The 72,089-nt window shown below is 42.0% G+C and overlaps 1 protein-coding gene across 1 annotated transcript; it reads left to right on the top strand.

Moving 5' to 3' along the window:
• The first annotated feature begins 19,552 nt into the window (after positions 1–19,552).
• TEKT3 (tektin 3) lies at positions 19,553–47,138 on the top strand. Its single transcript, XM_006097369.1, has 7 exons — positions 19,553–20,131; positions 22,787–22,870; positions 29,152–29,222; positions 32,601–32,744; positions 35,262–35,484; positions 38,207–38,361; positions 46,922–47,138. The coding sequence occupies exons 1-7, from the start codon at positions 19,553–19,555 to the stop codon at positions 47,136–47,138; spliced, it is 1,473 nt and encodes a 490-aa protein (XP_006097431.1).
• Positions 47,139–72,089: the final 24,951 nt, after the last annotated feature.

Genomic DNA, 72,089 nt, shown 5'->3' on the forward strand with positions numbered 1-72,089 from the left:
CAATGATGGGTGGGTGCTGCATAGCTAGGGTCTAATCAAGCAGAGAGGTGATGTAACTGCCTAGGTGGGGTGAGTTCACTGACAGCATGACCCCCACATGTGTTCTGAAGTGCAGTTTGCAGAATAAGATTAGACACTAAGCTTGAATGAGAACACTCACATCTGGCCTCACAGGTCTAGGGGAGACATCACAGGATGTTGGGGTCAGGTCTCCCTGGTCACTTGGGTGGCATTGGGCAAATTAATCAAACTTTTTGGCTTCAATATTCTCATCTAATAAATGGGGGTGGGTTGGGGAAGTTATTAAGATCTTTCTGGATTTCACTTTCTGCAATTTAACTAACTTCAGTTCTGTTACCTAAAACCTCTTTCAAAAGAAATGTGTGCTTCATGGGACAGCTGAGGGAGGGACAGGAAAAATGTAAATAAATTTAAATTCTTCCTGGACACTTCAAAAATTAAACTTAATTTAAGCCAGAATATAAGTATCTATTGAAAAAAATCTCACTCACAAGCAAAAATTTGGTAACTCATTTACAATATAGATATTAGATTTAGAAATATTCTCCTTAAACAAAGGAAATCAGTGTATAGAGTGCCTTTTTTGCCTTAACCCCACCCCCACCCCAAGATTAGAGTAAGGGGAAACTAAACAAAATGTAAGATCTGATTTTATTGCTCAAATCCAAGCAAATTCCTTCTTGGTATGGATTCCAAGGCCCCAGCCTAGACTTACTGAATCAGATCCTCTTGGGATGAGCCCCTGAAATCTGCATTTCAGAGTTCTCGGGACAGTTCTGCTGTGTCATGCTCTGCACTTGCAACACCCCACAGAGCAAAGATGTCTATGGGCTGTGCCTCTGATGAGCTAATTACTGGCCTGGGAGCAGCACTTAGTGTTTTTATGAGCATCCTAGAGACGTGCAGGTTGCCAGCGGGGAAGATGGTGTTGATTCCAGGCACACATGAATTCTATTTGCTTGCATTTGCTTATGTCTGTAAAATTCTGGCTTACATTTTCAATACAGAGAGTTGTGGTGTTGATACCTCTCATGTCCACACCCCACCTGGCCTGACACCACAGAGATCCTTTAGTTTGCATTTCTGAACAAAACGTCTGCCCTGAGCTCCATCGCTCTGGGCCTGGTGAGCTGAGTGAGGTCAGGATGATCGTTCCAGGCAACAGGCCTCGGTTTCCATTCTAGTCTGGGCCTTTCATCTCTAGACTGAAGTGCTTTCTTGAGAAAAAAGAATCCAAAGACTCAGAAGATTCAACATTAATGGTTCATACATCCCTGGTTTATAGCATTTTCACTCTTTCTACTATCAATCTCCTCCCCCATAGGAAAGCCTTGTTTTTGGCTGCTGCACTTGACAGAAGGGGATATAAAAGATAGAAGGGGATTCAGCTGCTTTTTCTATGTCAAGCAAGAACACTACCCTGACTCCATTCAGCTGTTTAGCATCTCAAACAAATTTATTTCCATCTTCATTATTCAACTTACTTAAATACTAATTTGGCTTCATGTTGCTGCTACTCAAATCATTATGGCCTCCTTGGTAATTTTCAGGAATCCTGCCCTGAAGCATTTGGCGAAGAGTGACCAGAAAATTGGGTCCATTAATGAGGTGGTTCCTAGCTTATGTTTCAGGCTCTTTGAGAAACAGAGATAGCCAGTTACCTTGTAGTGAGGATTATAGGAAGGAGACATGTAGGCATAAGAAATGTCATGGGCATAGGAGAATGTTTAGGAACTAGAAAGTCATTGAGGATGCAATAGGCTTCAATGACAGGATTGTTTTGTAGCTCCCTGGCATTCCAAGTCTATGAGTCTCACCTAGAGTTTTATAATATCAAATATGATGACTCAGTTATCCTATGTATGATTCAAGATTAAACTTCCCCAGAGAGGACCCGCCTAGGTTGGCTTTTGTGCTAGGTCACCTCAGTCTATCTACAGTTGGGCTTCCTCTGAGTTAAATGCCCACCTGTGGTCCACTCAGCTGTGGCCAGGGAGCGCTGGATGGACGTGAGAGTGAAGAGTACATCATATGAAAAACGGCCACTGTCTTAGTTTGGGTTTCCTAGAAGCAAAGCTTGAGAATTAATGTGAAAGTGATTTATCAGAAAAATTTTCCCTGGAAAACTAGTAGAGAAATGAAGAAGTGGGATCTAGAAGGGAAATCAAGAGAAGCAGGAATATTCTATCAAGCAAACTCCCCAGGAAGGTAACAGGCTCAGTGCCATAGGAGGACTTCTGCAGAAGGGTATGTCACACCTCAGAGTTGTCCCCATCAGGGCCAGGGAACTGGGGTATACATGCCCCTGAACTCATTGGTATTTGCTTAAACATTGGCCTGAAACACAAACTCCCAGACACTTCCAGCTTTTCTTACGCAGCGGAAGTATCCTGTGGCATGTGAAGGCGATGCTTCCTGGAGGGTGCAGTCCACTATTGGGAGGGAAAGCACGCTGGGAGCCTGCGCTGAAGAAATGGTCCAAGGACCTGAGGGGTGTCAGTTGGGCACTAACAGCACCTGCTACAGCCACCTAAAGGATTAGCTAGCAAGGCTGCCTTCACCAGGCGCTGAGGTCGGGCTGACACCACAAGCTGAATAGCCTTCTCTACACTGCCTGCCAGTGACAACAACACATCGACTTGGAAACGTAAGCTCTGGTTGTAAACAGTGCAGTCAGTTACCTAGTACCTTTGTCTACAGTGTGGTATCTTGGAAATGGCCAACTGAAGCTAGCATAAATCAAAGGCCAACACAAAGCAGACTAAGTTAAAACCAGCCAGTCTCAGCTATTTCCATGTTATAAAGAAGAGGTAAACTATTTTCAACAATGTCAACAAAAGTAAATTAACATTCTTATTAAATCACTGAGAAATGTCATTTTAAATATATTATAAAGATATAGCACATCTACCTATATTCAAGTCCGTTTTTACTTCCACAGACTCTCAGCCCTTCAAAGAGCTACGTGATTTCCCTTGTAACCTGTAAACCAAGCTTTCCCTGTCCTGGCTGGCTGTGCTGTTCCTTTCTGGAACTCCCAGGAGACTGGCTCCCTTTCTGTGGGCTCTTGCTGTGCTGGGACCAGCACCACAGGTGCGTTGCCTGTCCCACCAGGTGATAATTTCTTTAAGGATGTGAGCAGGGGACACTCACAGTGTTGTAAACATTCAGCAGCTGGCTCAGGGAAAATATATATGTCTATGTTTACCAATATGATGTCACTGAACTTAAAGTTGGAAAGACATGCCATCATTATGTAGTATTCCCACCTTAAATATGCAACAGATGAAAATAAACTCAAGAGGATAAAAAAAAACCAGTAGAATGTTGTAAAAATTAGAGTGATGATTTTTGAGTACTTATTACCATTGTATACAATTTATTTAATTATACATCTATATAATTTATTTTTAATAGTGACTGGGTTTAACAACCAGCTGCAGAATTCCTGCAAATGTAACAATGGGCTCTTGCAAACCACTAATATCAGTTCTAGCACACCACTGCCAGTCACGTGTCAGTACTCATTGCCTTGGAAGCTGAGGTGTAAAAAATGTTCAGTGATTACAAGAGTGATCTGAATCCAGCACATGGAGATGTTGATGCCCTGACTCTGACATGTTCTATATTATTGATAAAATCCTAATATCCTCCAGTGGTAGCTGAGCCTAGAAGCATTTTTTCTTAACAAATAAAGGTCCCATTGGCTTATTTGGATGAAATATGGTGTAACTCTGATAAAAACCAGCCTACTCAGATCCGTTCGTCTTTCTCTGCTTGTACCAGTTACATTTCGTTAATAATGCATGGTCTGCAGAATCTTAGCAAGAATATCACAAAATGGTCTCAGATCCTAAAATGTCAGATCTTTTAAGTAGTCTTGATATATTCCCCTGTTTTTTATGCATAGCATGAAGTATAATCCATTACTTGATACTATCCACGACCCAACATTTACCTTTGTATGACTATTAACAACATTAAACCACCCCCCCCACCCCCGCCATGAGTATCCTATTTGTGTCTTTGTTTGACTCTTCCTTTAGTGTTAGGATCTTTCTACAGCATTTAATATGAATCATTTTTGGTTTTGGTGATGATTCATTGATAACATTGGACTGTCAATAAATACCAGGAACTTCTATAGGAACTTTATGATTAAATTCCAGAGGAGCCTCAAGTCATATAAGAAAAGCAATTAATTGTCTAGCCATCTCAGCAGCTAGGATGGTTGCTGATTACTTACACCAAGCATGTCAAACTCAAAGGTTAACACAGGCCAAATAAACAAGGTTTAAGTGTATGTGGCCACAAAAAAACAAAAGCTTCAATTTTCATAGAAACATAGGTTTATTTCGCTAGAGACATTCTGAATACAAAGGGCTGAAATAAACGTGTCATCAGAACATTTTAATAAAAATTAATATTTTTCTTGAACATTAACTTACCAGACACTGAATAACTGCACAAATTAATAAGTGTCACACAAATAAACCTATTTTTCTTGTTACCCGAAAGTGAAATATTTCCTGTTGCGCACACCAAACAAGTCAGTCCAAGACTAATGATATGGCAATTGGCTGCTAAAATATTCGCTGCTAGTATTAGTAGAGAGAAATGGTGTCCCTACACATAAGGGAAATGAATGCATCATGATGATAGTAATCAGTCATTAGCGAACATTGTAGTTCGTTATTAATAATTATGTATAACAGGATATTGTAAAAATTAAGTTACAAAATTTTTATTAAAACGTTTCTTAGATACCATTATATTGGCTGGGCCACAAAAATATTCATTATGGGCCACGAGTTTGACATGCTTGACTTACACCATAATGCTCTTCACCTGATAACCCTAGTCTTGGTATTTTTCTCCTTGAGTTTTATTTCTTTTGAGGAGAAAGAGAAAGAATCCCCCTGCTAACCCCTGTATAAGTAGGGGCCATCCTACTTATATGGGCTAAGTACTCTTAGTATTTCCAAAACTACTCACAATTGAGCACCCACATTTTAATCTACTTTCGGAGAAGAACTTCATTGAAAAATCTGATTTAATTTCTACCCTACAGTCCAGTGAAGCACCATTATCCCTATTTTAAGCAGAGACCCAATTGACCTGGGATGATTTGGGGATTTAACCAATATCACATCACCAGTAAGTGCCAGGAAGGGAAGCTGGTCCCTCTTTCTCCAAGAGCTCATTTGTACTTAACAAACATGTGCTAGGGGTACACCATAGACCAAGCTTGATGTTAGGTGGTAAGATGAAAAGGAGACTATACAAGTAGGATGTAGAACTGTTGATGTGGGGGAAAGACCATGGGCTTTGGGGTCAGACAGACCTAGGTTGTACTCCAGCTCTCTAACCTCCTGGCTAATGTTATCTTGGTCAAGTGACTCAACCTATAATTACCTGTAAAGAGGAATCATTTTATCAGCCTTGTGGGGTTATTGTGAGAGTCATAGATGAGGTGTATGAAGCTGGGACAGAGCAAGTATTTAAAAATGGTTCCTTCTACTAAGGCTGGAAGAACCTTGTCCCTGCCCTTGTAGAGCTCACAATCTGGGGGGGGGGGAGGGGGGGGGGACAACATGTGAAAACTTATGGCAATGAGGTAATGGCTCTGATGGAAAGAAAACAAGAGAGCACTGTGGAAGCCCATCCTTTCCCACTCAATCAGGAGGCCACAAGCAAAAATGCAAACATGAGCGTGTCTTTAGGCCTCTAGAATCACAGCCCCTTACCTGTTAAACAAGGGAACTCTAAGACAATAACTCGCCTTGATGGAGTCTGTGCACTTTGGCTCTCTGGAGATACTCCCACAAGGTGTGCCTGCAATTTCAGGCTATAAAGGTCTATTCAATTAAAAGACCTGAAAGTGATACACACCCCAATAAATAGCTTAGTAACACAACAAAACAACAGTGACAGCTATCACCTTCCGGTTGTAAATGATAAAATTCTCAGTGAATGCATCACATACTCAATGAAGTTTCTGTACATCCGGTCTATTTGGATCCAATGCCAAGTTATATATATTGATCTTACTGTTGCCCAAAATACTGATTTCTAACACAGCCCTCAAGGAAAATGGTATCATTGATATGGATGGTGCAAATTGAAATAAAATCTGTTTCTAAGTGATTTCCAATAATAATGATAAAGAATACATTTCAAGAACTCACATTATTTCAAAATTTAGAATGCAAACATTTCTATTGCCTCTCTCACCTTTGACAATGCAAATGCTTCCAATTTCCTTGTATAAACAGCCATAAAAATGAAATGATGGAATTAAGAGAATTTAGAAGAAACAGGCAGATGAGAGACCATAGGTTATAAAAGCAACATTTTATATTTTCATTCCTAATCATTCCCACTCACACTCCTGTATACCTCTTTCACCTTTATGTCTCCTTTTCCCTTCTTCATTTAGTTTTCCATGAGTCACCCTTTAACACACAGTCCTCCCCCACCCCCCACATTCCTAGACAGGTTACTTACTAGTAGAAGGGGAACCATTATCAAATCACAACTGAATTAGATTTTTTAATTGAATACACAAATAAATCATTTATTTTGATATGGGTTTGGAGAATGTCTGTGATTAGCTAGACATGGATATTAATTTTTCTATCTTTCTCTGACACATACTTTTAGGACACATTTTATTCTAAACCAGGGCTTTCCGAATTTGTTCAGTGTGAATGTTAACAAGTGTCCCGTTTTAAAAACTGGGGTTGAATCCTGTGGGAAAATGCAATTGGTACATTAAAGACTCAGGATTCTTGTGTTAAAGAAACCCATTGAACTTTGCCCCAGAATCCACAAATGTATTTGATATAGAACTATTATTGTTTGGTTTATTAGATAGCCTCTTTAATAGTCCTGGGAATGCACTTGGAGGAACACCACCTACAGCAGGCAGAGGGTTTTTTTTCCTGTGCTAAAGGGCCAAGGAAAGGGTTCTCTGACTCCCTCTCAGCCTCCAAGGGCTGCTGCTCTGTGTGGAAACAGGCTGAAGCTAGCTACTTGCTGACTTCCTCAGCCACACTCATGGTGACAAGCTTCCCACGTGTTTCTCTTGCTCAGCCTGTTAAATCTTGTAGACCTTTAGAGGGTTTCACAGAGTAGCCGAAAGCCACTGTCAGCCTTCTGAGCCCCTGCTCTGTGGTCCCATTGGACTTTGTGCTAAAAACAAACATCTTCTTCAAGGATGCCAGTCCCAGAACTGTGAGGAGGTTGTGCCTAAATTCTCTTGGACCAGTCATTTTACCTGCTCTGTGGGCCCTTCATCCTCCCTTCTCGAGGATGTCTAGACTATTTAGGCTGCCTTATGGAGGTGTTGTCCCTGTGAAAGTTGACTTGAAGGGCTCCCAGCAGGGGACCTCTGCCCCAGAGCCAGCTTGTTCTGCTGCCACCAAGCTGAGATGAAGTAACTGAACAGGCCGTCAGCGTGGACTGCCATGGAGTGGGCAGAAGGGCCTTTCTCACGGGAGCGTTGAGGAGGCGAAGGCGTCACGGGTGTAAGGGTAGTGCCTGGCTCGCGTTATCACTCTAAGCTCCTTCTTCGTGGTTGGTAGCATGTTTCTGAGTTATGACTTGTTTCCCTTTTATTTGCATAGCAGAGAGGTGAAAACCATAGCAGGTAAAGTTGGGCAGAGCTGGTTCCAACCTGGCTTTTCCTCTTGCTGTCTGTGCGGCCTTGGGCATACTCCTCAACCTCTCTCCAAACCTCTTTTACCTCATCTAGAAACAAAACTAGTCTGTCCCATACTGTGACTAGGAACGATCAACTGGGTGATGTAAGTAAAGCCCTAGCATGATATATGGTGTATGGCACAGAGTTAATGAAATACTAGCTATGATTTGTATTATTGCAGTGCAATAGTGGTGTGTGTGTGTGTGTGTGTGTGTGTGTGTGTGTGTGTGCAGATACAAGGAGTTTACAGTCTATGAATTAATGCTAAAACATTAGTAAATAAATATAGCATCAAATAGATTATATGATACATGTGATACAAACTAACACAGGGAAGGAGAGATTCGTGGTTTTTTTTTTTTTGCTTTGTTTTTAAAAAAATATATTTTATTGGTTTTTTACAGAGAGGAATGGAGAGGGATAGAGAGTAAGAAACATCCATGAGAGAGAAACATCAATCAGCTTCCTCCTGCACACCTCCTACTGGGGATGTGCCCGCAACCAAGGTACATGCCCTTGACCGAAATCGAACCTGGGACCTTTCAGTCCGCAGGCCGACGCTCTATCCACTGAGCCAAACGGGTTAGGGCAAAAGATTTGTTTTGACAAGCAAAATCAGTAATGCTTTGGAGTAGCATTTGCCCTTGACATGAAAGAATAAGAAGCAATTATGCAGGCAAAGATGGGAGGGAGAGAACTATAGACTGAGAGATGAGTCTGAGCAAACTATAGATACAGAGAAATGACAGCACGTTCTTGGGGTCACTGGGAGCTGGGTGGCTGGAGCTGAGCTCTATGCCCCCATGTTTGATATCATGGAGTGAGCAGGAGGGCCAAAAAGCCAGACTGGGACACAGAGGGCCTTGGATGCCAACCTAAAGGGTTTAGACTTTGTTTTACAAGCTCTGAGGAATCAGCAAAAGTTTGTGAGCAGGATAATCGTGTGTTAAGCATATCTCTGGACTGTTTGCTTCTGAGTGAATATAGATAATTTGTCTGGTTGGCATCAATTTGGTGGATTTTCCTGCTCTGCCCAGGGGGCCATGGCTCCCACTTCTGCTTTTGTTATAGCACATGGTGGAGGGCCACACATAATAAGTACATAAGCAAACACATGGAGCTACTGTCAGAACCTCTGTGTTTTATGAACATTGGAGCAGCCATGTAAGTGCTGAGGGGGGGGGGGGGAGTTCTCTCACCATTCACACCACAGTTTGGAATCAGAACCAGTCTGACTTTCAATCCTTCAGTAAAACTGTGAGCTCAATTATGGGCGAGGTCTTTTGCCCCATAGAAGTTGTTAGAGGTGTGGATACACCCTTTCCAGTGCCAGGTAACTGCTGAGGACTCAATGGTGGGCAAGAGAGTCCTGGTTCCTCCCCTCCTGACAGTTATGTTCTGGAAGGGAACTCAGATGTTAGTTAAATAATTGTACAAATTAGCAGTCCATCGCCTTAACCACTCGGCCACCTCGTCCCACGCAATTGTACAAATTAACTAACTGAAAAGTGTGCTAAATGCCATGAAGGAAAGGACCTGGGGAGTATAGCAGGGTGACATAATTGAGCAGGGGGACTGCTTCTAGGACAGGGACATTTGAGGGGGAAAGTGGTCCAGGAAGAGGAAAAAGCATATGCCAAGGTCCTGAGGTAGGAAACAGCATGGCACACGGGAAAATACTGAGCAAAGGCCAGTGTGGCCAGCACACAGTGAGGGAGGGAGAGAGGTGTGGTCTGAGGTCAGGGCCAGTAGGAAGGATGCAATCTTCCATGGTACTGGCCATAGTCCAGTGTGTAGGTTTTATGATAAATGCAATGGAAGCTGTGACATCATATTACATTTTTAAAAAGTTCACTTTGGCTGGTATAGTAGAGCAAGATTAAAAACTAGAATCCCAGTTCTATAATTTCACCTGTTTATTTTTAATTCACAAATTGAATAAATTTGATATTCAATTAGAAGTGATACTGTGCATTTTGATGTGTGCAAAAGCACAAATATTGTGTGTCATTTTCAAGGAGTTTGCAGGAAATGAAATCTATTTTAGACCAGATGCAGGCCTTTGGCTGGTAGTATTTACTATGTCTGTAGCTACAGGCATCAGCAAGGCCCATCTAGAATTCTAAAAATTAATACAAAAGTCAACACTCTATGCATGAGGAAAAAGTAAAAATAAAAAATAACTCAGGGTAAAATGATTTTTTGACCAGAAATAGAAAGAGTTGCTGGTAAGAAACAGAAAAACAAAAGGGCAAGGTTGGCAGTGCCCTGGGCAGGGCCTGGGGGCAGGGTCTGGGACTTGTCTTGCCCAATGCTGTGGCCAGGCTACTGAGTGGCTTCTGGTCAGCGGATGGTGTCTCCATTGCTGGAGGTGCCATATTGCTTATGCAGGATCATTTCAGCTTCTCTACTTCGGGTTTCTCTGAGTTCAGTTAGCTTGAATTAGCCTCTAATAAACCTGGAAAACACACAGAACTGAGTTTCTGATTGGTAAAGCCGAGGCCCTCAACCCGTAGTTACTTCCCTTGTGTCTGTTAGCGGGTGGCCAGACTGCCCCATCCTGACAGCAAACCCCCAGAATCAGCCTTCCGTGGGCCTTCACAGGACCTGCCAGGCACACCAAGAGGAACTAACTGAGGGCCTCGTTCTCTTTAGCAGCAGAGGAACCCAGGACTCTGCTTGTCCCTCCTTCCGACTGCTGCCTGGAAAGCTGCCTTGGATTGGACAGATCTGAGTTTTAGTGCTTGGGTGATCTTGTCTAAGTCCGTGGGCTTCTCCAAGCTTGAGTGCCCTCGATCAAATGTAAACTCCTAAGGCGCTGTAAGGGGGTTGAAAGGATGAACAGTGATGGAAGACATGGCCTCGTTGGAATAGAATGGACTAGGTTTACAGAAATATTAGCTCAAGAGAGAGGGAAAGCCTCTAATCTTTTTCTTAGAGTGAGGAAGGAGGGGACGATCACTAGATAACGGCATCCTGGGAGATCTGCCAGGCAGAAGACAGGAGTAAATGTGGGGTCTTGTCAGCATCCTGCGCCTTAGGGGGGCCACTAAGCTTGTGCAGCTAGAAGAGTCCGAATTAGGTATCAGAGAACAGGCATCACCGAGCCATCTCTCTGGGCTTGTCCTTCACCCCTTTCACCTCCAGGGTCAGGCAAGGCTTCCCAGAGCCATGGTTACTAAGCGCGACAGCGTCCATGGTAACCTGTTCCTCCAGCTTCTGTTGCCCGCCTCTCCACCCACTGGCCAATCGGCTCCTGGCGAGCGGACGGGGGCGGACGCTGACTGGTCCTCGGGCTCTGACGTCACGGCAAAGCGGTGCCAAGACCGAGCCGGTGGGGTTTGAGCCTCCTAGGACGTTAGGTGGTGGGTCTGCGACCCTTCTCGCTCCCCGCCCCTCACCTGGCACCTGCGACAGGTGAGTGGTCTCGCTGGCTCCTCGCTGAGGCGACCCCTCTAGAGGCCCCTTCCCCAAACAGGATTCTGACCTCAGAATTCGAGGTGAGGTCATGGAAACCCTGGAATTCCTACCCCCCTTCACTTCTCTACTCCCGCCCGCCCCCAGTTCCCCCCAAAAAACACACAAACCCACAGGCAGCCTATCCAGCCTCCACCCCCACACCTTCGTGATCTAAGTTCCTGAGGCTTTTGAAGGACTGAGAAGTAAACGCAGAACCCGGAGAAGGGGCATCTGAACCCCCGACCCTCTGCTAACTCCTACATTTTCTTACACTGTGATGTTTGTGTCCTCAGACACTGCTCCTCGTGCTTCCTGCTTTAGCTGGGTGCAGGCCGGAGAGGGCAGGACAGTCGCCTTGCCTCTGGGACAGTTCCTGAGTGTCGCCTCCCGCGCTGCCACTTCTGTGGGGCTCTGGCTGGGAAGCTCTCACTTGTATTTCGAATTTAGACCAAGCCCCTTTATGTTTTTTCCCCTGGATGCTTACCGTGTTCTGGTTCAATAAACATTGTCTACATGGGCAAAAGTACTCCTTTGGTCATTGAAAAAAGCAAGCGAATACTTTCACTGATAGGCAAAGTGTTTTTGAGGTATCTGATAAAATATTCTTTGTCTGACCTAGAGTAAAATATTTCACAAAATAGTGTGTTCGAGCATCCTTGTACCCATGCCTCGTACAACAACCATAAAACTGTTCCTGGCACAGATGAGGCCTCCTACGTACCCTAGGGAATCTGTTCCCTCTCTCCTTCCCCACTTCTAACCCAGGACCAGCATTTAGTGTTTCAGTTTACATAGTGATATCATGCTATACATAGGTCATCCATTCTGTGAAAAGCTTTGTATGACTTTAACACATATTATGCATGTGTACCCCAGTTGATGGTCTTTTTCAGGTTGTTTCCTTTGAAAACCTATTAGAAAGATATTCTTGTACATTTTAATTGTGTACATATTTATGTTTCTCTAGGTAGATGTCAGAACGTTGAATTGCAGAATCACAGGGAATGTGCTGTTTCAACTCTATGAGATACTGGCACGTAGCTCTCTAATGTAGAGCAATTTATACTTCCACCATTAATAAAGGAATCCTTATAAAACTTTGAGTTTTTTTGCAAGGGGGAGAGAAAGAGATTATTCAACTTTTTCTGCATTCTTATTTAATATATGCATAAAGATAAATTACTTAAACATTGAAGTCTGATTAAATTTCTTCTTCTGATTCTGGTACTTATTAATATATTGGGTCAGTGTTTTCTTTCTACTCCAGTTTAAAACTGTGTATTCATGTACATGGCCAAAAGAACCGAGCTTGTATGTGATCATTTCACGTCGTCACTCATCTGGGGCAGAGTGTGGGATAAGTTGTGGAAACCTTCTGCACTTGGCCTGTCTTCTGCAGAAAATTATCTATAGATTTTTATACCTTAAAATATTTATGATCTCAAAGTATTGCCTAAACTTGCTAATAAAATCTGTTTATCCAACTAGAGGCTACCCTTTGGATTGTAAATCAAGTTTTCTAGTACTTAAAATCTCTGTGTGATTGATTATATTTTACCATGTTAATATTTATGAGACTATTATAGTATTTTCCAGTGTGTAAATAATTATTGAGCCCACATTAAATGATCACAGCCAAACATTGTATTTGACTTCGCAGCACATGTCTCATATCTTATGCTTTTGGTCTTGACAAAAAGTATAATTAAAAAAACAATTGCATGAATTAGGGAATGAATTTTTCTGCAGCTATTTTCATTTATTTTTCCAAAGAATATCTTCAGTTTACTTAGAAAGATGATATATCTAAATATATAAACGCCTAATATGCTAAGTGTCCGACTATTCGACCATTTGACCAGTCTCTATGATGAGTACTGACCACCAGGGGGCAGACACTCTAACTGGTTGGTTATCTTGCTGCTGGGGTCCAGCCGCTGGGGGCTGGACAAGACAGGCCAGACATACCCTGGAGCCCTCCCGCAGTCCCTCCCCAAACCCAATCCCCAATTGTGCACCAGTGGGGTCCTTGGGCCTGGTCTGCGCCCTCTCACAATCTGGGACCCCTCAGGGGATGTTGGAGAGCCAGTTTCTGCCCAATCCCCACAGGCCAGGCTGAGGGACCCAACTGGTACACAAACCTGTGCACTGGGCCTCTAGTTTATAATAACAGTTAATGATCTTAGTATGTGTCTCACCCTCCTAGGAAGTGAGATAGAATTTAGAGAATAATTTAAACATTGGAAAAGGCAAAGTGTCAAAGTACACATAGGCTTTTAAAAACTGAGGTATTATTTCTTCCTTAAAAGTATGGTAGAAATCATCAGTGAACTCATCCGGGCCTGAAGATTTCTTTGATGAAAGATTTTAAACTATAGATTCAATTCTTTAATTACTATGAAACTATTCGTGACATCTGTTTCTTCTTTAGTTAGTATTGGTCTTGAAATAAATTTGTCCTTTTCATCTACATTGTCAAATTTCTTGGCATAATGTTGTTAGTAATATTGCTTCATTACTTTTCTAATGTTTTCAGGGTCTATAGATATATCCCCTCTTTTATTCCTAATATTAGTAATTTGTCCTCCTTTGTTTCCTCTTTTTCTTTATCTTGATCAACCCAGAAAGAGATTTATCAATTTTACTATTAGGATTTTATTGCCCTCCCCCCATTTTCCCTTTATTGATTTTTCTCTCTTTATTATTTCCTTCCTTCTAGTTGAGATTTACTTTGTTTTCTAGTTATTAAAAATGAAAGAATAGATTATTAATTTTAGCTCATTCTTATTTTCTGATATAAGCATTTAAAGCTATGAACTTTCCTCTTAACACTATTTTAGCTGCATTTCACAATTTGATATGCTGTGTTTCCATTGTCATTCAGTTCAAAATATTTTCCAATTTCCCATGCGATTTCTTCATTGACCTCAAGGATATTTAAAACTATGTTGTTTAATTTCCTGCTATTTGAGGATTTCCAAATACCTTACCATTACTGATTTCTAATTTAATTCTGATATGGTCAGAGAAAATACTCTGCATGATTTCAATATTTTAAATTTATTTAGACTTGTTTTATGGTTCAGAATATTGTCTACTTGGTGAATGTTCTTTGTGCAATTGGAAATATTGTGTAATCTGATGTTTTGGGTGGAGTGTCCTATACATATGTTAGATCCAGTTAATTGTAGTGTTCAAATATCCTATCACCAACTCCTTTCTGTTTGTTCTACTACTGACAGATGAGTGTTGAACGATCCACCTATGACTGTGGAATTGTTCCTCTTTACTTTAGTTCTGCTAGTTATGCTTCATGTGTTTAAAATTCTGATAATGGTTAAATAGACATGTAAGATAATTTATTTGTTATCTCCCTTATTAATCAATTTATCCTGTTTCTCTCTTCATCTTTGATAATATTTCTTGTTCTAAAATCTACTTGGTTTGATAGTAATATAACCACTTCAGTATTCTTTTTATTAGTGTTTACATAGCATATTTTTCTCTATACTTTGGTTTTTAACTTATCCGTATTTTGTGTTTTTCACTACACAGCATGCAGTTTAATATTGCTTTTTTAAATTCAGTTTAAAAATCTGCGCCTTTTCATTTGATTGTTAAACCATTTGTTGTAAATGTCAGTACCAATATGATTGGGTTCCTGTCCATCATCTTGCTGTTTGTTTTCTCTGTCTTATTTTTGTCTCTCTTATCTTGAATTAATTATATGTCTTTTGTACGTATTCCCTGTTTTCCCCTCCACTGTTGGCTTATTAGTGTTAACTCTATTTTATTTTTTTCTTAGAGATTGCTCAAGGTCAGCAGGTCAAAAACATTTTGGTCTTAGAACCCCTTTATATTCAAATGACTTCATGCTGGACCTAAAGAGCTTTAGTTTAAATGGATTATATCTCTTGATATTTATTATATTAGAAATTTAAAATTAAAAAAAATAATTCTTTAAAAAATAACCTTAAAAATCCATTGTACAGTAATATAAATAACAGTTTTTTATTTAAAAATATGTTTTCTGAAACAAAATAACTAGTGATAGGAGTGACATTGTTTTACATTTTTGGCAAAAGTTTTAAAATTTCTTAGTGGCTGGGTCCTGCACTCAATCTATTGTGATGTATCACGTCACATCTGGAAAACCTGTAAATTTGTGAGAGAATGAGTGAAGAAGGCAAATGGTATCTAAGTATTTACTATGCAAATACAGTGTGTCCTCCAAAAAATGTATACACACTTTAACAGCTGATAGCTCAATTGATGTTTCTTTCTTTTCAGATTTAACTCGTTAGAATTAAAGATGGCAGCCAAAGTCTGTGTAATTTTGGGAGGACACCCTGTAGTTTTGACCTTGTCACCCCTGAAGGTTTTAGACAAGCCCATAAATTCCTGGCTTACATCCTAAGAACTGCTGCCCTAAAGCTTATAATATGCATTTTAACTTATTGCAGTATATACTTAAATTCCATTGTTCCATTTTAGTTATAAAATAAGACCCTTACAAGAATACTTTCCACTTTAGCTCTCCCATCATTTGTGCTATTATTACCATATAATTTACTTCTAATTTGTAAATAAACTGCACAATTTTTTTTATTATTTTTACTTTAAACAACCATCTTTTATGGAAATTTAAAAGTTAAAAAAATTTTATATTAGAACACATGCTTACCATTCCTGACACTTCATTTGTTTGTTTAGATCCAAATTTCCATCTGCTATAATTTCCTTTTGCTTGAAGAATTTCCTTTAATAATTCTTTTAGAGAAGTTCGGCTGCTGATGAATTCTCTTGGCTTTTGTTTTTATGAAAAAAAAAATTTCACCTTCATCTTTGAAGAATATTTTTACCAGATGCAGAAGTCTAGGCTTACACTTTCTTCCAGCTTTTAAAGATGTTTGATTGTCTTGCACAGTTTCTGACCAGAATTCTGCACTAATTCTTATCTTTGTTCCTTTGACTCTGATTTAAAGTTTTTCCCTTTATTGTGGATTTTTAGCAATTTGGTTATGAGTTTTGAGGCCATGTAGTGGTGGTGACAGTGCATGTGGGCATTCGCACATGGGTGTGTATTTATCTTCTTGAATTGTGTGGAGCTTCTTAGATCTAGGGATTTGTAGTTTTCATAAAATTTGAGAAATATGTAGCCATTGTTTCTTCAAAGTTTTTTTTTCCTCCCTTCTCTTTAAGATACTCCAAATACATGATGTTAGACCATTTGGACATTGTACCATAAATTGCTGAGGCTCTTTTTATTTTTATTCTTTTTAGTTTAAAAACTCTTCTTTGGCTTGGTTAGTTTGAAGCTCACTAATCTTTTCATCTCCTGTATCTAATATGCTGAAAATCCCATGTAGTGAAATTATGCAAGTATATGTTGTATATTTTATTGATAAATCCATTTGGCTCCTTTTTAGATCTTCCACATCTCTGTTATGTTCTTGTTCTTTAAATGTGCGTACATAATTTGCTGGTGCCATCACATTTTGCTATTCATAGGCTTGTTTCTATTAACTGAGTTTTCTCCTGATTAAGGAGAAATGTCTGCTTCTTGTCATGTCTGGACGTTTTTGATCAGGTGGTGGACACCGTGATGTTATATATTTGAGTGTCTTGATGTTGTCAGGCAGTTTAATGACTTGTGGAGTAGTTTGCTCTCTTTGAGGTCTCTTTTTAAGTTTGCTAGAGTGAGTTTTCAATAGCTGCATTCTAGAAGTAGTTCAGCCCCGTCTCTAATGTGTGACCTCTCTGGGTCTCCATGGAATGTTCCAGGTGATTACCAATAACTCTCCACTCTGACTGGTGCAAGTCTCTCCACTCTCTGTGGGCTCTAGAAATGGTTCAGCTGACAGTCTGCCATCATTCTTCGCCAAGGTCTGTGGAAGGTTCCTTGATGTACCGGCAGCCTATCAAGCAGCCAAGACTCACTGTGTAGATTGGAGCTCTTTCTCTGTACAGCCTGCGTTATTCCAGGACCAGCTTCACAATTTAGAGCTGTTTCATTGCCTTCAGTTCTGATCTGATCTCCTTAACTTACGAATGCTGCCAGACCCTGTATTTCCTGTCAGAAGGCTTACCTTATCTGTTTCTCTTCTTTCATGTATCAGAGTCCTGTGAGGATTTTTGTCCAATATTGGAAAACTATTTCATGTATTTTGCCTAGTTTTTATAGGTAAGAGGCTAGGTCTAGTTTTTATTTCTCTATCCTGGTTGGAGAATGAGTCTATTTTGAGTTTTTGAGTATTTCTTAGGCAATGACACTCTCAATATGTTTTATCAGTAATGACCCAAAATACAAGGCATTGCTATGCTGTTGTCTTTTGTTCAGCCTTCCTGAGTGACGTGAGAGATGGCTGGCTGAATCTTGAACTTCAGCGTGGCCGTGGAATGTTGTCTCCATGTGAAACTTACTGCCATATATAAGGAGCTCTCCATCTGTGAACTTTACACAGCCGAGCTTTATGCTTCAGATTCCAGGTTCTAAATTATATCTCATCCCTAATGAACCTCTGCATCTTCACACATCATCCCTTGGAGAAATGACCATGGGTCAATATTTAACAAAGATAGCTCCCTCAAGATTTGAACATAATAGGTGTGTGTAAATACATGTGGTAATCCTGCACTTGGAAACCATTGGCTGAAGGATCAAATGAGACATTCACTTTTAGAGCCTTTACTGTTGAGAATTAAGAAAAGTCACGTGAAGCTTCTTGCTGAAAGAAAACTACTGGATTATTTCTAGATTTGACTTGGGGAAGAGGTTAGAACTAAGAACAGCCTAAGGTTTACTATGAGGATGCTAAGGTCTCAAGTTACTTTGAATTTGTTGTTTCAAAAGGCAGTGTTTAAGTTTCATAGTTAAGGGAAGAACTGCAAGTGGTTATTAAGGTTTCTTTTTTACCATCATACTCTAAGCATGGCCAGTATATGTGTGGGGCCTAAGGGAAGGAGGAATTGAGGGAAAGTCAGGGATCTAAGCTCAGGTGGGACACCCCACTGGCAGAGGGCAGCTATTTTATCACATGTGGTCCAAGTGGATTTTTATTTGACCACAATTTTACAGATAGATTATTTTGTGGTTTGGATACCAAAGGCTTCAAGACATAGCTATTTGAATAATTGAATGATTTTTATTCTGAGAAGGCTATGGAATTGAATCTGATTTGATTTTTCCTTTTCAGTAAATGGATCCATAGGCATTAACCCCAAACAGAATGATCTTTAGATGCTGAAAAGTATGTCATAAGCTATGGTAACCTTCACTTTTTGGACGAATAATGACCATAATTTTCAGACAATAAAATATTTTCAACTGGTAAAAAAGATGAAGTAGATCTGTATGTTTTAGTGAGAGAAGTCCAAAACATAGATGCATGTTCTAGAATAATACTTATAATGATTAAGATGATTTACTTTATGTATTAAAAATCTCTGTGCATATGAATAAATGGTGTATGTATGCAGGTTTAAAAACAATACATATGTTGTCATATGAAGAGGAAAAATCTGGAGAGATACAACTATTAATGAACTATCCATGGTGTCTACTTCTGAGTTCAGTTTTGGGAGGGAGAATGAATATTTACCTTTTATTTTATATATTCCTCTGTATTAGTAATTTTAGAAGTTGGTATTTATTGAGCATTTACTATGTGCCCAGAACTGTGCTAAAGCATTCCACATCCTTAGCATTGTCTTACTCAATCCTCAAACCTCAGTGCCTCAGTGGCGTCCCTAGAATGTTCATATTGTAAGTGCTTACAGGTGCCAAGTTGTCAGGAAGGGGATCTAGTTACTTGCCTTGAGCTATGTTTGCCTACCAAGCACAGCATTATAACCCAGATTGTGTGGGGGATGCTGCCAAGCAACGCCTTGCTGCTAATACCCCTCATAACAATCCAAAGAAGTACTATTATTCCCAATTGAAAGATGAGGAAACTGAGGCACAAAGAGGTTAAGTAATTTGTCCAATGTCACATGGCTTGTAAATAGAAGAGCCAAGATTTGAACCCCTATCTGTTAAAATGCGTAGTTTAGGCTCTTAATTTGAATTTATTGTAGGACAATATTACTTCTTATAACTTGAAAATATTTTAAGAAATCAAATAGCCAATCTAAAAATGTGATTTTTAATATATTTGGCAACATAGAAATGAAAAAATATTGGAATATATTATCACTGGTAAAGGTGGGTATCAGAGCAAAACAAATATGTATTAGGGAGCACTGCTACTAAGTCAGATGTGGCCTTTTATTTGTAAATTTTCACCGAAGATTAAATTATGTGACTGTCTATTTTTACCTTTCCCCCCCTTTTAAACAGGAGAGATTTACAAGTAGTGTTTGAGCATCATGGAGTTTTTAGGTTCAACTTTAACAGCAACTTATGCCCATCCTAAACCAACACCAACCAACTTTCTACCAGCGATCGGTTCCGTGACATCAAGCTATAGGGACCGCTTCCCCCACTCCAATATGACCCATAGCTTGAGTCTTCCTTGGAGACCAAGCACATACTACAAAGTAGCTGCTGACTCACCAACCTTGGGCCCCTACTGCACCAGATCTCAGAAGGTGTCCGAGAGCACCATGCTCCCCTTTGTTTCCAATAGAACCACTCTCTTCACGCGGTACACTCCTGATGATTGGTATAGGTCCAATTTAACCAACTATCAAGAATCCAACACTTCCCGACGTAATTCAGAGAGTCTAAGAGTAGATACATCTCGCTTGATTCAAGACAAATATCAACAAACAAGAAAAACCCAGGCAGATTCCACTCAAAATTTGGGAGAACGAGTCAATGACATAGGATTTTGGAAATCTGAAATAATTCATGAGCTGGATTCAATGATTGGAGAGACAAATGAACTAACTGACGTTAAGAAAAAATTGGAGAGGGCTTTGATGGAGACGGAAGCCCCTCTTCAGGTAAATATAAGACCTAATGATTAATGACTCCGTTGTTATGATTATAATTCACTGGTTGAATTTCTGAGGTTATTTATTGGTTGAATTGGGTTTTATTTCACCTGTAGAAGTCAGCCCCTATCAATAAATTTGTAACTGGTGCCAGTAATGTTAAAACAATTGCTATTTTTACACATTATACAGAACAATCATATAAGCAGAAAGAATTCTGAATGCAAAGCAAATGGGGCTAATTAAAGAGACACCTTGGAACATACAATATATTTAAGAGATGGGAAGATGAAATTTTCATCTTGGTCATTGATGTCCCTGGATTAACATAAACAACATTTTGGGGAAAAATACACCCATAAAACCAACTATTTGTTTAGTCTGGGTTGTGAAATGCCTGTGTATACAGTATAATTCCATTTCTTGGCACAAGGAAGTGATCAAATGAGACTTTCCATATATATATATATATATATATATATATATATATATATATATATATATGATATAATTGATTTCAGAGAGAAAGGGAAAGGGAGAGATAGAAACATCAATGATGAGAGAGAATCATTGATCGGCTGCCTCCTTCATGTCCCCTACTGGGGATCAAGCCTACAACCCAGGCATGTGCCCTGACCAGGAATTGAAGCGTGACCTTCTGGTTCATAGGTTGACGCTCAACCATGAAGCCACACCAGTCGGGCCAAACGAGATCTTCTTAGGAGATGGAATAGTTTGGTTGAATAGAGAAATGGGACTGAAGTTAAGCCGGTTGTGGTCATGGAGGCCACATTGCAGTTGGTTACTTGCCTCTGACCCGGCTTCTGAGTGGACTCAAATTGCCTCCAACCTTCTGAGTGTGTGAGGGCACTCCAACCTCATTCTATACACCATCACTAAAAGAAGATATTCTGTGTGTGTGTGTGTGTGTGTGTGTGTGTGTGTGTGAGCAAAGCTCATACCATTTTTCTTCATATTTGTGTGACTTATTTGCCATAGTTTATTGTTACATCTGTAGTGGCAGAGTTTAGAGGATCAAGGAGCTGATGTCTAGTGGGTTGAAGAGTTTGTTGGAGACCCTACACACTGTTACTCTTTTTGTGCCCCCTCCCCATTAAAAACAAGCAAATACAAATACATGCAACCCACCAGAAATTTTAAGAGAGGTTGATAGACATTAACTATGTAATTTTAAAGTAACTCATCATGAATCATTTTGAGGGATTAGAAGCCCTTCCATACTTTCTCTGTGCTCCACTCAGTGTGAGGATTTCTGGTCTATTCTACACCCTGCTACATCCAACCTCACTTACTTTGAATTATCCTGAAAAGTGCTCCTTTCAGAGATGACTACTTTCAGTGAGATGGTTCTCACTTGAATTGAATTTTTTCTTCAATTTTTGCCCAGAAGTTTTTGATTATTTATTATCAACATAGTATCAGAAGGCCCTGATTAAAATTAGTTAGTCATGTAAACTGATCCCTCTCAAAAGAGAAGATATAGATTGTCAACTCATGAAAAAATGTTAAAACTTCATAAAAATGCTAATTAAATCAATGAAGGAACCATTTTTGGCCTATAAAATTAACAAAAATATTGATAACGTCTCTGATTGGCAAAGTTCAGAAAGTGGACACTTTCATATATTGCTGGTAGGACTGTGGAAAGAAGAAACTTCCTGGAAAGTGATTTAGTAATACACGTTAAAATAATCAGAGTTCCTGTCAACTCATTAATCATCATCTATCAGATGTAAATTGCACTATTAAAAAATTAAAGATTCACTCAAAGATTTTGTTCAATGATATTATATCTGGATTATAATGTTCATACTATTATATTTAAAAAATTTTAAATTTAACATTATAAAGTCACCACATAATATGAAATAGTCTTTGAAAAAGTATTACATAATGTTCTCTCATACTTAATTTATTGTTAGCAATCTAAACTATTTTCCATTGGTGCCATTAATATACTTTGTCTCAAAGATTATTTTACAAATAGGGCCTATCATTTAATGTCAACCCTAAAAAGCATAATATAAAATTATAAGGACACTATAATCTCTGTTTTGTTAAAAACAAACAAACAAAACAGTGATAGGAGTATGGCTAAATCATCTTCTATTTGTCTGTATTTTTCTCTTTAATGGATAAGACAATTTTATTTTTATAATTGCCTTTTTAAAAATAATCGCTTGGATTTGGGCTACACAAATATTTTGTTGTCTTTAAAGACAATCATTTGTTTTTTTTCCCCTTACTCTTCTTATAGATATTATTTGGAGATAATATAAATAATACCTGGAAGACTCAGGTTATTAAAGTATTTCTGTAGAAGACATTAACACCAAGTAATTTTCTCAGGTGCTAATTTGTGGAGATCAAGTTGATACTATCTGCTTCATTTTGTCAACTCTCCAAATTAGGAAAAATTTCAAACCACAATTGAAGAGCTAACTCTTTACCTTCTATCTAGAACAAGGGATTTACTTACTAGTAGTTGTCATGGTTGGTTTCACCTACATTTCCAACAAAATGGCTGGAAAAGTTGGTATTGGGAGTGTTTGTTGACTTGTGTTAGAAGCAGGTCATTAGACACTCAGGTCACTGGTGTTAGTCAGTTTGTGTTAGAGGTTTTTCTAATCTGTGTATCTGCAGGTAGCTCGAGAATGTCTGTTTCATCGAGAGAAGAGAATGGGCATCGACCTAGTTCACGATGAAGTAGAAGCAGAGCTGCTGACGGTAAATATGGGGGAAATGCTTCAACTAGAAACTTAGCTGCCAACATGCATTTAATGTTCAAACAAAAGTGATGTTACATATAGCCACTTATAAATAAGAAATTATAACATCAAGTGTTTATAGCATTTAGAAAACAACCTTTTTAGGCTAGAAAAGTAATAGATATTTATTTAGAGAATTTGAAAGATACAGAAAAGGATAAAGAAAGATAAAAATCACCTGGATCTGACTTACACAGAAATCACTATTAATTTGGGGGCATTTAAGCTTTCTTTTTATTAAACACTTAGATAGATACCACCCAACTTAAAGACACACAGACATGTCTTCAGGATTAGAAATATACAGTATATATGAAGACACACAGACATGTCTTCAGGATTAGAAATATACAGTATATATGAATTTGATTAGTGATTTTTTTCTAGATCAGTGCTCAATGGTGATTATTAAATATACATGTGGGAAGGCAGCACTGTTTTAAAAAAGATCATTTTTAGAGCAGTTTTAGGTTCACAGCAAAATTGAGAGGAAGGTACATATAATCCCTGTAGTCACACATGTATAGCAGCCTCAGTTACCAATACCCCCTACCAGAATGGTACATTTGTTATAAATGATGAACCTACATGGATACATCATCTTCACCCAAAGTCTGTAGTTTACCCATAGGGCTCACTCTTGGTGGTGTAGATCCTATGGGTTTGGACAAATGTACAATGACATGCATCCTCCATTATGGAATCATACAAAGTATTTTCACTGCCCTAAGAATTCTCTGTGTTCTGCTGATTTACATCCCTAACCCCAATAGTGCTTTATTCATTTAAAATTTTGTATTGGTTATTATTTCCACACATCATTATATATGCTTTAATACATGATTTTAATGGTTACATCATGATCCATTATCATTTTTTTGAAAAAACAATCTTCTCTTTTTTAATAGTTAGGTTGTTTCCCTCTATTATTATTATTATTATTATTATTATTATTTTGTTCTTCTTATATTTTAATAACATTGCAGTGTACAAATATATTATTGATAACTACATGTATTTTTATTATTTCCTTAGAATACATTTCAAAAAATGTAACTGGTGTGTCAAAGGGTATAAGCATTTGGAAAGCTTTTGGTATATAGCCAAATTGCCATCAGAATCTTATTGTTATATCTGCACTCCCATTTGATTCTCCCACTATGCTCTCTTCCACCTTCCACCAATTCAATATGGCTTACTTCTAAGTCATACTGAACTTCATTTACTAGACTTGCTAGCACAGATGTCTGCCATTTCTTAAGATTAGCCATTATATGCCTGGGTCCTTCCTAATCTCTCTCTCTTTCTCTCTCTCTCTTCTTAGCCATATCCTCTATTAAGCATTAGTTTTATATCCCTAAGTACCTGTCAAACATATTTACATTGGTAACATATTTACATTGGTGACTCAATTTTTGGTTTACATTCATCAAGCCTAAAAGTGAGCTTTTCTTCTATCTGCTTTCTATTAATGGTACCAAGGTTCTCCCATTACCATGGCATGTCTTGCTGACTCCCATCATCTCTGTAATCAGTTCCCAGCTCCTGTACATTTTTCCTCTGATTTGTTTCTCACCTCTCTCTTTTCCACTTCATTCTCCCTAACATTGTTCTAAATCATCCTTTCCTCCTTCATAGCTGATAAATGTGAAATCTGCAGATGCCTTGTTGTCACTGAGATGCAGTAAATTATAAGCCACTTCTAACAGTTTGACTTCATGAGTTTGCCCACAAACACACTAAAACATTTCTAAGAGATTTCATTTGAAACTTGGCTACTTTAGTGTTTCCATAATTCTAGCTCTCAAAACTGCACCCTGTGAAGGCTTTTAAAATATCAGTGATTAGGTCCAACTTCCAGAAATTCTGATTCAAATCTGGAGTGGGGACTAGGCATTGATATTTAAAAATACTCCCCAAATAATTTTAATTAGCATCCAGAGTTAAGAAGCACTTTTTTAAAACTACAAAATAGTATCAATAGAAGTTAATATCTAAATAAATTATCATATTATGTTCATATATTGGAAGACTTAAATAGTGTTAAGATGGTAGTACTTCCTAAAATGATCCATAGATTCAACACAATTCCTTTCAAAATCCCCAGCTGATTTCTTTGTAAGAATTGGCAAGCACATCCTAAAATTTACATCAAACTTCAAAGGATGCAGAATAGTCAAAATAATATTGAAAAAGAAGAAAGTTGGAGGACTTACACTTCTTGATTTCAAAACTTACTACAATACTACAATACAAGGATAGACATATAGATAAATGGAATAGCATTTGAGAATCCAGAAATAAGCACACATTTATGATTAATTAATCTTCAGCTGGGTGCCAAGTTTATTCAAATGGGAAAGGGCTATTTTCTTCAACAAACGGTGCTTAGATAGTTGGATTTATTTACATACAAAGAACCGAAGTTGGCCCCCTACCTCACACCATACAAAAAATTTGAGTCAAAATGGATGAAAGACATAAATGTAAGAGCTAAAACTGTAAAAATCTAAGAAGAAAACATAGCCATAAATATTTATGACTTTGGAATAGGCAGTAGTTTCTTAAATATTATACCAAAAGCACAAACAATATAAGAAACAAATAGATACACTTGGACATCATCAAAAGGAAAAATTTTGATGATTCAAAGAACATCATCAACAAAATGGAAAGATTGCACAGAATGAGAGAAGACATTCTTTGCAAATCATACATCTGATAAGGGACTTGTATCTAGAAGAAAAAAAGAAAACTCTTACAACTGAAAACAAAAACAAACAAACAAAAAACCTAGTTCAAAAGTGGGCAAAGAGTCTGAATAGTGAGTTCTCCAAAACTCCAAAGAGGGTATAAAAATGGCTAATAAGCATAAGAAAAAAAATGCTCAGCAATATTAGTCATCAGGGAAATTCAAATAAAATCACAATGAAATATCACTTCACACCCATTAGGATGGCTAAACTAAAAAATACCCCCCCAAAAAAATAGCAAGTGTTGATGAGAATGTGGGGAAATTAGAACCCTCATACAATGCTGGTGGAGATGTAAAATGAAGTAACTGATTTGGGAGATGGTTAAACAGACTTATCATCTGATTCAATAATTCTATGCCTTTGTATTTACCCAAGAAAAAAGGAAGTATGTGGCCACACAAAAGCATGTACATGAATGTTCATAGCAGCATTATTCATCACAACCATTTAGAAACAGCTAAATGCCCATCAACTGATGAATGATAAAACGTGGTCTCTCCATGCAACAGAATGCTATTCAGCCATAAAAAGGAATAAAGAACTGCTGCATTCTACTACATGAATGATCCTTGAACAAACTCTGCTGAGTGAAAGAAGCCTGTGGCCAAGGACCACATACTGCATGATTCCATTGATATGAAATGTCCAGATTAGGGAAATTGACAGAGACTGACAGTAGATTAGTGTCTGCCCAGGAGAAGGTGGCTTAGGGATTGGAAATTGGGGATAACAGCTGAGGGGTATGCTGTTTCTTCAGTGGGTAATGAACATGTTTTAAAAATTGATTCTAGTGATAGTTATGCAACTCTGTGAATAAAAACCATTGAATTGTACATGAATTCTGTTGTATGTGAACAATATCTCAATAAAACTTTTTGTTTTTTAAACAACAACAAGAAGCACTGCTTTAGAGGCAAATATTTTCCAGGTCAGTACCAGACACTGATTGACCTCAAAACACCAGAGTCTATGATTAGACTAGTGGTTCATCAACTGAGGGTGCCTTCGCCCTGGCCAATTAGTTCAAGCAGTGACTGTATCTTGTAGCCTACTCAAGGAAATGATATTAGCATACCTTATTTTTACCAAAACAGGCCTCAGTTTTTTAAATAACTAAGTTAATATTATAAAAAAAGTAGGAAATAGCTTTAAAAGGCTTGCTTTTGAAAAATGTGAGTAGAATGAAATATTTTCTCACGAATTCTGTTGATTCTTTCAGTCAGTGGTCTTCACCAAATTCTTACAAAGTGGCTTCTCTGGGGGAACTGATCAGGACATTATATCAATGGAACTCCTAGATCTAGCTAACTTCTTGGACTTTAAAGCAAAATGAACCTTTGAGTGAAGATTAATGAGTAAATTAACACTGGGGACAGTCTCCATGGTTTTTGGTTTTAGACATTTAGACCTTCCTGCCTCCAACTCTCTGAAATTATTTAAATTCATATATAAAAATTATTTTTTAATATATTTTATTGATTTTTTACAGAGAGGAAGGGAGAGGGACAGAGAGTCAGAAACATCGATGAGAGAGAAACATTGATCAGCTGCCTCCTGCACACTTCCCACTGGGGATATGCCCGCAACCAAGGCACATGCCCTTGACCGGAATCGAACATGGGACCCTTCAGTCTTCAGGCCGATGCTCTATCCACTGAGCCAAACCGGCCAGGGCCATATATAAAAATTATTGTTGAAGTATTTTTTATAATAAGAGTCTCATTAAAAGTATTTTTTTTTCACTAAAAGTCCCAGGAATGCCCGCCATATGCAGAGTATAAAAGCTCATTAGGGTTTTGGGTTTTACGTGTTTTTTTAAAGCATTACTCTGTGCATCTTTTGCCAACACCCACCTCAATGATATAGCTACACACACACACACACACACACACACACACACACACAGCCATAAAGAGGAAGACCACCAACACTGAAAACTGAGACTGATGCACAGGCTGCTGTGAGAATGTAAGAAATCTTTGCTACCTGTAAGGGCAGAGGAACCTTGATAAGATGTGTTAGGAATTTAGTTTTTCATTTACTTCATTAATTTAGGATATTAAAGAATCAGAGAGTAATCACTGAAATAACTCTAAGGATAGTCAATATTTTTATGTTACATAATTAAGCAATAAAAGATAAGACTATATAGTTGAGTAATAATTAACATTGGAGTTGAAGGACTTTATAACCAAATTAGCAAGGCAGAAATGAAAAGGAGCTATTTAATTATTTGATAATTTATCATCATAGAAATCATAAATGTTCACATATCAAAAACACCATGCACAAAATATAAAGGCAAAGGCCAAACTGTAAAACACACACACACACACACACACACACACACACACACATATATATATATATATATATATATATATATATATATATATATATAAAAGGTTTACTTTTACATATAAGAACACATAAGTTAATTTTAAAAACAACGGAAAAAGTGGACAAGCACAAAAGAAAAGCCAAATGGTGAACCAATGCATAGTCATAGCATTAACCCACACATTTGGACAGGTGTACTTTTGGGGGGGTCCTATCACATTGGCAGAGATTAAGAGGAGTCATAATGGCTACTTGGTGTGGGAGCTGAGGAAGCACACACCCACTTATGGTTGTAAATGGCACAGCTTTTCTGAAAGGCAATTTGGCTGTACTTGTCAAAACCTGGAAAAAAGGCTACCCTTTGGCGATGTCTAAATATTTATTGAAGTTGTTGTTCACAGCATTGTTTAATGTCATGGGGAAATGTTCAAGTTTAAAATTAAAAAGCAAACCACAAAACAGTGTGTATAATATGATCACTTTTCACTTGAAAAAGATGTAACAATTTTGTGCACTTTTTAAATAGCATGTTGGTACTATTTTGAGTTCCTAGATCTTCTAATGTGAATATCAGAGGAAACCAAATGGTTGTTTTAAAAACTCTGATACAACAGCTGTTATATATAGTGTATACATAATAGCAGCATCAAAACCCCACATGTGAGGTCAAGCAGAGCAGTGGGGTGGGGCTGCGGGGCTCAGGTGGGCCAGTGGGGAGGAAAGGCAGCCTCTTTGGACCAAAGAGCTGGGCATGTTGGAGGCCACATCATGGCTAGAGACAAGCCGCCTTTTGACTGCCTTCCCCCTCCCTGATGCACTGTCTTGGAAGAATAGTTAATATTCACTTTGCACATCACCAGAATTTTGTTTGTATACAACCAGAGATGTAAAAAAACTTGAAATCTTATCCCTGTCCCAACTTGTTCCATAGTATGATTTTCTACAGCCCTATGAATAATGAATTTCAGTCTGATATTTAGATCACAATGTTATCGGGGCATATGTGTAAATAAGTGGATATAAAGTTGTTTACTTGTTTAACCAGAAACAAAATGTTCCTTCACTGATGTTTTGTTACATCATTGACTTTGAATGCAATGCTCAATAACAAAAACATTAATGTGTGTGTTTTTCAATTGAGTAGGAAGTTGATAATATTCTGTGTTGTCAAGAAAGGATGAAGCTGCATTTGGATAAGGCCGTGGCCCAACTTGCGTAAGAGCTTTACCTCATACAGTGTAAAACCTATTGCCTCTCATACCGTGTAAGACCTTTTGTGAAACTGTACTTCTATGCCTCCCATTCAGATTTCTCTTAACTTCTTATATGAGAATTTCTTATGTATGGAAACACAAACACACACATACGTGCTCACACATGTTTTTATGTAGAGATTAAAATGAGTACTTGGAATACTTGCTTTACATTTTATTTAAAAAATAATTTGAGATTTCATAGCAAGTATTTCTGTCTTAACTTGGAGTATGGCTAAGATTTCTTTGAACTCAAAGACTATTACTCTTTGATGAGAGAGTGACTTGTGGGTGTGCAGCCCAACAGTCGGAAGAGAGGTGAACTGTGGTTCACTTTCATGTTTACTTCCTCTACCTCCTTAAGGACATGGCCTTCCCTGATTTCCTGGCAGAAATGCTCCTTCTCTGATCACACCATCTCAATACTCATTACGACCATTGCATAGCAATTGAATAATAATTAATATTGGAATGAAGGACTTTCTAATCAACATTCATTATATCTCAACATTCATTCATCACTGCATTGTAACTGTCCTTCCACCTTATTCTTTACCAGAACACGCATTCCTCTCTTCTCTGCAATGGTAGGTAGTAGCAGATGTGAGAAAGGAGATAATAATCAGAGGAGGGGCTTGCGTAGTGATAATAGCTGTCAACACAGAAAGTGCTGGCTGGGGCTGCTGCCTAACATGAATAGGCAGACCAGTGTCCATTTGGTTATGGCCACAGAAAGCAGTTGGATTCTGCGTATACTAATGTTATCAAGGATTCTGTGTGACATCCTCAGAGCAGTAAGCTTTGTAGCCATGCTGGTACTTCTTACTTAGCTTGCCCAGCCTGCCCACCAAGATAGCTGTGAAGGTGGGGGAGGTTCAGGTGCCTGAGATATCTCTTGAACTCTTACTAGAAAGAGTCTGATGCGGAAATTGGTGACGCTAGGGATGATATTAACTAAGGATGACTCGTTGCTTGTGGTTTGTTTAATTATACAATTTACTTAAGCTATAGATACCGGACAGTAGCGTTCCAATATTAACTTATGGGTTCTGCTCCCTAGGAATTCAGAATCACAGTTTAGTGAGGTTCAAAGAATTGCTTCTGTGGTTTTCTCCTGGTCCAGTTCCTAGTCCCCATTTTCTTTCATAATCTACAACCTGCTGCCGTCTTCTGCATCCTTTGCTCTTCTTGACCCAGATTGTGCCACCCTGGACAGCACATTCTCCTCAATCTCCGTTACCGACGGTTCCCATGTGGCCCTGGTCCAGCCTGTGTGGGAAGTTCTGTTTCTGCGTGTGCACTTGCTTGGCCTCCTTGTTTGCGATCCTTTAAAGGTCTGGGCGAGATGCCCACCTCACTTCCGGTGACGGCTTCCTCGGCATCTGGGGCCCTGAGTCCCAGATATGGCCACGGGGCTGGGTCCATCCAAGGTGTTGGGAGAAGGAACGGAGCAGTGAAGCACTCAGCTTGGATCTTAGCTGGAAATGGAATCCCATTGAGCACCAACATGGCAGCCAATATTTCCCATCATGGGCTATCAGTAGGCTGGTGGGGTGTTGCCTCCAGGACTTTCCTTAGCTCTAGATACCCGGAGAGATTCTGAGGTCAGGTCATGGGAGGAAAGCTGGGGGCCATCCTTGTCTGGGACAACAAATGAGAAAGGCCTTCTAATCCTTGAGTTTCAACCAACAACCCAAGGGAAGAGGCCAAACCCAGAGTAGCAAGGGGAGATGCCTTGTTGTCTTTTGTCCTTTGCACATGTGTACTGTTGCAGAATTCAAAGAATGCAGGTGACTTACATGCTGCTACCCTCAGTTCCACTTCATAAATAACAATCAAAAAAGAGATCTGAAAGGTCAACTGACTTACCCAAAGGCACAGGCTCAGTAGAAGGGATGCTGCAGCTAGAACCAGTCCATTCACTTCCATGCAGGCTTTATTGAGTGATAGCTTAATTTTTGGAATACAGAAATGATTAGGATCACCCAGTTGTTCCGCTTTTTCAAATACTATCTATATGCTAGTGACTCCCAAATTTTTCTTACTAGTCTAGAACTTTCTCCCAAATTCCAACAGCCTACTTGGTTCCTGCACTTGGATATTCAGTGGACACCCAAGCTCAGCATGTCAGCTGCATTCTGTCCAGTCCTGGGCTCCTTGCCCACAGCCTAGCCCACCCTTGTTGATAGAATTTGCTCTTCCAATCACTGAACTTCAGCTCTTTATTCTCACTGATGTTCAGTCTTCTAGGAGATTCTCTTGGTCTCATATTTAAAACTCATCTACCCTCGGTCCGAGCCACCCCTATCTCACCTCGGTAACTGTCCCGTCTGCTCCTGAGTCTCCCTGCTCTCTTGCAGCTGTTCCCAGCCCAGCACCAGAAGGCTCCTCTGAATTTTAAGTCCGTGATCTCTCGCTTCCTCAGGAGGAAAGCCCGATGCCTCTGGTGTCCCGAGGCTCTGCTGGATCTGGTTCCCGCAGCGTGCCCTTGCTCACACGCCGCCTCCTCAGGAGTCCTGCCCAATGGCCCCATTTAACATCCCCACTCATGCTCCTGGCCAACTTTCCTGCTAACAAACCACATGACTTGCTTATTCGTCATGAGCATCGCCTGTCTCCTCCCAGCAGGATGCAGGCTCCTCCAAGGAGGAGATGTTTTGTCACATTCTGGGCGTGCAGAGCAGTGTCTGGCATGTGGTAGCACTGGTTGCTATGTGTTGAATGAACTCCTCCGTGAGTGAAGACATGGCTGCCAGTCTCCAATGTCCCCACTGGGCCTGCCCTTTGGTAGTAAGTACCAGGCCTCCTTTCTGCTGGCAGGGCAGGAAACCACCATCTGAGAGCTCACCACCACCTCCTCCACAGAGGGTGGCTGCTGAAGCACACCCGCCTGGGAACCCACCCATCCGACTCTTCCAAGCACTGACTCCTGCCCTGGAGGTTGATTTTGACGGCGGGGAAGGGGGCTGGGGGAGAAGTTGAGGAGGGAGACAGACAGGGTAGTGCAGGTGTGGACAGGTTCCTCTAAGCCAGGGTCCTCTCTGGAACAATTTGTATTTTAAGATGGGCCCCAGTCCTAGGGCTCCAGATACTTGACTCCTGTCTATGTGCACATCTTCTCTCCTAGCCATGGGAGGGGCATGAAGGGCAGGGTTCTAATTAGTCACATGCTTGGCCATGTTCAGGGAAGGCTCCTTGTAATGGAAAAGTTGGACATGGTGTGGAAAAGGAGAGACCTGGGAAGCAGTAGTGGGTGGGTCTCAGCACAGAGGGCAGTTCCTCTCCCTCTTATGAAATTGCTCCCTGAACTTGAAGCTCCGTGTCCTCCTCTGTGTTATAGAGCGAACAGAGCGTCCCAGCATGAGCTGGAGAAGGACCTGCATGACAAGCAGGTGGCGCACCGGATCGACGACAAGTGCCACCACCTGCGAAACACCTCAGATGGCGTCAGCTACTTTCGCGGAGTGGAGAGGGTGGATGCGACGTAAGTGGGGCACACACCACTTCATGATTTTGATGTTATTTACTGTGTTCTCTCTTCTTTCAAAGTGATGCAGCTGACAGGTTAAAATGGGAGCCGTGGGGAGGCGTGGGAAGGGAACGGCCACCCCTGACCTGCTGGACAAGTGTCCAGTCTAGTTGCTGCGTGTTCGCAGTCGGGCCTTGGCGCTTACAACCTGTATTCTTTTGAAAAACAATGTTTGTTCTTCAGATTCTTACCTATGGAAGGAACACTTCCTGATGTAGGAAGCCTAGAAAACACAGCTAAACATAAAGGAAAGTGCCGCCTGTGTCCGATGCCTGGGACTCAGTGGGGTGTGGGTTGAAAACAGCTTACTGGTGTTATTTTTATTACCACTGATGGTTGAACGTGGTCTGTCCGTGGTTGCTCTGCTGGGCCCTGGCATGCAATCTTGGGTTCATGGTTGTTTCCAGTCATTTGAAAATAGTCAACTCGATTGAGGTGAAATTCACCTACAATCAATGTATTCAGTGTAAGTGTACATTTTGATGAATTTTGACAGGTTTCTATTTTTATGTAACCATGACCATAGTTTAGATGAAGAATACTTCCATTGCCCTAGCTGGTTTGGCTCAGTGGATAGAGTGTCAGCCTTAGGACTAAAGGGTCCCAGGTTCTATTCTGGTCAAGGGCACATGCCCGGTCTGTGGGCTCAATCCTCAGTAGGGGGCATGTAGGAGGCAGCTGGTCGATGATTCTCTCTCATCATTGATGTTTCTATCTCTCTCCCTCTCCCTTCCTCTCTGAAATCAATAAAGATATATTTAAAAAATACTTCTATCACCCTAATAGTTCCCTTGTTCTCTTTCCCACACTCATGTCCCCTACCCAAATGGGTTCTCTCCTGTGGGCTGGTCACCCCAAAGCAGCCCCTCTCTTAGTGCCCCTGTAGAGCAGCAGCACCAGCGCTGACTGTTAGGTTCAGGGTTGTGACTCAGATTCAGACTCTGTGTTCTAAGGGGACCCCCGCAGCGCCTCTGCCTTGGCTGGACGTGAACAGGAAGTGTCTTCCTCTGCTCCCCCAGGGGTGGGTGGGCTGGCCTGAAACCACTCACTCTGACCACATAGCCCTCTGTACAGGGCGTCTATTTACAGCATGAACTCTTAGGCACCTCTTGTAGAATGACAGAGTATGGAGTAGATAGGGTGTCATTTAGGGTCACTGGAGCCTGAGCTAAAACCTCTAGCCAACAGTAAGCGTCTTGTTTGATATCTTATCACACCAACAAGTAAAGAAATGTCACCCATGAACCTACTATCCAGAGATACCAATGTTAACAATTAATCGTCAGTCCTTCAAATACATTCCCATGCAGGTGGACATAGAGTTATGCTTTTAAGTAATGGTATTTCATACACGCAGCTTGAGTAGCATACCTGAGTAGTCAGCTCATGATATATCCAAAACATTGTTTGTGGAAATATTCTTCTGCAACATGAGCTTGCATGCTATAAGGGTTATTTTTTTTTAATGTACCATAATTCACTCAGTTTTACCTTGAAGCATCAGGCTGTTTCCAGGGTTCCAGGGATTGGCATAAATATTGCTGAAAATGGCCCTCACATATACATCTTTGGGAACATTTTCCTTGGGGTAAGTTTATACACTGTTTGCTTGATCAGCACACATTCGCCTTGGAATGGCAGACGGTTAGGGTTAGCATTGCCCCTGTGCGGGGACCTGCGGACATACATGACGTGTCCGCAGTTTCAGCTCTGGGGATGCCGTGTAGGACAGGGTGACATAGTTGATACTGTATGTATATGTGAAAGTTGCTAAGACTTCAAATCTTCAGTTCTCATCACAAGAAAAAATGTGTAATTGTGTATGGTGGTGGATATTAACTATACTCAGTGTGCCCATCATTTTGCTATATATACATTATCAAATCAATATGTTGCATGCCTAAAACCAATACAATATTATATGTTAATTATATCTCCATAAAAATATTTCTATAAGTGACCTTTCTGGGTTATATGCATTCGAAAGGATCTCGTGTTCATTGACTTTTTACCCTCCTCCGTGGTTGCACCAGGTCAGCATTCCTACCTGCAGAAGATGAGTTTCTCTCCACAGTTCACCAGCAAATCATTCTCTTCACTCTTTGCTTTTTGACAAAAGGCTTATTAATATATCATTGTTTTCCTTACTTATTTGGTTATTCCTGATGTGGAATATTTTTATATGCTTACTAAGCGGTGTGACACATTTGTAATGAACCTACTACCTTTACACTCCACCAATCCTTTTTTTCTCCCCCAAACTAGCAAAGGAGTCAGTTTGTGGTTTGGGTTTATAGAAAATTGGCTAGCAGTAAAATATGGAGCAATTAAGAAAAATTTAAATTAAGCTTTGCTCTGATGTTTGCGTTCCGGGCACTCACGCCAGGATCAGTGTACGGGTTCTCTTGAGCAGGATGGACGATGGCCAGTTCATCATTGTCACCATTGTCTGGCTCTCCTTCCTTTGTCCAGGGTCTCAGTGCCAGAGTCGTGGGCCAAATTCACAGACGACAATCTTCTTCGCTCTCAGAGTGAACGAGCAGCCTCAGCCAAACTAAGAGACGACATTCAAAACCTCTTGGTCGTGACTGCAAATGAGATGTGGAATCAGTTCAACAAAGTAAACTTGGCCTTAACTAATCGCATTGCTGAGACTGCCGATGCTAAGAACAAGATTCAGGTTCATTTAGCAAAGGTAAGTCCAGCCCCGGTGGTGCCCTCGGCTGAGCTGATGGGCGTTGCAGGGGCGCTGGGATCAGAGCACTCACCACCCTGAGAGCGGCAAGGAGGCACAAGCCTCCTGGCCCTACAGACGAAGAGAAATTAAAAACAGTACAAAGTGCACCATTTATTTTAGCAAGGCAGTCAGGTGTCAAGATGGAAATAGGAATCCACTGGCTTTGGGAACACAAAGAATGCACTATGTAATAAGCTCTTCCTAGTATTTTTAACAGAAACAAAAATATTATTAAAGCTTAATGAATCACTGTATGTAACTAGGAAGTGAACTTATTATTAGAACATATGGTAGGAATGTTTTCTGTTGAATTATTTCAGGCACTTGTTTTTTCTTGAATACAAAACCAAACACTGGAAATTATTAGGTGGTTCAAAGTGTTTCTGATATTGAGCTTTTTAAGTGCTCTAAGTATACGAGTTTTACAAGGACAATAAAATGAAAGGCTCCATCAGAATTCATGTTTCAAGATAATCAAGGAGCTCTTCTTTGCTTGGTGTCAGCCTCGGAGCCTTTGTTGTGTCTGTGGGTTATGCTGCATCTGTTGTCAGTTCCTTCTTTAAGAACCTTACAAGTCTGTCATGTCACTTGGGAGTGATGTTAGCCCCTGGAGGGCCCCATGTTCTCAGGATACAGTGAGGTGTCCTTCCTCCTCGGGGCGCTTTCTTCGGGCAACACACACTTATTGAGTCAGAGAGTGTGCTACCGACTGTGAAGGGCAGAATGGAGCATAAAATGTAGTTTTGTCCCCAGACTGTAGACATTTATGGAAAGGTATCCTTGGGACAGTAAGAAGCCTTTGGAGGCCTTTTAGAAGACTGATGCGATGGAGTCCCTTAGTGCCCCAAACTTTACTTACTCCTGTGTTAGTCTGCTGGGGCTGCCAAACAAGGCATCAGAGGCCCAGGGGCTCACACAGCGGGGATTCGTTGTCTCACAGTCTGGAGGCTAGAAATCTGAGGTCGAGGTGTCAGTAAGGTGGTTTCCTCCGGCCTCCTTCTCCCCATGTCCTCACACGGTCTTCCCTCTGCATGTGGCTGTGTCCTAATCTCTTCTTCTCATAAGGACACCAGTCACATTGGATTAGAACTTTTACTTAGTCACATCTCCAAATACAGTCAAATCCTGAGGTACTAGGGGTTAGACTTTAACAAATGAATTTGGGGGAGGGTGGTGGAGAGGGTAGAATTCAGCTTATCAAAGCTACATTCAAGGCAGGCACTTGAGGGTATAAGCACGTGAATGACATGTCGACCTTGACATCTTGTATCTCACAGTGAGACAAGACATGCACATAGAAAATGATGAGTTGCATCAGAAAGGAGCAGAATGAAGCCCTCGGAGCTACAGAGAGAATGTGTTTAGCAGAAGCAGCAGTTGTCTACAGTGATGAGAGGCAGGAGCTCCGGAGCAGGGCCTTGGTGCAGGGACAGGGCAGAGGTTGCTGGGGCGTGGGGGGGGGGGTGGTGTCACAGATTAGGGGACAGATTTAAGAGTTCCTGGGGTACACAAAGCTGAATCCATGTGATTATGTGAGAGCTCGGCAGGGGACGGGAGAAAGGGTGTAGCAGAAGATAGTCTGGGGACAGTACCTTGCACTGGAAGTGAGCAGGGAGAGTTAGAATGACAAGTAATTAGGACAGCAGTTGGCCAGAGAAACTATGGCAGGTGATGGTTTAAGGGGAGGGGGCCATCAGAAAGGCCCATGGCTTTGAGGGCACAGTCTCATGAGGGCCGCTCGGCCAGAGACAGTTCCACGGCCACTGAGTAGGGTGAGCAGGAAGTGCAGGCAGGGAGTGAGCACGTGGCAGTGAGCATGGGGAGACAGCACCTGCTGGCAGCACCCACTGGGCCTGGGCAAGTGTGGTGGTAGACAGACAGATTTAAAGGAATTGGGTGATACTTGGGTGTGTCTCAGGAGGAAGGAATGGGCAGGGGAAGTGGGAGAGTGATGGGAGGGGCTGTGGAGAAATGGGAGTGCAGAGGTCTGCACTGGAGGAGGAGGGAGGGTGCTCAGAACTTAGAGGGGGGCTCACTCCACAGAGGAGACCCAGGGAGAGGGCCAGATTTATGTGGTGGTGGGGGGGGTGTCTCTTTAAGAATAAAGGTTATAAAGTCAGGACTACAAAACTGCCAGTGCCCCCCTACTCCCTTGCAACTGAGACTCCCTGAAGCTTGACCTCGATTTGCTTCAAGACAAATCCCCACCAGCAGGAAGACATCCCTGTGAGGTTAGTGAGCAGAGAGAGCAGAAGAGAAGAGGGGAGGACCAAGTGAGGTGAGGAGGGAAGTTAGGGCCACTCAAACCTCACGGCCTTACTTTTCTCAGTTACAACTGGTGATGTAGACAAAAAAAAAAATTAGAAACTGGTTTTCTGGGAAAAAATAGCTCTGATTTATAGCATTTGCATATTTGACGTAAATTACCACCCTGGCTGATGTCCCCCAAATCGGGGGTCAGGAAGACGTGTGCAGTCAGCTCTCCAGGGCAGGAAGAGAGAAAGCTGCCCAGCACAGGCTCCCTGGGACTGGGACTGGGACTGGAGGGGGCGGGTGTGCTCAGGGAACCCACCTCCCCATCCCAGGAGGCAGGTGGGCCACCCTCTATGGACAGGCAGGAGGAAGAGCAGGTGGGAGGCACGCACAGCTAGGCATCAGGCATTCGCTTCTCTCTCTCCAGACACTGCAGGAGATTTTCCAGACCGAAATGACCATAGAATCCATCCGGAAGGCCATCAAGGACAAGTCTGCCTTCCTGAAGGTGGCCCAGACCAGGCTGGATGAGCGGACGAGGAGACCGAACATCGAGCTCTGCAGAGATATGGCCCAGCTGCGGTGAGCGGGGAGAGGGGCACCCCTGCAGGGGGAAAGCCGGGCCCTTTGGGACAGTGCACCAGCCTGCCCGGCTCCGTGTTCTTCAGGAAAGCGCTCTCTGCGAACACACAAGGCACCTAATGAGAAAGGAGAGTGATGCTCATTGCCGGGGCTTCTTTAAGTATTGATAATGGGAGCTGGTGTCCAATGCCCACAGAGTTCGATTCACGGAGTTCAGTTCACGGAGTTTGATAAAAGTTCTTAAGATGGATGTTGGTGGTTGGACGCATAGCATGTGAATGCACTTAATGCCACTGAACTGTGCACTTAGAAGTAATGGAGATGATACATTCTGTATGTATATTTTACCATAGTTTTTTTTTTAAAAAAAAGGAAAAGATATCAACATTACACACACAAAAAGTGATAAACAGTTGGCCTCATTCAGAGAGGCCAAGGTGGATTTGGGGTTCCTCAGCTTCTGGAGTTGTCTGGAGTATCCAGAATACCTCGCTATGCATGGCAGAGTGCGTTGGTTTGCTGTGTATTTATTCCAAGTGCCTGAGACTTGTCAGAAAAGGGACCTGCATCACAATTCCACTGACCCCTTCTCTCTGCTCTTGCCCATTTGCTCTCTTTGGCCTCTTCTGGGGGTTAATACATCTGCTCTGGACATTAAGAGCATTTTCATGATCCCCTAAGACCCCTAAAGAGTTTTAGGGTCATTTCAGCTCGTTCTGTTCTCAGTAGAAATTGAGACCAGCTGGTCTTCATCAATACATCTCCCGCGCACACATGGCCAGAGGAATCTGACACCATCGTTTATCTACTAAACACTGCATGTATTTATTACCATTTTAACTTTGAAGACTCCTTTTAGGATGGGCTTGTAAGTGATTGGACAGGATCCAGTATTCCCCCTTAATTCTGGCTTTATTTCTAATTTCCAAATGCCTGCTTCTGCCTTTTCTCTCTGGATTTCATTGTTGCTATTCTTTGGTCACAAACGCTTCTTTGCAGAGGCGAAGCCACTGCAGGAGCAGAGGGGGAGCCCTGAAGTCCAGAGCTGTTTCTGGGGAGAGATGCGTCGTCGTCTCTGGCCCAGGACAGAATTCCCATGTCATCACTCAGGCTTTATCCAAGGGGTAAAACGACCCTAAGCTTCACCAAAGAGACTGTGGGTTGTCTGGAGGGAAAGGAAAGAGTGATCTTCGTGGGGCCAAAGATGATGAAAGTAACAATACAGAGGGTGATGGAGGCAGTAATAGCAGCTGCGCCACCAGTGATCTCACTCTGTGCTGGCCCCTGTCCTGAGCACTCACCTCCCCTCATTCATTATCTTCAGGTTACAAATCAGGGAACTGCGGCAGAAGTGGGTTGAGTGACTTGGTGCATGTGGCACCTGGTGGTACAAGGAGAGCCACAGTGTGAATCCAAACAAGCTGTTTGCGTCTGCTCCCCCAGCTTCCACACTGGGCTGTTTTCACCTTCCCCTGCCACATAGCTGACCTCCTCTGACCTTAATGCCCGTGTGGGTGAGTCAGCAACGCAAGTACTGCATCCTCATCTCTCTCACGAGGATGAGAGGAGGATGAGGCCGAGAGCCAAGGAGGAGGTTGTCACTCAGCACACACAGCCTGGGGGTCTGTGTCAGATGCTAAGCAGCACGTGTGAGAAGGTATGCAGACAGATTACTGCATTTCTCCCAGGGGAGCTGTTGTCTGAGGCCATAGCCACAGAGGAGTTCAGCCAACTACATGCTTCTCAAAGGGAGTTCCCTGGAGCCCCTCTGGTACAGAGCCCATTATTTAGGGCAGGCTGCGCTCCCTCCAGAAGCCAGGTGTGCCCGATGGCCAGTGTACAGTGACTGCGCTCCGGGAGAGCACACTCATCTGGCCAGTTAGGGCTGGGGCACAGATTGTGGCTTCATGCAGATATGATTAAGAGAAGCCGAACTGAGGTTTCATGCTCTGAGAAGCTTTCCCGCGTCCTCACCCGTGGCGGTGAGATTCAGACTACAAGCACAGGAGCACAAGCCGGGCGCTCTCCTAAAGGGTTTGGAGTGGTGGGCTGGCCTGACAAACAACGGGGCATTCACAGCGGCTCCCTGGCGCTGAATGGCTTTCACTCTTTTCCTCCTTCACAGCCACACAGAGCTGCTTTTCCTGACTTCCTGTCGACTTTGTAGTATGTCTACTTCCCTTGCTCCTTCACTGGCTTCAGGACAAAACCTGCTTTTGTTTCCATAAAGATTTCTTGTTAAAATAGCATTGCCAAAAATATGGCCCCAGAGTAACAACAGCGGAATTTAGGATTATTATTGGGGGAGGGGAGTATTTTTCCTCTTCCACTGATCATTCTGAAAGCAGCCCTTTGGCCCGCCAGTAGAAGAAAAAATAAGCCCACAAACTCAAAGGAGTGAGGACTGAGAAAAATTGCTGTTTTCATTTCAAGACCTTTATTTTCATTTAAAATGTTCTAAATGGGTTCTTTCAAAAGTAATTGTAAACATTCTTGGCATCGTTGGCGGCAGGCCAGACCAGGCTCCACTTCACTTAAATAATCTTGATACATTTTTTAACTACGGTCGCTTTATTTGTATTTGAATGCAAATGTTTTTCAATTCTGTAATTCCCCAAAAGTTATGAGAGGTTTCGGCAGGACAGCTCTTTGTGATCTGCAAGAACAGGAACCAGAGTGAAGTGTGCGTGAGGGAGGGAGTGTGTCCCTGATGGCGCAGGTGGAGGGAGGGTGGCCTCCCGCTGTCTGGGTTCACACAGCAATGGGGCACAGGGTGTTAACTGCCTACTTTCTATGTGCCTTAAATTCCTTAAAAAAAACAACCCTGATATTTTAATGTGTATATTTTCAAAAGTTCCCTCAGCTAGATCTTCCACTAGACTATTGTTTGGCTTCGAGGAGTAAATATTCATATATCTTCCTGTTCCTTGGGGTTCACGGTTCCTTTTGAAGGCAGAGGCAGGGCGCAGGGGCGGTGGAGATGAGAAGCAGGCCCGGTGTGACCATACACAGCCCTGGGCATGGAGCCCATCGCCGCCTGTGCAGCAGCCTCCGGGAAGGCCTGCTTCTCTCCTGGTGATATTTTATACTCTGGGGTCCTCACAAAAGACTTAGTTTCAATCCAACATGATCTAAACAACAACAAAACATGCTTTTTATCAGTTCTCCGGTTTTGTGTTTAGCAATCCCAGACTGGGAGAAGCTTAACACTGAAGTTTCCATTCTGTCCCTCCCCAATGAGAGTAAGAAAACAGGCAGAGGGTCTAAGATGAAAGAAGATGCGTGGCGTGGATATTTCTCATGGCTTGTTGCAGCTTCTATGAGCCTGGGGCCAGGGGGTGGGGGTTTTGCAGTGTCCTTCCTCTTCTCAGGCTGCCTGCAGGTGGATGGGAAGCTGAACCTCCAGGCCCCTCCAAGCCCCTCCAAGCCCCCTCCAGGCCCCTCCAGGCCCCCTCCAGGCCCCTCCAGGCCCCTCCAGGCGCCTCCAGGCCCCCTCTAGGCCCCTCCAGGCTCCCTCCAGCACAGTCTCCATCACTTGGGGTCTGGTTCTTGTTCTTGAAAGACCTTGTAGACTTGGACCTCTTGGTAGTGCCCCACCTCTCACCATTACCTTCCTAACTTAGTACATTGAAGTTGGTCCTCATCCAACAAGCATGTTTTGCATGCCTGTCAACTGTGAGAGGGGCTGCTGGATTCAGCCTCAAGCAAGATGGACTCAGGGCGCTGGTGCTCCTGGAACACCCACACTGTGGACGTGAGAAGAAGTCTGTTCCTCTGGGCTTTGAGGACGGCACACATTAGCAGATGGGGCTGGTGCGTGGTAGGTAAAGTGCTGGGCTGAGGGGATGGGAAGGGTGAAGGCGCTGAGGTCAGGGACAGCAGGCACGTTCCAGGGCATGCCAACAGAGCACAGGGGAGGACTCTGTGGCACATGTGAGGTTCTCTGGGAGACGGAATAACAGGACTATGAGTGAGGGATGGGCTATGAGGAAGAGGGCGGGTCACGATCATCAGAAGGTTTTGTTTCAGCATCCTCAGGATGACATGGCTATTGCCTGGCATGGGACACACAGGTGGCCTGGGTGCTGGGGGCCCACCTGCTCCATGCCCGGCGTAGACCTGGGCCAGCCTCATCCTAACATGGCCAGCAGGAAGGGTGAGCCCAGCACAGGGGTGTGGTGGGACCCTCTGGGAGTTTGTGAAAGGGTCATGGTGTGATGGTTGCACTGTCCAAGTGAGAGGTGTGCTCCCAGTTGTGTAGGTCAGCTGAGTCATGTCAGAAACCTCTTTGAAGGTCAAAGAGAGGTCAAGTCCCTCAAAATTGTGTTTTCTTTTTGAAAAATATTTATTGTTTTCTTTCTGCATTTAAGAATAGTATTAGTTCATGATAGAAATATCAGAAAATGAAATAAGAAATAAAAACCATCCTTAATTCTTTGTGCCATCAAGGAATAAGCAATGTTAGCTATTTGTCCTATTTGCCACCAAACACAAGAACAAAACTGGAATCTTTCTGCATGTAGATTTAATATCCTGACCCTCAACCAGCACTGTGCTTCTTTCCCCATGGCAAGCACAAGGTTGCTGTTGCTGTTGTAAACATTGCTTGCATACTATTTTGTCATCTGGCTATAGCATATGGTATTATTTGACATTAATATTTTTCCTCTTATTTTGTCATATTCTACTACTCAATACAACATAACACTGTGAAGAAATTATTTCGTTATACTTTTATGTCACACTTTTCACCTTGCTTACTTTTTTCCCAAAAGTTGTGTGTGTGTGTGTGTGTGTGTGTGTGTGTGTGTGTGTGTGGTTATTCTGATTTTAAAATAAATTCAAATAGTACAGATCTATACAGAATACAAAATGAGGCTCTCTCTCTTGGCCTCTCCACCCTCTCACCCCCAACCTCAACAACAACTGTGATTTGTGCAACTCCTTAAATAAGATTACACTTCTCCCTGTAGGAAAGGCATGCATGATGGATTTTGAGTAGAAAAAAAATTGTTACTTTGGTGCCATTTTAATAATCATAACAGGCTGTGAGAGCCCACGTGGGGCCTGACATTATACTGGCCCTGTGGCAGGTTGCCAGATTTTGCAAATTAAAACAGGACAGCCAGTTAAATTTGAATTTCAGATAAATAATGATTAATTTTTCAGTATATGTACCCCAAATAGTGCATGCAATAAACTATAAATACTTATGCGAAGTAAAAATACTTACACTAAGTATTATTCAGCCTTAAAAAGGAAGGGAATTCAGGCACCTGCTACCACATGGACTGACCTCGAGGACACTATGCCAAGTGAAGTAAGCCAGTCATAGAAGACAAACACTATGACTCCACACATATGAGGTCCCTACAATTCATAGAGACAGAGGGTAGGAAGGTGGAGGCCAGGGGTGGGAGGAGGAGAATGGGGAGTTTGTGTTGAATGGAGGCAGAGTTTCCATTTTTCAAGATGGGGAGGGCTCTGTGAGTAGATGGTGGTGATGGCCGCATAGTTAAAAATACTCAAGATGGTAAAATGTTTGTTATGTGTATTTTACCACAATTAAGAAATACTTATAATTAAAAATTACACGTGCATCTGAAATTCAGATTTAACTGGGCATCCTGTTTATTATGGGGCAACCCTACACTTTGGGGATTATAGGTAGAAATGAGGTGGTCTCACCAAAAGGGGTCCAGTGTGTCGAGGCCAATATTCCGGTCTCTGCTTCTGTCCTTTTCTCATAGGGAGCTCAGAGACCTAGCTCTTCATATGGCCACCGAGGGTCCTCACTTCCTCTTAGCTTCCTGTTGTGTGCAGCTATAAACACACGTGGCCGAGGGCCCCTAAAAGGCAGTTCACCAGTCCTCTGGGCCTAATTTCCTCATCTGTAAAACAAGGAAGCTAGGCTCCATGACCTTTCACATTGATTTTCCAGTTGCAAAGTTCTGGGAAGCTATTAAATTGCCTTGGTATAATGATTTTAATATGGTCTGAATATTTTTTCTATGATCACAAAATCTTTTTTTGTCTTTAGGGATGTCCACATCCCTTTTGTTCATTGTCACTGCCCTCTTTATATTACTATATTTTAATTAATCTCATGTACCGCCAGTCCACTGATAAATGAACCCCAAAAGGAAGAAAACCTTAACTTTGAATAACTGGTTAAAATTTGGTGAATTTGAAGTTGTGTTTTCAACTGACCAGAGTCAAGCAGGGAAGCAGCATGGTAATTAATAGCAGTGGGAGGGGCCCTAATCAGTTTGGCTCAGTGGATAGAGCGTCGGCCTGCGGACTGAAGGGTCCCAGGTTCGATTCCGGTCAAGGGTATGTACCTTGGTTGTGGGCACATCCCCAGTAGGGGGTGTGCAGGAGGCAGCTGATCAATGTTTCTCTCTCATTGATGTTTCTAACTCTGTCCCTCTCCCTTCCACTCTGTAAAAAATCAATAAAATATATTTTAAAAAAATAGCAGTGGGTGGGGATTTCATGCAAAACCTGAGGTCCTTGTACCTCAGTTTCCTCATCTGTAAAATGGTGATAATCACAGTATCTACTTCAGAGTGTTGTTATTAGGATTAAATTGTCTAATCATGTAAAGTACTTAGGATAGAATATGTATTTACTACATAGTAGCATTTAATATTTACTATATTATACATATAATACTAATAAAGTAGTTGGTAAATGAGTTGCCATTATTATTATTATTATTATTATTATTATTACTAGAGGCCCAGTGCATGATATTTATGCACTGGAGTGTGAGGGGGGTCCTCAGCCCAGTCTGCTTTTTCTAGCAGTCCAGAACCCCTTGCTCCTTACCACCCGCCTGCTTGCTGCTCCTTAGCACTGCCACAGAGGCTGGAGAGGCTCCTGCCACAGCCGCTGCACTTGCCAGCCGTGAGCCCAGCTTCTGGATGAGCGACGCTCCCCCTGTGGGAGCACACTGACCACCAGGGGGCAGCTCCTGTGTTAAGCATCTGCCTCCTGGTGGTCAATGTGCATCATAGCAACCAGTCATTCTGCTGTTCGGTCAATTTGCATATTAGCCTTTTATTACATAGGATTATCTTTTTATAATCTGTTTCCTATTTTCCTCTTGAGTGACTACATGGTTATCTTCCTTGGATATTATTGGCCAAATCAGTGGGTAGAGGAGCTCTTAATTGCTCTTCAGGAAGAGAAATATTTTCTAACTAAACACAGTTGAAGAAATCAGAAAGGAAAAAAGAGATTTGGCTTAGTAAAAACTGAGCTCTTGCCTGGCCAGTATGTCTCAATGGTTGAGCATTGACCTATGAACCAGGAGGTCATGGTTCAATTCCCAGTCAAGGCACATGCCCAGCTTGCGGGCTCGATCCCCGGTGTGGGGCATGCAGGAGGCAGCCAATCAATGATTCTCTCTCATCATTGATGTTTCTATCTATCTATCTATCTATCTATCTCCCTTTCTCTCTGAAATCAATAAAATATATATTTAAAAAAACAACAAAAAACTGAACTCTTACATATAACAAAAACATCACAAAATTAAAAGGCAAAAAACAAATTGTGGAAACATTTGCCACAGTCATAGCAGACAAAAAAAATCAATGTGCTTGATACTGAAAAAGCTCTTTGCAAATGAATAAGATAAATAGAAATATCTCAGTAGAAAAAGGAGTACAAGACAGAGAGAGAATTCACCGAAGAAATGCAAAATGACCAACAGACATTTAGGAAAGGTTCACTAGTAAAGAAATAAAAATTAAAACAATATCAATTCATAGAACTTGAGGAAATGCTAGATTTTTCTGTGAAGTTTCCTTTTTGTTTTAATGAGAAATGTGTCATGTTTTTTCATCATCACAACCTAATTGGAACTGCAATTTGTTTCACAGTTTATGTAGCTGATTTTATACATTATTTTCATGTTCTATTAAGTTTTCAACATTTACAAGTATATTTACTCTGGGACCTTGAAGCATTATCTTGGGGCATTGTTGGTGGGAGAGGAGCATTACAATTGGAGGCATGTTCATTAACCCATCCCTCTCTCTACCCAACCAGGGTGTGGCGAGAGCGGGCGGAATTCTAGTCACTGAATCTAGTTGGTTATCCCCCTCTTCCTAACTACAAAAATAATTCCAATGATAAAATAAATGTAAGAAAATCCAGCTAAGCTTTTATTTTTTTCCATTTTTAGTAATTATTTAAAAAATCAAATGTTTAACAGTTTAGTGTGTGTGTGTGTGTGTGTGTGTGTGTGTGTGTGTAAAATTTGCTATTGTCCCCAACATAGGCCTAGTTTGCCTTTGGGGTTCTGGGTGTAATGAATGGGTGTGGCCCTGGCCAGATACTAGAGCCCCACACCAGTCTTGCTTCCTATTTGCAGTCTTGCAATATGAAGTAGTTGTGATGACTGTATGACCCATGTGCCTCTGGGGACTCCAGCACAGCAGCCACACCTCCAATAGGAATTCACTGACCACACACATCCTTAATTCAGCTAATAACCACTGTTGGGAATGTAACCTCTGCTAATCTAATCGGGTGCTTCTTCCTCCCACAGCCTTGTCAACGAGGTGTATGAGGTGGATGACACCATCCAGACCCTACAGAAGCGCCTGAGGGAGGCCGAGGACACCCTGCAGTCTCTGGTCCACACCAAAGCCACCCTGGAGCACGACCTGGCTGTCAAAGCCAATTCTCTGTACATCGACCAGGAGAAGTGCATGGGAATGCGCAAGAGCTTCCCCAACACCCTCCGACTGGTGGGCTTCTGCTAGGGACACCGCCGGGAGCCGCTTCTTTACTCCTGGGAAAGTAGCAGCAGAGTCTTTGGAGCCCTAAGCAGATCCGTTCACTTATTAAAGGATTGCATTGATGGAATGTACAGTCTCCTGTCTTGGAAAGCCTTTGGTTTGCATCCAAACCTTAATTTCCTCTTACTGGGTTTCTGGGCTAAGGGAAGGGTGTAGGGAAATACAATCCATCTAATAGAGAAGGTAAAATCTTATTTGTATTGCTCTTTTTATTCGTTGTATAACATGAGTGGGCTGGAAGGGAAAAATGCATTTTCTCTGGGAGGGAGGAGCGGGAATCACAAATGATGGGTTCTGAGCAATGCCGCAAAGGCAACATGGAGATAAGGCAAGGCCTCTGGTGTGTGGTAGTTGGGGCAGTTTGAGCAAAATCAGAGGTGGGAAACCATAGAGTGCATTTGGAGCGATCGCAGTAGAGCTATTTGGTTCATAAGGCAGCGTGTATAGGAAGGAATGCAGCAGGCAAGTTGCCTGGGACAGTGGGGGCCTTCAGCCCCAGGTGGAGGTGTGGGGGTAACTGATGGGTGGGCATCTGTGAGCAGGGAGAGGGCTTATGGAAGCCATGACTGAGCAGTGGAAGTTGCATCTGGGCAGGTGGCAGCAGAAACAAGGCAGAAATGCAAGCATATTGAACAAATCACAGGACCTGGTTACTTTCCATGTGGAGGGAGTGCTGAGGGGCCAGCGTGACCCAAGGCCTTGACCCTGGGTGGGCTTGAATTCCAGGAAGTTCTACATTCTCTCTTTCTCACAGGGTGTTTAAAAAACGCACACAAAACTCCTGAAAAGCACTCGCTATCCCAATATCCAAAATAATCACTGATGTGTCCAACATTCTATTGTGTATACTTCCAATCATGTTTCTGTGACTGTATTGTATATACTAGTTATTTGCAAAAATAGATCATTTTAATGTTTATATTTGTTTACAAATATGCATTATTATAATATTTATATCTAAATACATAATTAAAAACATATTTAGGATCACACTGCTGATTTGTAATTTCCCTTTCCTTATTCAAATATTATAAATGTGTTTCCATTGCATTAGCTCTTAATACACAACCTGATTTTTCAAAACCTTCTTTTTTTTAAATCTCTAAAAACACTAAGTATCACTTATTTCAGTGGAAATTTCAGAAAATACAGTAAGCACATGAAGAAAATAGAAACCTTCCAAATTTCTGAACTAACTAGATATGTTGATATGCACAGATTTTATTTCTGTGTTTTTGTACATATCTTTCTCTCAAAAATGGAATCGTTCTTAGAAAAGTAGCCAGCACTTATAAAGCACTAGATGTCAGGTCACTTCAGAGCCTTCCTCGCCTCAACACACTTGAGTTGTTTGTTTTTGTTAATGTACACCCTTTCCACGCATTTAAACATCTTTTCACAACTTCATTTTAATACCTTTTTAACATTTCACTGTCCTGAGGTTCCAGGGTGTTCTATAATCAATTTCCCATTGCTGGATATTTATAGCATGCCTTGCTCTTGATTAACAATGTAGCCATGATTTATTCTAGATATCTGAGAACATCTTTAATATTTTCCTTAAGGTAAGCTCACAGATATGGAGTCACTGGATCAGGAATTAGACCCATTCTAAAAGGCTTTTCCGCTGTGTTGTCAAGCTGCCCACCTGAGAGTGGGCCTTCTCTGCCCGAGGGCCCGTGGGCCAGAGAAGGCTTGTCTGTCGGCATGTCCCAGAAGCCTTTCTGTCTCGCTTTACTGTTTACGTGTGAAGATGGTCTTGATGCTAGAACATCTCATCCTTTGGAAGCGAGTGTAGAAGGTTGTACACTGGGCTCTTGAGTTTCTTTTGCCCATGGCTTGTCCTTGTGATTTGCCTGACACCCCTGGTATTTATCTTTTTTTCACTTAAGTTTTTGTTCCCTGTATCTCAGTCATGATACGTTCGTCATAGGTATTGAGCACATGCTTACATGCCACTTGCCTTTTCATTTTGCTTATGGTTTTTGGTGTAGAAAATAAAAGGTGTGTTTCCTTTATGACAGCCCCGTGGTCGGCAAACTGCGGCTCGCGAACCACATGCGGCTCTTTGGCCCCTTGAGTGTGGCTCTTCCTAAGCCTTAGGAGTACCCTAATTAAGTTAATAACAATGTACCTACCTATATAGTTTAGTTTAAAAAATTTGGCTCTCAAAAGAAATTTAAATTGTTGTACTATTGATATTTGGCTCTGTTGACTAATGAGTTTGCCGACCACTGATTTAGCCTCTGGAGTTACACCAGGAAAACTCTTCCTCTTCCCAAAATTCTTTCTTATAACTTCTGCTAATTCTTTTAAGAATGTCTTAACTTACATTAAGAATGTATAATTCAATTTGATATGATGTAGAATGCATGTTAGCTTTGAAGCCCTCCATCTAGAAACTCTGAAATTAGAATATGAGATTACCAGAGAGAAAGGATTTCTCTCTTTACCCCTCAGATTTTTCACCACTTGTATGCACCCCACACCCCGCCCCCGACCTATTACCATCTCTCTCCCTATGCCTGTGTTCTCCTTGCGCTCAGCCCTAACCACTGCCCATTAAACCTATCTCCCTCTTCCTCTGTTTCTTAGAAGTTTTTTCAGGCCTTGGTTAGTCAACTTTAAAAAATATCTCCAAGTGCTAGTAGAGTTGACAAAAACATGATAAACCTCTACTAGAGTTATTTTTGTGGTCTCAGTATATCATTTTAGAAATAAAATTGTAGGTTTTGTCATTCTTTCTTTGCTTCTAATGGAAACAAAGATGTCAGTGCTACTAAAACACTTAGCAATTAGGACCATCGAGTGCTGATGGTTCTCATTTTTAGACAATAGTAAGAGTAAACATAAACAGCACATGTTTCTTTGTTATTGTTATATGTTAATCTTTGTTATATGGAAAATCTGCTGACTTTTTCCATGAGTTATAATTTTGTTATATTTTTTGAGGAATATGTGCTGGTGGAGTCTTTTTATTTACACATATGTTCCCGGCATTACAAGAATGTAATGGGAAGAAAACACAGTTCAAACATAGAAAAAAGTCTAGTTTTCCTGTTATTTTGGTAAACGGTGGGCAAGGCTAAACTCCACAAATAAACATCTGGTTTCTGGTATAAAATGTTGCAGCTACTTGGTGAGGGCGAGTATTCTAATGCTGAAGTCCACGCACAGCCAAAACTCACAGAGTGGAATTCTGTTTAAGACCCGCAGGACTGCAAATATCAACATGTGATCTGGCTTCATAGATCCAGGCCAGATCTATCTTTAATACTGTGTGGCTTCCAGAAGGGCTGCTGGAATGTCCAAGGCTTCCACCTACCCAAGCACCATTCCAATTTAGAAATGTGCGGAACTGCCCCTAAATAGCCAAGTCACCTATAATTTTAGTAATTTCCATTTATGTCTCTGGAGAGTGTTGTCATAAACACCTCAACTGGCACTTCTGAATCCTGAGTTCACACTGTAAATAGCTGAGGTGGGGTCTGGTTTTAGGTTATAATTTTTGTTTTGCTCTGAAAACAGGAATGGTTTCCTTCCTTCTGCGCAGGACTGTCCCAAAACACTAGGAGGAAGTGAAGTTGCTGCTCCATGTTGTGCCCAAATGTTCCCTGTCAGTCTCCACTCTTCCAGCTCTGGCCCTTCACCTGTTCCCGGCAGCACTGGTTCCACCATTGGTGTGCTGGCAACACCAGCCTTCTAGGCAGAGTGCTCTCACGGTATTTTCTGAATCCTAGTATACATAAGTTCATGGGGAAAAGAAACAATGCTTAATCTCTTCACCAGGGGTGCAAGATCTATTTCACCTTGAAGACCAGCTCTTGACCTTGGTAGTGCTTCTTTGGAGTGTTGAGAAGAATGCTGAGGCCATGTGTGAGCTCAGACTGGTAAGAATCTAGAATCCCATAGGATGGTTTTACCTGCAGGGGGTTCAGGATGGAGAAGTGGACCTGCTCCAAACATCCCTGAGTCCTTTGGCTCAGGTCTTCATCTTTCACCATCAAGAAGACCTTGCTGTTTGCTATTTTGCTAGGAGCTGACAGGAAATGTTTTCTGCTACCAGATTGTTTTGTTTAGCAAGGACCTTCCAAAGTGCTGACCATGACCCAAACAACAGTTCTGGGGGCTTTCTGGTAGAACAAGGAGAGGCTTCTTGGGGAGGGAAGCCTTTCACTGCTATTCTAACTGATTTTTCACTGTGTATGAGTAAGGCTGTGGGAGCTGTGAGAATTGCTTTTATTTCTCAATTACTTGTTTTCTTCCTGTAAGGTGAAGTGAAATCACTGGCCTGAGTTTCAAAGTTCACATCTTAGCCCTGTGGTCATATTGATGGATTTAGATTTGAGGGCAGAAGCATTTAATAAACTTTTAATTTTGGAAAATTTGTATAAAATTAAAACATGAGTGAGATCCAGATTCTTGGCCATTGATCACATCTTGAGATTGATACATATAATGATAATGACAGTTGATGATTGCTGAGCAGAGAATCTTTACATATATTATTTCATCATCACAGCCATTCTCTAAGGTGCATAATGACACCTGTTCTACTTCCCCCAAATGGTGCTCTGTTGTCTGAGACCCTGCTCTTTACAGAAATCTATTTACTGATAACAAAAATCTGTATGTATTGGGGAATATTGATTTATTTGCAACAAGCTGGTGGGTTTCACCTCCCAACACTGATCCACTTAATGTGTGTAGTAAAGGCAGTGGCTCCTTAAGATAAGTGAGGCCAGGCAACCAGAGAGGAAAATAACAATATAGGGCCACAGATAAGACCCCAGGGTACCACTCATACCACAGCCTGAAAGAATAAAGCATTGACACTTGACATAATGCTGAATGGGGCAACCAACTTTCCCAGTTTGCTAGGGGAAATGTAATAGATGTTTCTTAGGGTCTTGAGGAGAAATAACCACACCTCCAAATATTCATGTCCTTGTAAATTCACTCCCACCTCACCCTACAAGGCCTGACAGCTTCTGCTTTCATGCTCTTAAAAGCTAGGTGCCATGCTGTGAGGAAGCCCAAGCAGCCACATGGAGAGGCTCATGTGGAAGAGAACTGAGTCTTCAGCCAATAGTCCCAGGTGTGCTGCCATGTGCAGCCATGTGAAAGAGACTGGAATCTTCCCTCTCTCCCAGTGCCTCAGCTCATACCATGAGAAGCAGAACTATTCAGTCGACACACAGAATCCTGCAAAATAATAAATTGTCGTTTTAACTACTACTAAGTTTTGGGGTAATTTTTATGCAATAATAGGCAACCAAAACAAGTTTTTATTGGATTTTCAGACATCAGATACCTGGAGAGGAAGGGCATCTAATATTTCTTGAGTGCTTATTACTATGTTTCCATCATATAACATGACAATCTTATAAGACAGATATATTGCCACTCTGCAAATGGGGGAATGGAGACTCAGGAAGGTTAATACCACAGTTGCCAAGCAGCTAATCTGAGTTTACTCAGATAGATCGTGGTGGGTTTAGTGTTCAGTCCCCTTATCTGGCACCAGAGCTCTTAACCACTGTTTTATATAGTGGTTTCCCTTCTCAGCAACAATAACAAGATGTGTAATACAATGCATTGATGGGTTTAGATTTGAGGACATAAGCATTTAATAAACTTTTAATTTTGGAAAACTTGTATAAAATTAAAACATGAGTGAGAGCCAGATTCTGGGACACTGATCACATCTTGATATTAATACATATAATGATAATGACAATGATTGCTGAGCAGAGAAACTTTACATATATTATTTCATAATCACAACCATTCTCTAGGGTGCATACATTTTCTTATTTATATTCAAAAAATGAGAAAATTGAGGGTTAAAAGAAGTAAAATAGCCCTGGCTGGTGTGGCTCAGTTGGTTGGGCATCGTCCTTTGCACCAGTAGATTGCTGGTTCAATTCCTGGTCAAGGGCACATGCCCAGGTTATGGGTTCAATCCGTGGTAAAGGGCGTGCAGGAGGCAGCCGATTGATGTTGCACTCTCACATCGATGTTTCTATCTCTCCCTCTAAAAATCAATAAAATATTTTAAAAAATAAATATTCTTTAAAACAAAAAGAAGATAATCCAGTCAAACCACTAGTAAGTCTCAAGAGTCAGGTGCTGAACTCAGGTGCGCTCCAAACTTTTATTATCTCTTTCTAAGAGTGAATTAGACATTCTCAAAGGTGGTGGGTCTTTTTAAAGAAAATTATTTTAAAACTAATGTCTGATTTTTGTCAACATATTCATGGAAGTGTGATATTTTGAAAAATTGATCTCATCAGCACAATAATTTCATTCTAGTATTGCAAATTCCTAACTCTAAACTTCTTTGAGTCTATCTTTAAGTAATTTAAGAATAATATATGAGTGTAGCTGTTTTGTCAGAAGAAAAACTTTCCAACAATTTAATAGAAAGTACTTAATTCTAGAAATCAAGTAATTGTTTTTTATTCAACCTTTTCTAGCATCCCACTAGTCATTGACACTGATGAATTGCGGGGTTGACCTCTATGTGCCTGGGTCTCCTGCAGCATATTTCTCCTAAAAAGCATTCAGCCCCATGTGAGAGGTGTTTGTGTTTAGTGACGGCCTGCAATAGCATTTTGGCACTCGTTAACCAGAATAGGTTCTTTCCCATATGTGTGCATTTTAGGTTGTCATCTGAGCTAAAGTTATAGCTACCAAAATAGCTAACATCTGTGAGAGTAAACCAGCAATCTTTTCTGTCAAAGAAAGGAGTTCACCACCATCTTAGTTTCTGCCATTTTGATATGACCTTCAGACTCTCAGGGGGTTGACACCTTAGGCTCTGTCTTACCTCTCCCCTTCCTCTGAATAATGTGAACCTGAGCTCTGACCAATCAGAGTCAGAGTGAGGAGCAGAGCAGACCGTGTCAGGGAATAAAACCCAAATGGACTCCCCATTCAGTGGGCTTTGCCCATGGTTTTCAGCTGGCATGCACCCTTCTGCAGAAGTAAATCTGCCTTGCCGATCAAGTTTCCAGTGTTTGTCTCATTGACAGCCATATCTAACAATCTGGGGGCTCATGTCGGATTTTGCCGCCCGAGAGAGTCGTTTGGACCCCCTAGAAGAGCTGCACCCCACCATCTCATTATGGTGGCCTCTGGGAGAGGGAAACCTACGACACTCCAAGCCAGTGACAGACTCCAGATCAAAGGTCAATAATTGGCCATGCAGGGGGAAAGGGCTCAGAAAAGGAAACCAGGTGACCAGATGACTCTATGCATAGACCAAGGTACAGAAAATCTTCGGAGGGAAGTAAGTAGGGCCTTGGTGGTCCGGACATCCTGGAGGTTGTGTGTGTGTGAATGAGATGCGTCCCAGATGGGAAGCTAGTGTGGAGTTCTGATCTGCAGTTCTGTTCTCCCATGAGAGGGAAGGAGGGAGGAGGGAAGCAGCTAGAGAAGGACTAAGCAGATCTCAGGGAGTGCAAGAAATCTCCAGTATGGGGGATTGCGCACGAACAGACACAAGGAACTTTCTGAGGATGGGAAGCAAATATTCTAGGCCTAGGGAATACATTCCCCAAATAGTCCATTGAGAGAATGCAGTCATCAAACCAGGGACAGGAGACATTGCTCTGTTTTGGTGGGTTTTTTTAATGCAGGGCATTCTGTGGTGTCCGTGGGTTGTGCGCACCTGTAAATATCGCATAAAAGAGTGTCTGTTGATGTTTTGGGTCTCATTGTTGTTTGGATCAACCTGTTTAAAGATGTGGCACATCCCACTTTGCTGGGGGCCCAGCTGCTTGTGGGCAGACTGAGCACATGGCAGAAATTGCAGGAACTTTAAGGCATCAGTGGCCAGAAATTCAGGGTTTGAATCTTGAAAGACTTTCTGTCTGTGTGTCTGTAAGGTAACTTTGGTCACTGATGTTCTTTGCTAGCTTAGTTTGCTCTTCGCCATTTTATGAATATAGGGAAGCCTCTGCCTGTGCTGTGTGGGCTATGTGCCTCTCAGAACCAAAGGTCATTTTGCTGTGCTGAGTGTGAGATAAGATTCTAAGGCTAATGTCCCAGTCCATCCTTTTGAGAGTGCTCATTTACTTACTGTAGGGTTTTTTGGTTTGTTGTTTGTTTGTTTCTGTTTCCTTCCAAATCTCCCAAAGTCTTTTTTTTTTCCTAGAAGGACCAGCTCTGCAAGCTGCAGAAATAGTAGCAGAGGGGAGGCGGGGGAGGGGAGCACTCCCATTTTGTAAAGAAGAATCAGCCTGCGAGTTATCCCTGTTTAATTTTTTTTTTTGGGTCAAGAAAATGCTTTGGGTAATAATAATTGGCTTTAAAATCTCAACGTTGTTAAGGTATAATAAATAGATGTAACTAAAATGAAGGGTTTATGATAAAGTTTTTCAGTGGTAATTATAAATATGTTAACGATAAAAGTCCAGTCACTCAAGAGGAGATTGACTTAAAAGTCCAGTCACTCAAGAGGAGATTTCTTTCTGTTAGAGGAGGTGGGAGGAGCAGTCGTCCTTCTCCCTGTAAAGGCAGAGACGCCTAAAGAGAACAAGTTAGAGAACTGCAAGGATAGAAGTGTAGAAGAGCTGTTAAAAGAGGCTCAGAAGGTCTGTGTATGTAGAGATGAGAGAGACAAAAACAGAAAGCTCAGATAATGCTCACAACTGTAGAATAAGTGGCCCAGGGAAAGGCTGGCCCTGAGGTCCAGAAACAGGCCACAACAGTGTGGACATCCCAAAAGAGTGGGAGCATATGAGTCACAGAGAGAAAAAGAAAGGGGCCCCTCACTGAGCCTTTAGACTCCAAGGCCAGCATTCTCACCCCCTTCCCAAAGAACAGTTTTTTTACTTAACAATCCTGATACTATGAGAAGCTGAGCTCATTATCACCCAAACCTTAGCATGTTATCGCTAAGGAAAAATGTGACAATTTTAAATCCAAGCAGCTGGAGGCCTGGAAGCTGCAAGTCCTAGAACAGGCTGCAGGGCCTGCTCCTCACCCCCTCCACCTTTTCTCCAGCCTCATAAGCCTGATTGGTAACTTAAAAGCTTTGGAGCATTCCTGGGTTAAATGATAAACATCTAAATATTTCAACAAGTTGTAAGTTCATCTGATTTTAGCTTTTTTTTTTTTTAAATCATGCAAAGTCCACAACTTTATTAGGGTTTACTTTTAGTGCTGTACATCCTCTGGGTTTGGACAAATGTTTAACAACAGGTATCCCCATTGTAGTATCACATAGAATAGCTTCACTGCCCTAAAACTTCTCTGTGCTCCACAGATCTTCCCTCCCTCCTCACACCAGATAACCCCTGATCTTTTTACTGCCTCCATAATTTTGCCTTTTCAAGAATATCATAGAGTTAAAATCATACAGTATGTAGACTTTTTACCCTGGCTTCACTTATTCATATGCATTTAAGTTTCCTCTGTGTCTTTTCATGGTTTAGTAGCTCATTTTCTTTTAGCACTGAATAATATTCTGTTGTCTGGATGTACCACAGTTTATTTACCCATTCACCTACTGAAGGACATCTTGGTTACTTCCAAGATTTGGAATGTTTGCTACAAACATTCTCATGCAGGCTTTTGTGTGGACATAAGTTTTCAACTCATTTGGGTAAATGCCAGGGAGCACAATTGCTGTGTCATATGGTAAGACGATGTTTACCCTGTAAGAAACCAGCCCACTGTCTTCCAAAGTGGCTCAGCGACCCTTTCTTGGCCAAGGCCAATGGTAGTACTTGCATTTCCACCAGCAGTGAGTGAGTTCCTGTTCCTCCTCGTCCTTGTCAGCATTTGGTGTCACCAGTGTTCGGGATTCTGGCCCTTCTAATAGGTGTGTAGTGGTTTCTCATTTTTGTTTTAATTTGCAATTCCCTAATGACATAGGATGTGGAGCACCTTTTCAGATGCTTATTTGTCATCTGTATATCTTCTTTGGTGAGGTGTCTGTCTGTTCAGGTCTTTTGTCCATTTTTTAATAGGGTTGTTTACTGTTGAGTTTTACAATACGGTGTTTTTAAGGGTGCACTTATGGTTTCATAGAATGTCAGGGATGGGAGCACCTCAGAAACCATGCAGTTGACCCCCCTTATTTTAGAGATGTGAAAAATCAGGCCCAGAGAAACTCCAATGGGCCAAAGCTGGAACCGGAGCCCAGGAGTTCAGTGCTCCTTCACTGAGTACATGCCACTGGGCAATTTCCTTTGAGAGCAGTTAACTCCCTAGGGACAGGTGTCATACCTGACCATCTGTCTGTCCCTCCCCCACACCATCCTGGCACACATTTATCAAATGTGTGTGGGAGGGAGGGAGGAATGCCTGTCCTCTGGCCTTCAGGCACCCTTTCCAAAGGGAGGCTCCTCTGACTTCTCTAATCTTGGAAGGACTGAGCTCTCTGAGTCTCAGACATTGTGACCTGTGGTTAAGAGAGAGCATATGGCCCTGCCACTCCACCTGTCCACTCAGCACGGCAAGCTCAGGGCTCCTGGAAGCCTTATGAGTCTGTATTTGGGAGGAGGGTGGAGGATGAAGATGTCTTGAGGATAATTGTCCTCCCAGAGTAGCTGCTGCACTGATTTTAGCTTTTGTTACAGAAAAGTAGATTTGGGAATGTTAATGTAATGTCTTTGATTGAACGTGTGTTTCTTAAAAGTAAGAGTGTTCATCTAAGAAAATGTCAATCTAAGAAATACTGGCTGTTTACTTTTTAGTTATCGTTGGAAAATTAAGGTTTCTCTAATTAAATTGGAAGGAAAGTGTATGGTTTTGATAATAGAGGACATGAGGCATGGGCATGCATTTTGAAGGGAAAAAAAGTGAGTTAAAGTTGTAAGAATGTTTGTGAAAGTTATAGGTTTGTAGAGAGAGAAATGTTAAAAGGAAGTTATATAAATGACACATGCCAGTAAGTCGGGATAAGTACAATAGGGAAACTGAGATGGTTAAACAGAGTAAATCCCATTCCCTAAATCAAGGACACTTAAGAGTAAATGATTTGCATTTTGCCTCCCTAACCAGAGGGAAAATAATTTATATCAACGTACTCAGGGAGACAGATAGCAAAAATCCAATTAGTGTCATTTGCTGGCCACACTCAAGAACAAATGAGGTTAAACATTTTTTCTTGATCTAGAATTGACTTTAGGTGATTCCAATAGGCCCTGGAATGCCTCAAGATCTTCCTACAATGGAGACTATGGACCAGTTTCTTAAGAACTATGTACTGGGTATCTTTTCTACTTTAATGTCTCTCAGGTTAGAAGTCCTCCTGGCTCAAAGCCCTCCTCTTGAGTTTCTGGTTCATCACCATCAACCAAGAGATTACCTTCATTCTAATCAAGTCTTGAAAGGGAAGCAAGTTGGAACCCTCCTGGGAAGGACCCTACCTTGTTTTGAGTACCACAGAGGCAGAGCAAGGTTGGACCCATCACACATGAGTTAAAGGCGGACATACCTTAACTTGGACAGCTATACCAGGACATATCCCCTTGAAAGTAATGCTAAAAATATGTGAGCTGTCTTAACAACCATCATGTACTGGGTTCTCTTTGCCTTAGGACTCTGGAATATTGCAAGGGCTTGCAATGTGGGCTGGGGAAATATGTACAATCTGGATCGTGCTCACCCAGTTAAATTATTGGTTTTGGATAACTTGAAAGACTTGGATATTTCAGCCTTTATCCAAAAAGATTGGCTAGGACTAGATTCAGGAGTAGATGTCACAGGACAAGATCCCCTAGGCCACTGCCACCACCATGCAAATAGAAGTAGTATATAAGGGAGCAAATGCCTGGGTGGAATGGATTAGATATTCTGTTCACATCCTAAATAAAAGCATCTGTTACGCTTGCGCAGCAGGAAGGCTAGAGGCCCAAGTGGTCCCATTTCCATTGGGATGGACCTCACACAGTAACAGGATGGAAGGTGTGCTTGCCCTATATCAGGAGGAAACCCCCTGGGGAAACTCTTCCTGTAAGACTCTCTCCCTGTTGTTCCCATCCAACAGAGGTAAAGAGCAAGGACCCCCCAAATGATCTGGCCCCCATTCTCTGACATAAACTATACATACCTCCTGCCTCTCAAGGTAGAGGGGAAACAGTACTCGGAGTTTATGGGAAATTTATCGGATGCGTAAATGGCTGCATATCCTCAGAAGCTGCACTGTTGATACCCGTGCTGATGTCTGGTGGTGTCATGGGGACCCTGACTTGTGGCCTTGCCCAGCATTTGGAGCGGAACTTGCACTCCGATACAATTGGCTATCCCTTTCACTTTGGCATATGGTAAACCTTTTTCAATAGACGGAAAGACTAGGAAGAAGAGAGGAAGAGTTCAGGGAGCTCCTTTGATCCCCATATATACACAGAACCCATTAGGGTTCCAGGAGGAGTCCCTAATGAATTTAAAGCTAGGAATCAGATAGCAGCAGGATTTGAGTCTGTATTTTTCTGATGGTCAACTATTAATAAGAATGTAAATTGGATAAACTATTATAATCAGCAGAGGTTTGTCAATTACACCAGAGATGCTATCAAGGGAATAGCTGAGCAATTAGATGCAACCAGCAGGATGACTTGGGATAAGAGAGAATTTAGAAGTAGGTACATTCCTTTTTTACTTTTGTTTAGAGCAGGGGTCCTCAAACTTTTTAAACAGGGGGCCAGTTCACTGTCCCTCAGATCGTTGGAGGGCCGGACTATAGTTTTAAAAAAAAACAACTATGAACAAATTCCTATGCACACTGCACATATCTTATTTTGAAGTAAAAAAACAAAACGGGAACAAATACAATATTTGTATTTGCATGTGGCCCGTGGGCCGTAGTTTGAGGACCCCTGGTTTAGAGTCTCTTCATTTCATCATGTGGATTTTAAGACCCTTTAATTCTTTGCTCATATGGAGCTCAGGATACACCAGAATGCTGCAGTGATGAATACCAAGCACTGCGGAGTGGCAGTGTTAGGGAATGCGGAAAGGAGTCTAATTATAAAATCTAGAGATGGGGAGTCACTGAAAACCCCAAATCAATAACACAGAGCTACCTAGTGAGAATTTCAAGAGTCATTTGAGTCCCAGTTGTTTGGTATTAAAAATCAGTAATTACCTCCCTAAAGGATAGAAGTTTGGAGATGTGACTGTTGCTCAGCCTTCAAGAAGAGGAGGATGAAATTTAAACCTTAGGAAGGGGAAAGCTCAGAGGCTCAGGAATGAGACCTAAAGACCCACCAGTGGTGAGATAATGACCACCTCTGTTGCTCGGCTTCATGAGAGATGAGTGTCCTCCCGCTAGACTAAAGGCTTATAGGGTATTAAATGGTTCCTAGCGTCACTGCTAAAGCTGAGGAAACAGACTCTTGGCTGACTTTCCTGAGTAACTCCCAAACCACATTGCTAAACTAGGCCACCAAGGAAGAGGCCTTTCATCAGGAAGGAAAACTTCCCACCGACCGGGAAGCCACCACTACAGCTACCCATCCAGAATTATGCCACTCTGTTGGGATCAGAAAGTTGACTTTGCTAAATCAGGAAGTGGTAAACATAGCTACCAACGCCAGGAACATGACCTCTGTCGTCTGTAAGGGCAAAATTCACACCTCACATCCTCCTTCTCTTCCCGTATAGCTGCGTTCCAAAGTCAAGTCTCACACCATTAATCTGATTACTGAAACCCAAATTACATCCAGATATGAGCTGCAAGACAGTCTGGGAAATGTAGTTTTTAAAGAGCTTTAGCCACTGGAGTAGGGCATACTTTCAGAGGTTTGAGTAGATATTAAGGGAGGCAAACCCACCACCCCAACTAGAATTGTGCCAAGACGGGGTGTGCCAAGTAAAATTGTTTAGTCTGAACCAAGTGACTATTATGAGGAGTTTGGACATGTTTTTAAAGAGAGTTCAGTTCAAAAATTAGGAATTCCATCAAAACTTACAATGGTTTTGAATGACTGCAATTTTTAACAACAAAAAGATTATCAGCCCTATTCCTTGGAAAGGAAACCTCTGGCATGGCTAGACATATAGAAGGGAATAGTTTGACTTTGTTTTCATTTGAGAAGCTCAACATTATGAAGTAACTAGAGGCCCGGTGCATGAAATCTGTGCACTTGAGGGGGCCCTCAGCTCAGCCTATGCCCTCTTGCAGTCCGGGAGCCCTTGGGAGATGTCTGACTGATGGCTTAGGCCTGCGGGGAGCCAGACATTCTTAGTGCTGCCATGGAGGCGGGAGAGGCTCCCACCAACGCTGCTGTGCTCACCAGCCATGAGCCTGGCTGAGCGGTGCTCCCCCTATGGAAGCACACTGACCACCAGGGGGCAGCTCCTGCATTGAGCGTCTGCCCCTGGTGGTCAGTGCTCATCATAGCCACCAGTCGTTCCACTGTTCGGTTGATTTGCATATTAGCCTTTTTATTATATAGGATTATTGATCGGAATCTTGTCCCTGCTTTACAAAAGAGAACACTGAGGAGTAATCACCTCCACCACACGGCATGCTGCTGAGCTATATGCCAAAGCACTGCTTGACTTGGTTTCCAGTCTACCTCTGTGAGAAGTATTTTGAAGGCAGACAAATGACTAGTTTCCATGGGAAATAATTTTAGCATGTATTAGGCTAAGATAGAGCTATTGATAAAATATAAAATAAGTTTGAGACAAAAAAAAAAAAAAACCCGACAGGGCAAAATGTGGAAATGAGATAGCCACATAATGGTTTGGTCTGCATGTGGGCAAACCTATAACCAGGAAAGAATCCAGGACAGTAGCCCTTTCGTTGACCTTTACCCCTGGGAGCCAGGTGTGGCAGTCATCAGTGCTGTGCTTCAGTGATTTCCAGCTTCCTCAGGCCTGGCTCTGGGCGATGACGCATCCAGGCCACTAGCTCTGGACAAACAATGTACAAGCAGGAGGCATGGGAGTCTCTTTAGGCTGAGTATTTCATAGCCAGCATGAGGTCCTCCAAAATTCTCTTCCTTTTGACATGACTTAGTCAGGGTTCTCTGAAGAAACAGAACCAGTCCATGTGTGTATATGTTACTGAATACATGTAATGAGAACTGGCTCCCGTAATTACAGTGGCCGAGAAGTCCTATGACCTGCTACCTGCAAGGGGAGAGCCGGGACAGCTGGTGTGGGGTTCAGCCCCAGTGCCAAGGCCTGAGAAGCATGTGTACATGTGCCCGGGGGATGGAGAAGATGGATGCCCCGGCTCTAGCAAGGAGAGCACTATGTTCTTCCTCTGGCTTCTTGTCCTAGTCAGGCCTCTTGGTACTGAATGATGCCCCTGGCACTGGTGAGGGCGATCTTCACTCCTCTACCCATTTAAATACCATTCTCTTCCAGAAACATCCACACAGGCACACCCAGAAAGCGGTTTTACCAACCGCCAAGTTGACATATACAATTAACCATCGAACATGAGAGCCTTTGAGATAACCTTTGAGATATGCCTTGAGCAACTACACTAAAACCGAACTTCGCTGCTGACCCACCGCAGCCATGTTCGATGTGTAAGAAACTGCAACTCAAAGCCAGACCACTTCTGCACTGTCTGTTATGCAGCCAAGTCAGCCTGCGATGCACCAGCCACACGAGCCTGTGAAGCACAGCACAGGGACCAGCTGGAGGCAGAGGCTCGTGGGGGTGGGTCACTCTCCACCGTGAAATCCAGCTCCTGATTCTCCCCATGCGAGCAGGGTGCTGCCTAAGCCAGGGGCCTGTGCCACTCCATCCCTGGAAACAGCGGTAAGACCTCGCCTGCACTCACTCAGGATGGAAGAGGGACATGGCAAGGCCTCCCACGCACAGGAGCGGCAGCCCAGAGCGCAGGCATTTCCGAGTCTACAGAACAGCCAAACAACCCTACACCCTTTAGTGTCAAAACTCTCGAAGGCTCTGGAGCTGGGCGGCAAACTTGGACACCTACGGGGCAGCCAGGACACATAAGGAAAGACTGTTTACTAAGTAAGTCTCCTGCTGGAACTTGCTGTGAGGAAGACAACAGGGCAGCCATGAGGATAAACGGTGGCGGGAATTCCACTCTGTGCTGGGGAAAGGAGAGTGTGGGCACCTGGATAACTGCAGAGTGTGCCTGTAGGACAGAGGGGGCCCCTGTGTGCTCTGGCCAGTTGCAGCTGAACAGGATTTGGTCCTGCGTGGCTGGAGCTGCTGCGCCTGTTGCTGCGGTCATTTACTAGTAAACCCTGGGAGAGGAGGCTTCAGCTCCGGGAGAAGAGAGAGGGCAAGACTGAAATAATTCTAAATCCTCAGATGATTGCTTTACAAAGCAGCTTGAGAACAAGGATGATGGTGGGGCTGGAACTCTCCTCCGGACCGGGAGGCCAGGAACATTCTATTCAGGCTGTAAATGATGTTGTTGATGACCATGTTGGGCCTGAGATGCTAACCCCTGAAATGCAAGGACACACCAATAGAGACAGGTAACATTAAGAAGTTTTAATTAGCTGCTCTCATGCACTGAAAATGAGAAATTGGGTCACAGCTTATTCAGGAGAACTAAGATCTAGAAACTGACTTTAGAAGCATATGGTTGTTAGACATCAACCAGACCTAACCCAGAGTACAGGCACATTCATCCACGTGTACACAGCAGGTGGATAATGTACCTTAACCCTCTTCATGAAAAATAAAAAAAGCCTGATGCTCTCTGATCTTAAGTTTGATGGGGCAACCGGACAGCTACAAGGCGAGGCACATGTGGCGACATGTCGCTGAAGGACTGACTCTGTACAAACCCCAAACTGGTCATTTTGAAGGACTTGGTGGCACCTGTTCTCGCATGAATTCACGGAAAGCTGCATGGTTAGCATATAATTTGGAGATGCAGAAACACCAAATAAAAATTTGAAAACCAAATTGGTGTTACTGAAATCACACTGGCTCAGTAAACAGATCAAAGCCACTAAAAAACTTAAACCAGCCAACAAAATCAATGCAGTGATGGGAAGCTCAGGAAAGTCGGTTATGTGATGGATGCAGTCAAGACAACTGTTCGCTTTTTACCTCTAAACTTTGCAAATGTACATATACAGGCTAGGACAGCCTCGTTTTTAAGGATCTGTTTAAATTTTTATGGCCAGTTCAATGAAGTAAAGGACCTATATGTCATATTTGCATGTGACTTAAAATTATATATCACGGGAATATATTTTTTCTTTTAAAATAATGTAGCATTACAGATAAGGCTAATTCTCCTTTGACCCCTCCCCCACCCCTCCACCCCAGTCTGGCCTCTCCCTCCTCAGAGGTGAATACTCAGTGGTTTGAGAAATTCTCATGTCTTTGGTTGGAAAGACTGTTTTGTTTGACTTTTGGGAGCCATTACTATGTCCTTCAAAGCAGGAGTTAAGATGCACATAGGACTTTAAGGGATTAAGTGTGTTATGTAACCAATAAAAAATCTGTAAACAAAATATAAACAAGTGAATCCATTGCCAAGCGAGAAGAATACGCCAAGCGAGATGAATACACCAAGACTCAAAACAGATGGAGGGATGGTTCAACCATAAGTCACCAAATTTTGGCTTTACTCTTCTGCATCCCTGCTGGCTCTCTGGTTGAATTCCGGACGAAGGGCAGAACAGGGTGTAAGATGTGAAACTGCTAGGAACTGGGATTTGGGCTGGGAACTGTGCTGGGGCCTCCTTCAGAGTTCTCTCTCTCCTGTGCCCACCAGCCAATTCTCTGAAGAAATAGGATATAGAAAACTGCAATTCCTTCATCTATTCACTTACCTGATCTACAGAATTCTCTTGAGTGCCTTCCATCTAGTAGTACTGTTTTTTTTTTTAATATATATTTTTATTGATTTTTTACAGAGAGGAAGGGAGAGGGATAGAGAGTTAGAAACATTGATGAGAGAGAAACATCGATCAGCTGCCTCCTGCACACCCCCTACTGGGGATGTGCCCTCAACCAAGGTACATGCCCTTGACCAGAATCGAACCTGGGACTCTTCAGTCCACAGGCCGACGCTCTATCCACTGAGCCAAACCTGTCAGGGCTAGTAGCATTGTTTTTGACGCTGGAGTTATGATGATGAACCAGACAGACTTGGTCTCCGCCCTCGTGGGTTATGGTCCAGTGGATTAGACCGACAGTCAAATAATCACACAAGGCACTAAATTAATTATGAAAATGTAGGGCATGGATTAGACCTTGGAAGGCTTTCTTGAAGTTGTTACATTTAAGCAACTATCTGGAAAAGTAAGACATCAATGCATGCAATGTGTGTGGGGGGGAGCCCCCAAAGGTGTTCTAGGTTGAGAGACTCACATTTTAAAAGTCTAAGACTTTGAGGAGCTGCACATGGTGGGGGGAAGGTAGTTTTACAGTTGGTCGTATGGAGAATAACAATTAATGAATAGTAATGCAAGAATAAACTCATCTGTAAGCTTACTTTTGCCCTCCCTGTAAGTAGAAGTTAGGTCAGATCAGAGAGGGCTGGTCTCATCCTCAGGGACTTGTGCAGTCACTCAGGCCCCTGGGTTGAGAAGGCTCGTGCTGGGTTTAATGCTCTATGGTCACCACCTTTTTGTTGTTGTTGTTTTTTGTGTGTTTTTTTGTTTTGTTTTGTTTGTTTGTTAATCCTCACCCTAGAATATTTTTCCATTGATTTTTAGAGAGACTGGAAGGAAGGGGTAGAGACAAAGAATAACATTGATGTGAGCCCGCCACTGAACTAGTACCCTTGGCTGGAATCAAACCCTGGACCCTTCAGTCAATAGGCTGACACTCTATCCACTGAGCCAAACTGGCTAGGGCTATGGTCACCATCTTTAAATTCTCCACCATTTTTGAACAAGGAACCCTGTATTTTTATTTTGCACTGGGCCCTTTAAAATATATAGGCAGTCCATGTGGGAGTTTGATTTTGTCCTATAGCATTGGAGGGTTTTAGGCAAGGAGGGACATTCCTACAGGACCACTCTAGGGAGATGTAAAGAACAGAAAGGTGGACATTATCCTTGCCCTTTAGGAATGTATAGTACAGCTGGCAAAACCAAATATGCCCAAAGCATATTATTAAAAGTAACATGTTACAGAAATATATTGAAGAGGACTCTGGGAAATTGAGCGGGAGGGGGGGGGGGGCATCTAATGACATCTCCTGATTGGGAAAAGCTATAATCTCTTACTCAGTTTCTTTAATCTCCTTTTTCTCTGAGTTAATACCAATTCCCTTTGCTTCTTCAACTCAAGGCTCGATTTCTTAAATCAATTAAGAAGCTTAAAGATCTGAAAACCACCATGTCTCATTTGAAGCCTCAGAATAACTTCTGGAATTGCCTCATTTCTTTGGCTTAATGCTAGAGACTCCCATGGCAGGTGGGGGCTACTTTGCCTTCTTCCTTCCTATTATTGAATAAGCCCAGAAAACTCCAAGACGATTATGATGAGGTTTTTCAGTTGTTTATCTGATTCTCCACTAATCTAATTCCTCAGATACTCTGGCGTGCATCCCAGAGTCACTTGGCTGTCTCTTCTGCTTAATGTGGCCTTGTGTCTGTGGTCAGTGAAATTTCTGTTCTAGGCATTTCCCATAAGCACCATTTTGTGCCATTACTGCCAGTCACGCCAGTCTTCTTGGTGCTTTACCTGTGGGCACTGTCCAGGGGGACTTTCTGCAATGATAGAAACACTCCATATCTTCTCTGTTGAAAATGCTAGCAATCAGCCACATGTGGCTACTGAGCACTGTCTAGAGCTCCATGAAAGTGTTGACCACTGGAGCTCAGGAAAGTTACTTAGTTGTCCAATGTCACAGAGCCAGAACAGGGCTCATTTAGATGTAAACCCAGCTCTTCTGGCTCTCAGTGATCCTTTCTCTAGGTTACAAATGGGGAGTCCCAGAGAACTTTTATTTTCAAAGTTGTATAGAGCACCTGTTAAGTGTAATGAGTATGTGGGGGATGCCAAGAAATAAAATAGGGTCAAAAGGGGTGAGCAATAAGAAAATTACTTTATTGACCTCCAAGAGCAGAGAAGAAGAAGGGAGCTCTTATGGACCTCCTAGAGCACCAAGGAAGGAACGAGGGGCCCCATGTTCCCTGCAGGAGTCTAGAGGTGTCCCCATTACTGCTGCACAGAGGAGTCAAGTTCTGCCTCTGTGCTCTGCCAGCCCTAGAGCTCTGCAGGTTTGCTGGTGCCTGACACACACAGGCTAGCAGATCTCACCGGCCACGCCACTCCAAGATCTGTAGGTTTGGTGAGAATGAGTCTAAGCAACTTGCCTGAGCCACACAGCTACTAAGAGACTGAGTCCAGATTGAAGGCCAGATCCCTTTGACCTGAACATTAACTAGGGCAGAATCGGGGGCAGATGCTGCAAGGTTTGTGCACTGACTGTGGTGTGTCGAGTGCCAGGCTCAGAAATTTGGATTTGACCCACTGGCAGCAGGAGGCCATCATGGACTTCCCAGTGGGAGTACTGAGGAAGGAGGAAGAAGACTGAGCTGGTGGTGGTGTGAGAGTGGGTGGAAGGGAGGGCTTCAGGAAAAACCATGCTTCACGGTAACCCAGAGGCTCCAATCTCTCACACCCAGAAGCAGCCTCAGAGGCACCGGGGACAATGCAGCATTGGAATGTGCCCCTATTTTATTTCCTGGCATCCCCACCATGCTCACTGCACTTCACGGTTGCTCTGGAAGCTCCCAGAAAGGTGACCAATTCATTTTTAAGTTGGGAAGATGTGAACTGATTATAGACTGAGTTGTGAAAATGTGCAGCTGGTGCTTCATGAATGTGAGCCCGTGACCTGAACCACGCAGGCTGAGCCACTTCATGCTCTTTGGATTTGGGGGAGAGCAAAGCCAAGCAGCTGAGCTGTGGAGGGACCCCGTCCATATGCGTGAGAGAAGTATTAGGGGAGGAGGTAGACAAGTTGCCCCCATAAAAGTTAGAGGTGGTCCAGGCCAAGGCAGCGGCGGGGAGGATGCGTGTGACTGGTGTGACATCAGCAAAGAGGCAGTAGGTCAGAAATAGACTCAGAGGACTGGAGGAGGCTGCTGAGCACCTTTAACAGTTCTCTGTGGGGAGCACAGTGTAGCCAGATAGCACCCAAGCTTAGGGAAGAGGAACTGCTCCATGGGCAACAGGGCTGAGCAGGGGCAAAAGGAGGACAGCAATGCAGCCAAGGAAACACAAGAAAGAGCTGACGCTTTTTTCTAGGATCTTCTACATAGGAAAAAACATGCTCAGGTTTGCAAGTCAGGAAAAAACCCAATGGGAAGATTGAGAAATGACACATCCTGGAAGATTCTTACTGCGTGTATTATCTTCTAGTGATAGATCAATGATTTGATAACAATTTATTGCAAGGTAAGACCTCTCAATTTCCTTAAAAATATCATTCAGACATTCTTACTTGTTTATTATTATTTCAGAGTCAATATTTTTAAACCATTGTAATTAAAACTGGGATAGGTAGCCCTAGCCGGTTTTGCTCAGTGGTTAGAATGTTGGCCCTCGAACTGAAGGGTCTCAGGTTCGATTCAGGTCAAGGGCATGCACCTCAGTAGCAGACTCGATCCCTGGCCCCAGTAGAGACACACATGCTGGAGGCAACCAATCAATGTGTCTCTCTCACATCAATGTTTCTCTCTCTCTCTGTCTCCTTCCCTCCCTCCCTTCCACTCTCTCTAAAAGTCAATGGAAGAATATCCTCAAGTGTGGATTAACAAAAGAAACAACACAAAAAAACTGGGTTTGGCAGACAAATCAATGAACAAGAAAATCCAAAAATAGTCCCACATGTATATGTGAATCTAATAAAATAAATGCTTCATAATAATTGAAGAAAGGATGGGTTATTCAGTAATTGGCTATTTGCAACAACAAAATTAAAGTGTACGCCCTACCGAGTTTGGCTCAGTGGATAGAGCCGCGGCCTGCGGACTGAAGGGTTCCAGGTTCAATTCCGGTCAAGGGCACATGCCCGGGTTGCAGGCTTAGTCCCCAGTAGAGGGTGTGCAGGAGGCAATAAATCAATGATTCCCTCTCATCAGTGATGTTCCTAACTCTCTCTCCCTCTCCCTTCCTCCCTGAAATCAATAAAAAACATATCTAAAAGGGGAAAAAAGGCAACTGCTGAATGTCAGCTAAAAATAAATTAAAAAATTAAAGTGTAATTTTATGTAATTCTTGGTAATTACAGATTATTTAAAATCATGAATGTACAAAAAATGTAGGACGTTTCATAATAATGGAAATATATCAAAAGCACAAAATTCTAACTCACAGTTATTGGTCAATGAAACTAGATGCAAATTCTAGGTGGCTCTGCCAGAAAGCATCTGATGGAGAACTAAGTAGCTGTGAGAAGCCCTCCCACACTCTCTGTACCAACTAAAATCTCAATTAGAAGTATAATATTAAACTTGAATTGAGATTTGGAATTTTTAAATTTTTGTGGAATCATTTGGTTGCAGTTTTAAAATACTGTCTACTCAATAACATGTCATCTATTTCTTCCTATAATAATTGAAGAAAATCATCAAATATCAGGAAGGAACCTAATTCTTGATGGTTAAGTCATTTGCACCATGTCCATCTCTTTAAGAAGCCTCATAAATTGTCAAATATATGGTTAGATATTCCACATACCACATGAGCAAATCACTTGATATCAATGAAATGGCCTTAATTGATATTATCATTGCCATGAAGTAATGTTTTTAAAAAAACTCATTTGTATTTCAAATACTCATTTGAATGCCTTATATCCAACCCGGCCAGTGTGGAAAATACAGTCTTGTCCTTCCTGTCAATACCTTCATACCATGTGCTGAAAAGAAATTGACCAAATGGGCACCACTCAATTTTAATTTCATGAATTTTAGTGTATTTCCTGCATTATTGCAACACGATTAGTATGTAGAATGCTGACACTGAGTAGACTGACATTTAGGAGCAACTTCTATTCTCATGGAAACCACCTTCCTCAGTGTCCCATGTACCCGGATCCTGACACACATTTTCTAATCCTCACCGTGACTCACAGTAAGTGTTAATTAAAATAAACACCTCTTCCCCGGTACTATAAGGTTCCAAAAGAAAAAAAACAAAACAACTTTTCCAGCTTCTTTTTCCTTGAATATATGTCACTCATATTCTAAGAGGAGGTTCAAAAGTTGGTACATCAGTGGTTTAATCCTACCACAAACCAAAAACAAAACAGCCCTGCTATCACCCACCCCCAATGACATTGCTCTTCCATATTATAGTCTACTAGAGGCCTGGTGCATGGATTCATGCAGCAGTGGGTCCCTTGGCCTGGCCTATGCCCTCTTGCAATCCGGGACCCCTTGGGGGATGTCAGAGAGCAGGTTTTGGCCCAATCCCTGCAGGCCAGGCCGAGGGACCCCACTGGTGCATGAATTCATGCACCGGGCCTCTAGTATGCATATAAGATCTTTGGTTAATCTCTTCCCATACTCTTCTTTGTCCAACTTGTGACCGGTTAAAGGATTCCATTACTAAGTATCACTTAGGATGGGCTAAGTTATACTGTAGTAACAAATGACCCCCGAATCTGAGTAAAGTTCATGTCCAGTGTAGGTCAGCTGAGGGCTCTGCTCTATGTCTTTCTCATTGGTGGAATAGCCAGTGGTGGGACTTCCACAAGTTGTCATGAAAGAGAGCATGGCAGGCGCACACTAGTTCTTTTTTTAAAACAAAAATTATTGATTTCAGAGAGGAAGAGAGTGGGAGAGAGAGATAGAAACATCAATGATGAGAGAGAATCATTGATTGGCTGCCTCCTGCACACTCCACAGTGGGGATCAAGCCCACAACCCAGGCATGTGCCCTTGACCCAAATCGAACCTGGGACCCTTCAGTCCACAGGCCGATGCTCTATCCACTGAACCAAACCTGTTTTCCACTTTCATTTCTCTGTTTGAAGCAGGTCACATGGCTGTGCCCATAGGCAGCAGAGAGATGCCACACGGCCACGCACAGGGATGGTGAAGAACCAGAAATCGATTGAGAACCATTCTAACCATTTCCACATGCTTACTCTACTTTCTCCCTGAGCATGAGTGTGTCAAAAACTGTGAAACTGGTTTTACAAACATTGGGAACATATTTGGACTCAAACCTGTTTATCCCTTTGAGAAGGCTTTGATGTTTTAGACTCTTAGATAAATATATTTAACTTAAAACTGGAAAGCAATATGTTGTACTTGTTCTTAAAAAGCATTCTCAGTAGGTTTATTAAAAAGGTCATTATGGGAAAAATCAATCAAAATCTTCATATTTTTATTTAAGTTTCTAAACAGACAACTCATTGCATAATAGAGACAAGTACATTCCTAGGTCTAATGAAATCTGATTTAAAGCTCCATTGTCCGACTTCCTATTGGACTTTCCAGTTGGGAAACCTACTTGCCTATCCCTTGTTCTACTACATGCAGTTATGGCCTATATTTGAACACAACTGAAGTCTTCTTTCCTATTTATAGTTATAATGCTACTTTGAACTGTAGCATTTATATCACTGCTTTTATTACACTCATTCTTTAACAAACCACTTTTAAGTCATTGATTATTTTTTTTCTGATCTGGGATTTAACACAAAAGAATAGTGACAACAAAAATGTATAAATTTTAAACTGAAGGACTTGTATGCATGCATATGAGCATAACCAATGGACATAAGACACTGGGAGGTAGGGGAAGCCGGGGTATTGTCAAGGGCGGGGGAAAAAAAAAAGGACACATATGTAATACCCTTTGTAATGCTTTAAGCAATAAAAAAAATTTAAAAAAAATGTATAAATTTAAAAAAAATAATTTGCAAATAAAATAATGCTAAATGAATCAGCTTGGCTACATTGTACAGGATGAATATATTTAATAAACATTGACTGTAAAATATGTCTCATTTCCTCAGTCTTCAAC

This window comes from Myotis lucifugus, unplaced genomic scaffold (assembly GCF_000147115.1).
Source record: "Myotis lucifugus unplaced genomic scaffold, Myoluc2.0 scaffold_199, whole genome shotgun sequence".
Taxonomy (NCBI): Eukaryota; Metazoa; Chordata; class Mammalia; order Chiroptera; family Vespertilionidae; genus Myotis; species Myotis lucifugus.

What these genes read in the sequence shown, in the direction of transcription:
- TEKT3 (XM_006097369.1), top strand. Translation starts at nt 19,553, where the DNA reads ATGGAGTTTTTAGGTTCAACTTTAACAGCAACTTATGCCCATCCTAAA. An exon ending in TTCAGGTTCATTTAGCAAAG is followed by an intron (nt 35,485 to 38,206) that starts GTAAGTCCAGCC and finishes CTCTCTCTCCAG; the next exon opens with ACACTGCAGGAGATTTTCCA. An exon ending in AGAGATATGGCCCAGCTGCG is followed by an intron (nt 38,362 to 46,921) that starts GTGAGCGGGGAG and finishes TTCCTCCCACAG; the next exon opens with CCTTGTCAACGAGGTGTATG.